Genomic DNA, 72089 nt, shown 5'->3' with positions numbered 1-72089 from the left:
CCAACACGGTGATGTCAGTGATGCTGGATAAAATAATTATCGTCAAGTTTTTAGCACATGCGTGCTCATACTGGTCACATCTGGCTATTAAAATAAGCTATATATAAAAAAGGACAGTTCCATGAAAAGTTTGTCTTTTTCTTGTCGCTGTCTTAAGCGGTGCTGTTGAAGCAACCATTTGAGGCTGGTCATAAAAAGTGTGCTGACCACATGAAACTTCTTAATTTGTCATCACCTAATTTCATTCTCTATTTGATGGTGATTTTTCTTATGGTGTGCTTCAGAATGTTTCGCAATCACAAAAAAGTTTGCTTTTGGAACACAATTACGCGCTTGATAGAGCTACTCAGACTGGCGACAGTGAAGCATGGAAAAGTGTACTTCAGGGTTGGGCCTCGCGAACGCAGGAAAAAATACCGTGCGTTCTCTGCGTCTTCGTGGCATGGAACACCACCGCGATGCTGCTTTGCTGCGGCGCCAACTTGGTCGGACTGCGATACCCGCCCAAGTGGGTGAGTGGATGAACGACACCTCGGTGTTAAGTAACATTTCAAAGTGCAGTGCTCACGGAGTGAAACGCGACCGGCAAATTTAGGTAGAACACTCTTTCTGTGCAATTACTCGAGAGTATCATGCCTTGTTGCTTCGAATCTGGTCACGAAAGGTGACTTGGACTCTGATCTAAGCGTACGAGTCGAGATTGCGCCAATGTCACACTAACTACCGACGGTGGAAACAAAAGCATGCGCATTCGTTAGGCTTAAATTGTCGCGTTTCAAACCGTGAGCACTACATCTATTCAACCTGACACGACTCCACTCTGTACGGTCTAGGGTCCCTCGTCTTCCGGCTAAAACCCGATAAAACCCGACTTTTGCACCCCGAACAAAATTTCTGAAAATCAAGTTAAACCCTATTCCTCCCTGGAGTTTGCCCTTTCGTAAAGGGTAACATTGAATGCTGGTGTTACAACGCTAATGAACGCGGCCCACTTTTTTTGAGCAAGTGGTCAATGTACAGGGTGTTTCACGTAACTTGGGCCAAACTTCAAAAGTATGCAAATGGGCCACGTAGCTGGAGATAACCAAGGTAATGTTGTATGCCGTCGCTTGGGGACACTCGGATTACGTTTTGCATTTCGCCTAATTAGATAATTAGTCCTAATTAACGAATTAACTTCTCAATTATCTCAATTAGATTAAAAGTGTCAATGAGAAAATTGTAGAGCAACATGAAAAACTCCCGATACAGCTTTCTGTTGCTCCAGTTCTATCCCTACAAGTTGTTGAGCACGTACAAAACCGCAGTTCTGGGTAATAATGACAGACTCATGTCCTTGTTCAAACTAAACTGTCCCATACCTGCTTACAATACCCGAAATTATGTCCAATGGCGCCAACCTTTTTGTCGCACTACATATCGCCAGCAGTCTCCATCATATGTTTTACCGAGGTACCTTAATATTCTTAATGCAAATAACATTTCTGTTGAACAAATTTTAAAGTGTATGCTGATTAACCACCTTTATATGTTTGAAAATGTTTAGTAATTATTTCTCTGACCTGTTCTAGCTGATCAGTGTTGTACATGTCATTTCTTTATTTATTTATAGAAATGGTTGTAATATTGGCCTACAGATACCAGTAAGTTTGAGTAGAAGTGTCTAGGTTAGATATGTGATTTATATTTTATTTGGTTTGCTTGTGTTTTTGACCGATGCAAGTATGTCAGTCTCAGTGAATTTTAAACTGTAGTCTTAAACAATCGTTGGCATTGCTGTTTCTCCATTTTGTGCGTACAATGCATCTGTCTGAATGATGCGTGACCTACGGGCGCGACGGGCGTTTCTCAAGCTGAAAAAGCAGCTTTTTACTTGGCGTCTGCTCTTTGTGTTCAAACTGTACCACAAAAAGAAATAAACTTGTATTGTATTGTAATACGTGCTGCACAAAAGTGTTTTTCCCAGCGTGAAAGATGCCCTGGAATACACGCAAAATTGCCGTGCGACTGGCCGCTCGAGGCACTTTGCGTGTATTCGCGGGCATCTTTCACGCTCGGAAAAACACTTCTATGTAGCATGTCTTGAACAACAAAAAGCTGTATCGGGAGTTTTTCATGTTGCTCTACAATCTTCTCATTGACACTTTTAATCTAATTGTGATAATTGAGAAGATGATTACTTAGTTAAGATCTAATTATCTAATTATCTAATTAGGCGAAATGCAAAACGTAATCTTAGCATCCCAGGCGACGGCAAATAACATCACCTTGGTTCTGTCCAGCTGCGTAGCATTTGCATATTTTTAAAAAGTTTGGCCCAAGTGAAACACCCTGTATAAGATAACAGTAATACCAGAATGTGGTGCATGCCTCGTGTTTGCCGAACACTCAAGCGAAAACCGGCTTACATAAACATATTGTTATATAAACATATCCAGCGCCTGCCGCATTGAGGGAACGAAAGCTTCGTGCTTTAATAGCCACGTTTACAATAATACGACAATGAGACATTGCATCCCATTTCGTCCACGTAGAATACACGTAAACGCCGGTAATGTGCTAGGACGCAAATTAAAGCACCACTGACGTTTTTGTGCATCGTGAACAGTATAGCTGTGACGCTGAGATGGTGTTAGATTTCTCCCAACTAAGTACTTTCGAAGAAGGGTGGCTGATTCGATTTAGTAGTTGATATTTAATTAGTTTTGTGGCAAGCTCATATATTGGGAACCAGTAAAACAACACGATAACACACAAAGAAGAAATGACCGACTTGTCTGTGGTGGGTACAGTAATGGTTGCAATGCACGTGGTAATATGCGCCAACAAGGTCGTGTAAGGTGAAGAAAAGCATCGTACGTCATGCGAAACATGGCCGTGAGCAATACTCCTTGTACTTCTTTTTGTTAGAAAAAGTGCAGAGAACAATGTAAACAATGTATGCCAAACCGGTCTCCGTTTGTTGTTTTTGTTATTGTGGTTTCTTGTAAATGTATAAATAATAACGCCTGTCCTAGAGGATTTGTAGAGATGATTTCGTCACATGATTCGCCAGGAGCTCGCCTTGCCAATTACGTGTTGTTGTGAGTGATTTCTCTTGTTCAAATAGAACGTGTGTGTGCAAAAGGAGACAACTGCTTGTGTTAATAGTTTGTAAAACTTACAAGGAAGATCCGGAACTTATGCCACCAGACAGCGAAAAACACCGATTTCATCTGGGTATTCCTCTTTAGAAATAACACTGGAATTTTACTCCCCGAATTTAAAACAAATAATAATAACACCCGAAAACGAAGAACCCTATAACCATACCTATTACGACAGTCACAAGGTGCGCTTTCGATCAGGATCTAACCCTATCGGGATCGGGCTTCTCGTTCGCAATTGGTTCCCTTCCGAAGTCTGCGCAAAGGAACCAATCGCGGTTGTGAAATTCGACGCAGATCTGGCTTAATCGCGATAGAAAGTGCCTGTGTGACGCCGGCATAAGTTAGGAAGCATAGACTTATAGAGGTGCACCTGGGAATACTTTGACGCAGCTTAAGTCGAAGTCATTCCGAGTTTCGTACATTCTTAGCAAATACCACGTGGATCTACTCTCGCACTGTATAGCGTTATCTACCATTCAGTTACGTGAACCAGTCGTCTTTAACAGCGACTGCCGCATCGGGTGTTATAGGTGAGGTAGGAAGATAATGTCAAAGTGAAAGTATTTTTGCAGGACGGCCGAAAACAAAATCGTAAGGACATGATCACCGAATTGCTCTGAATTTCAGATTTTGTCGACTTCAGCATAAGCCAAGGCGGTATCCGTGAAACGCCTAACCTTGCACTCGGCCGCGCAACGCTTGAAACAGCGAAGCTGGGCGATCGTAGCCCAGCATTTTCCGAAAGTGCGCGCGAACTTTTCATCTTATTAAATGCGAAACATTTCTTGGCGAACATTTGCTACTATGAACGTATCTATCTAGCCGCCTACGACTTTGTGCTCTCATGGTCGTTTCGTTAACTTGGTATGCATCAAAATTGGCATACTTGAGAAGAGTAGATGACGAACATAAATTTTATGTCATAGCATGAATACCATGACATGCGTGTCATGTAGGTCATGAAACAGCCGCCTATGTCTTCGTGCTCTCATGGTCGTTTCGTTAACTTGGTAGGTACCAAAATTGATATATTATGACAGGAGTGTATGGCAAACATAAGTGATAGGTCATGAGAATAATGTCATGACATGCGTGTCGTGTAGGTCATGACAATGACTCAGCGAAAAAGTTTAACACTCAAAAACCACTCAAATGGGGTTGGACGTGGGTACTAAGTGAAGGAAACACTACAGGATGCTGGTAGAAGTCGTAGTCATGAGCATGACTCAGCAAAATGACAATGACTCAGCAAAAAAAGTGTAGCACTCAAAAACCACTGCAATGGGTTCGGACGTGGGTACTAAATGAAGGAAGCACTACAGGATGCTGGTAGAAGTAATAGTCATGAGCATGACTCAGCAAAAATGACAATGACCCAGCGAAAAAAGATTAACTATCAAAAACCGCTGTAATGGGTTCGGACGTCAGTACAAGTGAAGGAAACAATAAAGGATGGTGGTAGAAGTCATAGTCATGAACACGACTCAGAAAAAAAAACCATAAATGACTCATCGAAAAAATATTAACACTGAAAATCACTGAAATGCGTTCGGACGTGGGTACTAAGTGAAGGAAACGCTAAAGGATGTTGGTAGTAGTCATAGTCACCAATATGACTAACGCTTTTGCCCTGAGGTCTCTTAGGTGACTCATGAATGTCATGACATGCGTGTCATGTAGGTCATGAAAGAGCCGCCTACGTCTTGGTGCTCTCATGGTCGTTTCGTTAACTTGGTAGGCTCCCCGCACACTGCTTTGCATAACATCGATTCCCACATGGCATGGGATCTGCCGGCTTTATTAGTCATGATGATAACGTTTTTCGCGCGTCTCGGACTTACGGCCGTCACTGCGCGGTGCGTAGCGCATCTTGCAACACCGACACCACGTTCCAATGCCGACACAGAGTTTCGCAGGAGACCCGCTCCGTGAATGCATATATATCTCTCTCGCTCTCATAGCGCGCAAAACCTATTCACCTCGCAGCGCACGAGCGTACGAACGCGCCAGCTGTGGACGAAGACGACGACGCTCGAACGCAATCACATGGTTCGCATAAATGCATGCTCTGCGGGCGTGGCTGTATAGCCTAGTGGTTACGATGCTCGCTTTGAGACCGGGGCTACGCGGGCTTGAATCCCGCCTCACCACGAAAGTTTATTTCTTTTCTTTCTCGGTAGTTTCTTGCTACGTACCACAAATTAAGGGTGACTTAAACAGCTTCGCTTTTAATAGGAGTTCAGTTTCATAGAAAGTTTGTGGTGTCGGAGAATTATTGTGTACTACTTCAACCGCACTCCTAAGCGAGGCCTCAAAATCTGCTTGAAAGAACACAAGAAGTAAGCTTATGACTCGAAACACGGCCTGCATGAAGACGCACATTATTAAGTCGACGTTGTCGCTTATTCACTGATTTCTTCCAGCTCACGAACCAGTCCGCAAGCAGCCTGACTCTCAAAGACAACGTAAGTTTGCGAGAGGATCCTCACGTGACGAAGCATGAGCGAACCGGATTCTGCATGAAAAGCACAGTGGCAGCTGCAGGTCAGACTAATTAAAGCCCATAGAAATACAAGGGCTATCGTAAATGCCTTAGGGATGAATTATGTAATAATCGTGACCACCTGTGTTTTACAGCGTAAGCTGTTATGGGCTCATTCCAATAGCCGTTTCGGTTCGCGATGGTGTCCGCTGCCGATGGAGTCCGCCGCCGTAACCGCTATCACCGGAAATGCGAAAAAGGCACTCGGTTCCTGCCGGGATTGAGCCCGCGCCCACTGCATGGGAGCCAGATACTCTACCACTTAACCACGCAAACGCTTGCTATCGGGCAGCGGAAAAATGCCTTATAAACGCTCCCTAGGCAGACGCGTAGGCGCAGACGACCCGACCCTCCGACAGTATGGTGGCGCCATCTAGGTAAGGCGCCTGCAAACGCAGCGTGCCCAGGTGCAGACGACGAGATGCGATTCAGACGAGGCGCGCGATCAACGCAATTCCGAGCTCCCCGAGCCTCCGCCAGTATGGTGGCGCCATCTAGTTCAGGTGCCTGCAAACATAGCGTACCCGACATGTAAGTTGCAGTTGTAAGGCTTGATCGCGCTCAGCAGGCTGCTGTGCAGAGAGCATTACAAGCTGCAGCTCACCGTCGACGCCGGGCCGACAGTTAAGATCGTTCTCGTCAAAACGAGGCGAAGAGTGCCGCGAAGACCCTGTTGGGCGTGGTGCCCAAATTTGAGCTACTCTTGAGCCACTTCACCTGCTTATGCTGTGACTGTGCTGCGTGTGCCGCGCAGGCCTGTGACTTTTTTTAGTGAATTCAATCAAGCCTCTGTGAACATTAAGAATGGTATAGAGCAGTGCCAATGACATAGAAGACCTAAGACACACAGGTTCTGTGTGCGTGCGTGTGTGTTAATAAACTGTTAACTACATGCTAGCTAAACAAGAGAAGCAACCAGAACAACTGTAAGCGAGATAGTGACTGATCACTTAATTAAATGAGTGCTAGTTCTAGACATAACCAGTCTGTTCGTCACGTAGCGTAAATTTTTAATTAAATCCTAGGGCTTTTACGTACCTGTCAAAACCAAGTTATGATAATAAGGTATGTTGTTGTGGGGAACTCCGAAAATTTTTGACCACCTGGAGTTCCTTAACGCGCGCTTAAATCTAAGTACACGAGCGCTTTTGCATATCGCCCACTGTCGAAATGCTGCCGCGGTGGCCGGGTTCGTACCCGCGACCTCGACCTCAGCAGCGCAGCACGATAGCCGATAGTCGCAGCACGATAGTGAAGAGTAATCGAAGCGCACTTCCCTATGCGCAGCTGACAATTGTCGCCTCCTGGGCTCCTGTGATAATCTTCGCCGCATTCGTGAAGGTAGGTTATTCGCATCTGTCCAATGGTACATTTGTCCGGTTGTTTCGAACCGCTACGGCTCCTGCTACAAAAGCCATTAATAAAGGCTTTAAAGCAGTATTACAAGAATAACGGGGGCACAAGGTCTCAGACTTAGTCATCCCATTGGAGCCTGCTTAAGGTCGCACTAGATCTTAGAAAAGGGACCAGATTTACAGAAACTCTCATTACTTTCTTACATGACTTATTGCTCGAACGCTCTTTAATACGATCATACAATTTGGGCGCGAGCTCCACCACTGGGACGGCTGGCGCTGCTGTTGGCGTGACGTAGTATGAGGAATCACGCGGACACAGCTGCCGCGCAGGCTGTGTCGGCGGCGTCGGGAATACAGGGGCGGAAGTGAAAATAACGGCTTTTGAACACCACGTGTGAGTCTTAGCCATGCGGTGGTTCGCAGCGCAGCTATGATAAATTATGAGACATCGAAGGATTGAGAGAAATATTGGCTCGGTTTGAACGGCTATCACATGTCCCCGAAGTTACTGTATTTCCCGAAGATACCGTATTTCGACCAGCACCCGAAAGCTCCCACTAAACATGATTTGGCTTCTCAAATCCTCCTATGCTTTCACATAATGCACGCAGTGCCGTGTACATATGCATAATAGCGAGCGTTTAGGATGATCAAAAAAAAAAAAAAGAAAAAAAGAAAAAGAAAACTGCGCATAATACGGGACAATTAAGAGCGGGCCGAACTGCGATTTTTCCTGTAAGCTCTTTATTTTGCCGTACTTGTCAAAAATTTTCCTAGGTGAAGTTGGGCCAGTGATGTTAAATTAAAACCATTTTTTATATACAATGTTGTATGTATATAAACAAAGAGACACCTTTTTTTTTCTATTTCTATGAATTCCGTGTCGATTATCCGAAGATACGGACAATACTTCCATTGTGAATAGCAAAGTGAAAAAAAAAAATGAATGTCTCCTTACCTTTCTAATTATTCAACTTATGTTACGCGTTGAAATCGTGAAATTGAGCTGCAGTAAGTCATGCCCTGCTTAACAGAAACGTCAATAGTGCCACCTGTAACCCATTTATCTACAATATGTGGTACGGAACAGTGTCCGGAATACTACTGCAACGCTAACGCGTGCTTTAGCCCATTTTGGGAACGATAATCGCGAAAGTGATGCTAGTCTCAGGATTTCTGCTCAGCAGAAATGACTGCAACAGCTAGTGCTCGGTTAAAATTTTGCGGTTTCCAACACGGAAATAATTTTTGGAAGTTTATTAGTGAATCATTTTAATTAGGTACATAGATAATCCAATTTGTCGTGAGCGTAATGCGTATACCTCTTCATTTAATTGCGCATGTGCAGGCCGAATTGCGTCATGTTTCACACGTGATCGTCGCAGATATTCGTTCGAAGCAAAGGAAGAAAGAAAGAAAGGAAGGAAAAAAAGAAGGAAACATACACATAGCCAGTACCGACAACAGCGAAACGGAACGATCAGGCCACTGCCACACATAAACACTCACGCGCAGTTGCGTGAGATTTCAGTGTGCCCAGCATCACTAATTTTTTAGTAAACAACTTCCCTCACTTTGAACAAACACTAACATAAATGTTCAGGAGGGCACCTATGCGGCGTTTCAATTGAGCGCCGGCCGCCAAGGTATGCGGAGTGCACCGTCTTATCCCTCATACCACGTCAACGGCACACCCTCGTTAGATGGCGCCACCGTATGCACTTGCCGCCAATGCTCTCTCCACAGTTATTATTTGTCTCCAAAAAAAGAAACATTACGTGTATATGATCGAGATGCGTACTGAAAACTTTTTAAGCAGCTTTTCTTACATCAATTAGAATCCCCAAAACATTTCCTCCTGCCAGCAGCATAGTTGCGAGAATAACCGAAGGAACTGAAAGGCTTAAAAAAAAAAAAAAAACAACGCATTTAAATTCAACAGAACCATAAGCAAGAAATAATATTAAGGTCAGTTTTTTTTTTGTAAAGTCTAGCTATGAGAGATGAACTTTACTTTTACTCACCGTCGTAATAAAGAAAACGCCAGAAAGGAAAAACGTAACAATTGGCCTCCGGTGATAACCGAACCGACAGCCTCTGCACGGGGCCTGGGGCGTTTAACCTACACTTTATTACGCCTTCAGAGTATTAGCCAGCACCGCTCGCGGCCATGCTGGCGGATTTGGAATATCCATTAAAGTGCAGGTGCCATTCAAACATGGGGCAGCCAACAGGCGAAAAGTCCTTGGATACTGCTTAAATTATTAAAACTCTACATCCACTGCAAATTATCATTTCCATAAACAGCGCATTCGTACCGACGTAACGTGGTACGCAAAAATTCGTGCCGTGATTTCGATGTAACGCTTGTAATTACACAACAGCGCCTCTTCACGTTACAGTTGTACTACAATTCCTTGCTGTACGCCTTCTACAAGACGTACCAGGTAACTCAAGGCAGGGCGTTCGACAAAAATGCTGCACTCCACGTGTGGGCCAAGGGACGACAGGGCGGTCGCTTGTGGCCGTTCAGCCGGTGGCTAACAGGCGGCCGTACGCCCGGTGAAAGAACTCCTGCAGAGGGGACACCCGGCAGACGAACTCCAGAAACTCGAACCCCAGGTGGTCGAACACCAGGTACCAGAACTCCAGGTGGAAGAACTCCAGGTGCAAGAACTCCAGTTGGTCGAGCTCCTGAAGGGCCTACATCTGGTGGACAGATCCCTCCGCCGGTTGAGGAAGCTACCGGCGAGCAGACTTCTGGCAGTCGTACACCAGGCGGGCGAACCCCTGGTGGGCGAACCCCTGGTGGGCGAACTCCTGGCGGACGGACTCCCGGCAGCCGTACACCCGGAGGACCAACTTCTGGTCGACTAACGGCCCCTTGTACGCCGGAAGGACCAACTCCAGCAGAGGGAACACCAAGATTCCAGTCACAACCACTTCCACGTGACGCCGAAGCCTCCGGAGGCACCGCCAGCACGGCGTCGGCGTCTCAACTGCCCCGCGCGTACGTGACGCGTCAATCTGAAGTTGACGAGGGTGGGATTACTACTACGGCGGCCACCACCACAACGACCACAACGCTGTCCCGGACGAAAAACAGAGTACGGAAACGCGTAACCGCGACCCCCGCAAGACTTCCCCGTCCGTCAACCACGGAGCGAAAGCCGGGTCAGATTGACGGTGCCGACGCAGGCGTGGTGGCGAACGAGAGTAGTGCTGCTACTTCTGGGACGTCAAACGTCATGACCGCCCAACAGATCGACGGTGCCGCACCCCTTGCTACTGACGTCAGCGCTAAGACATTGAGGCAAGCGCCACCCGACGACCTTGTGGACACCGAGGTCAGCGTCGCAACGACGGCGTCCCAGAGGTCCAGCGCCGATCCGACGAAGCGTGGAAGCCGAGGCGGCGCGTCTGGGCAGCCTGACGACGTCATCAATCATGCGTCTTCCGTAAGAGCTGCTCGAGTGCTTCGACAGAATGACGCCACCGAAGATGTCCGCGCTGCCGCCAGCGAGGCGGAGAAGCGCCGGTCCACAGATCGCCATGTGTTCAATGGGCGAACTCTCCAGCAGCTCGAAACCAACGCCACCGCAACCCAAGCAGAAGGGACGGCGACCATTACGTCCAATCTCCGATCGGTGCAGAAGACCGACGGGCAAGAAAGGCTGAAGGATACCGGCCACCCGAAGACACCGAAGTCGACGGGCCGTACGTCCAGACGTCAGAAACCGTAGTATCGGTGGCTCGACGGCTCCGTTGATGACGCTATATAGCGTTGGGGACATTGTGAATGATGCCATAGCTTACAAGGTTGGACGATAGATCACATGTAGGGGCGACGTCATCTATGGGGCACGCGCCAGCTCCTGCCCAGGTGCATGCGCGGTGGAGGAGGTGGAGGAGGAAAAACGTTCATTAATAAAAATTAAAAATTCGTCTTGCTTCCAATTCGCACCAGTAGGGAGGGGAGGGGGGAGACGGCTTCTTAGTACAGAAACCTTACGGACTTTGTTGCCCGCTTGACCCGCCACACTAGCTGTTGTTGGTCACGCGGGTCTGAACTGGACAACACGACCTCCCACTGTTCGGGGGCAGCAATTGTGACTGGTGGGATGGTGGGCGTATTTAGGCATGCCCGGATGGAGTGGTAAAATGATACGTACTTGCCGTAGCGTGGGCATTTGTAGGAGTGTATGGGGCGAATAGCATGATATAGGCTTGTGCGGGAAAGTATTCGTCTGTAGCTGCCGCCACACAAAGGGCTGCTTCTCTGGTGAGGATTTCGAGAGGTGGAGGGCACAGGCGGTGGGATAGGCGATCGGGTTGGAGGTGGATGTGACAAGTGGGGGTAGGCACTCGACCTCGGGGTTATGGTCTATACCTAAATGCAAACAGCAGTTCATGCGAGTGCACATTGTCAAATGTAGACGCAGTGATTTCATGAAGACGAAGGCGATGTTTGATGTTTGTCTAGGGAGGGATGGTGAGGGCAGGTGTAAGCAGAGAGAATCATGACTCGAAAGACGTTGGTAAGGTGGACTGTTATTCACTCGTTTCATTCCTGCTAGTTTGATCAATGGAAACTGGTCTGGCGCGTGCTACGCGACGGGAAGCAGGAGCCAATCTTCTCAGAGCTACTTGGAGTTGGTGCGAGACAAGTACTCGTGCGATTGTGACTTGTGAAAAAAAATTGCGTAGCTTGCATTGGAGGCGCAATGTTAAAGAGACAGCGGAGCTGATGGGCACCTAGCTAATACTGGCTTTTCGGCCATAGGCTAAGTACTACCTCTTTAAAGGTAAATATCCCTCTTTACATGCTAAACGCTCACATGATGTTTGCCTGCTGCTCCTCCCAAGCCCAATAGTTCTTTTGGATATTGTTAGTGAATGTGCGCATGTTGTCATGTTGTTGTTGTTGGCTGGCGACGTTGAAACGAATCCAGGGCCTGCCAATGATAGTGACGTTCTGGCTGCGATTGCCACATTGTCAGCAAAAGTCGATGCAGGTCATGCTGAGATGATGCAAATGCTAACCGAAGTAAGACGGAATCAAGAACAACTGGAACAAAAGGTGTCTGACATAACAACCAGACTTTCCGCGGTCGAATCCGTTGTTGAATCGTTTGATTCATCTCGGCATGACGAGAACCTACCTGGTATTGTGCGCAGTGTTATGAATGAAACTGTAATACTAAATTCACGACTCGATGAACTTGAGGATAGATCGCGACGTGACAATTTGATCTTTTACGGGCTTGTCGATAGTCCTGCGGAAACCTGGGCGCAGTCCGAGTGCCATGTTCGTGAGTCGCTCACCCGTATTTTAAATCTTACGTTACCTGATGACAGCATTTCGCGCGCACACCGTCTGGGTACGCACGTCTTGGGCAAAACACGGCCAATAATAGTAAAATTTGGTTCTTCAAAACTGAAGGACAACATCCTTTCTCAGCGTTCAAAATTTCGCGGTACAGGCATATCTGTGGCTGAGGACTTTTGCCGAGCTACACGTCAATGTCGAAAGAAACTTATTGAATTCGGCAAGAATAGCGGCCAACAGTACACACTTAGTCTTAACAAACTGCATATAAATAGGAAAACCTACGTGTATTGTCCCACTACTGACCAGGTTTGCGAACTTCATTCAGGCGTGGCTCCTGTCACTAACAATAACAACCGTTCTTCCACAGGTACTAGCAGTGCACATGCAGCAACGTCATAGCTTATTACTAACCCGAATCGTAAACAGGTCTCTGTCTTCTATTCTAACGTGCGCAGCGTAGGTAACAAACGCGAATCTTTGTCCTCTCTAATAGACACGTGTTCAGCCGACATAGTCATTCTTACAGAAACGTGGCTCTCAAATCAGATAGCTAATCACGAAATTTTTGAATGTGAAAGTAACTATAAGTTCTTTCGTCGAGACCGCGAGCAGCGGACAGGCGGCGGAGTGCTTATAGCCGTCCGTGATACCATATCTTGCCGCGAGATAACTATTTCTACTGATTTGGAATTTGTATGCGCTCGAATAACCATCGATCACAAAGACTTCATCTTTAGTGCCTGCTACCGGTCACCTAGTTCAACTAACACATTTTGCAATGAACTTTCCGACATTTTAAGCAACTTGACACAACAGTTTTCTTCATGCCCTTTATTCTTAGTGGGCGATTTTAACTTTCCAGGGATTGACTGGAAAACCCAACCTACAGTTATAAAGGGTGGATCTGAGTGCCTTGCGTTCCTTAACCTATGTCTTGATTTTAACCTCACGCAACTTGTCACTAATCCGACACGAAGTTCCAGTCATTCCGCTACCGTTTTGGACCTCATTTTAACCACAACCCCTAACCTCGTTCCAAGTGTTCAACATTTTTCTGGCGTTAGTGATCACTGCATTCTACTTTTCGACTTACGTGCTTGCACCCCATCGGTCAAATCATCCAAAGTTATTCGTGATTATAAGAATGCTGATGTCACCGCTATTAATTCTGAATTGTCATCCTTCATTAGCGAATATTTGCCGAATTTGTACACTCGCACGGTGGAAGCAAACTGGGCTTTGTTTAAAAATAAAATAAAATACCTAATGGACCGTTATATCCCACTGAAGCGTATTACGACTAAATTTCGGGCACCTTGGTTTAACGCACAACTTAAACGGCTTCTAAATAAAAAGAAAAGGTTATTTCGACGCACAAAAAGATCCACAAACGCCTCGAGCTGGTTTGCTTACACTAACGCAGATAACGAATACAAACAGGCTATAGCACGGGCCAAGGATGACTTTTATTGTAGCACACTGCCGACACTTCTACGTGACAATCCTCGAAAATTTTGGTGCGCAGTCAATAACAAAAATGAAACCTTGATTGAGCTTTGTGATACTGCTGGCGTTCCTGTAGATAACAAGGACTGTTGTGATGTATTAAATAATGCATTTATTTCCTTTTTTTCGCATAATAATCCTGTTGTATATCCTGATTATCCCGACTCCGGTTTTTCCCCCATGTATCCTATTGTGTTTGATTCAATTGGTATTTCTCGTTTAATCGAAACCCTAAAGGTCTCTAGCAGTGCTGGCCCTGACGGTATTAATTCGAAGTTTTTGAAAAGTACATCAGTGTATTCATCATTGATTCTTTGCGAGATTTTCTCACAGTCATTGCAATGTTGCACCATACCAAGTGATTGGAAGGTGGGGAGGGTGGTTCCTTTGCACAAATCAGGTGTTTCTCACTCTCCACTGAACTACAGACCGATATCATTGACCAGTATACCTTGCAAGCTCATGGAACACGTCATCTATTCACATGTGGTATGTTTTCTTGAATCTAACTCATTTTTTTCTACTTGTCAACATGGTTTTAGAAAATATCTTTCCTGTGAAACACAACTTCTGTTATTTACAAACGACTTATTTCGCGCTGTTGATAATGGTTTCGTTGTCGACTGTATTTTTCTAGATTTCGCTAAGGCATTTGATTCAGTCTCACATCAGCTACTCTTTTTTAAACTTGACAGTTTGAACCTCGATGCCAATGTCCTAAGTTGGATTAAATGTTTTCTTTCTAACCGCTTTCAATATGTTTCGGCTAACGGTCATGATTCTTCTTTCGCTTCAGTAACATCGGGGGTACCTCAGGGGTCGGTTCTAGGACCACTACTCTTTCTCATATACATCAATGATCTTCCTACCCAAGTTTCTTCTACTATAAAACTGTTTGCTGATGATTGTGTAATATATCGCATAATTTCTAACTCCTGCGACCATGCTGCATTACAGACTGACCTTGATAGTATTTCCCGCTGGTGTTCTGATTGGCTAATGAAACTTAATATTAACAAGTGTAAAAGCATGCGCGTGTCTCGAGTGCCTTACTCAACTAATCCCGCTGATTACACTCTTAATAACACACCCCTAATTGCCGTGACTTCTTACAAATATCTCGGCGTCATTATAGCCCAGAATCTATCATGGACTTTGCATGTGAACTATATTATCAACAACGCTAACCGCATGCTAGGTTTTTTGCGTCGCAACTTCTCACGCGCCAACACTACAGTTAAACTCACACTTTACAAGACCTTGGTCAGACCCAAACTTGAGTATGCCTGCTCAATTTGGGATCCTGGCCAGGTAACACTAACAAACTCTTTAGAGCTTATCCAGAATCGCAGCGCCCGGTTTATAATTTCTAACTATAGTCGTTATTCTAGCGTCTCCGCAATGAAACTAACTCTTGACCTACCAGACCTCGCTCTGCGCCGACAGTGTTCTCGACTGTGCCTCTTCCATAAAATATTTTACTTCGATCTCACACTTAAGGAAGAATTACTACATCGGCCATCGTACGTGTCATCTCGCATTGATCATTCCCAGAAAGTTGGTGTACCCCTTTGTCGCACAAAAATCTACTCTGACGCACTTATACCAAGAACCTCGGAAGACTGGAACCACCTCCCTGCCTCCATCACCGCCATCTCTGACTCCAAGAATTTCAAGACCGCCATTAATACTTACATTTGTTCTTGCCCCTCCTCTCTGTAAAGCCTTCGGGCGATTGAGAGTACGAAAATAAATAAAAAAATAAATAAAACTCATCCCCAACATTTCCCGGAATGTATTATTTGTAGATTATTGATTAGCTATTGATTGGCTATCGCAAGGTATTGGCCACGTATTTGGGCTAGGCTAAGCGCTACAAAGTCATCCCCAGCATTTTCCGGAATTTTCCGGATTAGCTATTGATTGGCTATCGATTGGTTATCGATGACTGACTAAGCTTAAGTAGTCCCAACCATGCTTAGCTAGACTTAGCCAGGCTCAGCTCGCTAGTTCACAGGGGTATGTGCCATTGCGCTTGGACCCTTTCTGCACTACCGCCACGATCGGCCCACATTTTTGGATTCAGCAGACACATTACGCCCGGCTTAAACAGCTCCGCTGTTAAAAACCAGTAGCCCCTCCCCTGTCCGGAAATCGGGGTAAGCGAAGCTTATCGTGTGTTCCTTCGGTGTTGCTCCGAACTAATTGCACTGACGAGTATCACGTTGTGTTCGAACCACAAGCTGTCACGCGCACTGCAGCTGGCTCCGAAGTTCCGGTTGAGAAGCTCTCGTTGAAACTTGGCCGTCGCACCGGGGAAGTTGGCACTAGCGTTGCCGAGGCGTGCACCGCCGTTCCTGGAGGGCAAGACGACGCTGATGTTTTTGCGCTCCCTCAACACGGTGGGGGGGGGGGGGGGGGGGGGAGGTCCACGGCTTTTTGCTGGCGTTTCGTCTTGGCTTCGGAAGCCCTCACGCTAGAATCGGCACGTCGACGACGAGCCCTTTCCCGAGCACGTTCATTCTGGATGGATTTCGATGAAATTTCTTCAAACTTAAATCTGCCTGTTACATAAGACAATGAATGGCTCATAGCCCCTTAAGCAATGGCTCATAGCCCTGTAGGCGTGGCCTCCCCATTACGACGACAGAAGAGAAGTGAAATTGTACCCTGGAATGATTAGCAAGCTTCGCTTGCTAAGAATGAAATCACAAGCTCCGCTGTTTGCTCCAGCCTTGCACCACTAGTACAAGCTGCGCTCATTTTTTGCTCCGTGTAGCAAAAAATCCGGTGTCTGCGTCGGCGGCGTTGTCAATTAGAGAAAACTAGTGGACATGAAAGCAAACTAGTGATGTTTGTTTTATTTTCAAATAAAAGTTCCAGCTCAAAGCATCAAATACACGGAAACTTAAACATAGAGCCCTTTTCCAGTTGCCGTTCGAGGTCTGTCTTAGTAGGAGCGGCGCGTCCCGCTCGGTTCCTTGCAACACCATCCAGATGATGCTCGTCTCCGCACATCCGCGGCAGCGGCGGCGCCCGCCGTGCGGGGGAAAGAAAAAAAGAACCAGAAAGCTCGCCTTCGTGCATGGCGTTGGCCGCCAGCGTTTCCCAGTGAACATTACGGTTACATAAGCTGCAGTTGCCGGGAAGCGTGAGAAGCAGTCAGGGATCTTTGAATGCTGTCGCGTTCCCCTCTTATACCCTTTTCACAGGGTAGTCTGCCGCAGTTAAATTTGACGACGGTTAAGCCTAACCGTAGAGACACCCAGTCACACGATAAACCTAACCGTAGTTATTCCGCTAACCATGGTTGTCGCAAACGGAGCTTGGCCACCTCAGTCAAAGACGTAACCGACAAGATGGCGGCCCCCAGCTCCGACGCCTGCAGCTCCGCTCGCCGCGAAACATCCCCCCAAAAGCGTGTCAACTGGCCTGTCACGACGACGGAGGCCCTGATACGCATTTGGGAGGACAAACTGACCGCTCTGCGTTCAAACACACGCAACTCGCGCATATATAGCGTCATGGTGCATGGAGACGCTCAACTCTGTCCTGCCGAAGAAAGTTACGCAGCGTGTAGCAGCGCCGTAGTCCGGTTTACGGTAACTGTGGTTATGTGAGGTTACTGCGGTTCGGCATACATAACTGCGGTTAAGTCTGCCCGTGTGACAAGGGTATTAAAGGCGAAGCTTAAGCGTCCTCCAAAATTTTAAACAAACCTATACGACACATGGTTGATAAAAAAGGGGCAAAGGTAAGGATAGAACAGCATGTGATTGCAGGACTGCATCAACAATATAAGAATTATGCAGCAACTCCACTGGAGTTTTCTAAGTATGCGTAAGCATTGTGCCACTTGCTCATGTTCCCTCAGCCCGGTGTCATTATCAATATTATTAAACTTGATCCAACCAGTGTAAACCCTTATCGGTCTTTATCAAATTTATCGGACTCGATTCTACCCTTATCAACCCTTATCTCTCCTTATCAACTTGATCAGACACTATCCGACCCTTATCGACTGTTATCAGCCCTTATAAACTTTTACCGGTCGTTATCAACCTTACCAGAGTTGCTCAAACCATTATAAGTTCTTATCGCTCTTTAGCACCTTATCCATTCCCATCGAACCTTTATCAACCGTGATGATACCCATATAACCCCTCATCACTCATTATCATCATTATCAACTGATCGACTGCTTATCTGTCTGTGTTGCGCGACGTGGAGCGCATGAGCCATTACAGATCGGTGACATTTCGGTCGGTGAAAGAATGAATTTAGTCCTTTCACGAGCGTCTCACGAGTGCCGAACACAAAATTTGCAGGCATGACCCCGACCAACTGCTTTTTATTGCGATAGCAATTTATGGACACTCCAAGCGCATTTTTGCCGTCGCCGTCGTAGTTCCGTCCAACGGCGATAAAATCGTCGCCGCGTGACGTGCGTTGTGTGTGCGAGTGAAAGCGATCTCCAGACGGCTCTGACCTTTGTATGCGCTGTGCTTTCGCCGCTCAATTTCCGTTGAAGCGATAGAACGCACGAACCTTCGCTCGCTGCGGCGGCTGCGCTTGTTCGCGCCAGCGTTCTGACAGTGGTTGTCTGCGGTCATCGAGTGTCGCGCTGACACCTCGCTTGTTAATTCAGTTAGTAAGCGAATGTGTCCAAGTTTATGCAGGCGATAAATCCACTATCCCTACTCCATATAGCTCTCTACTAATTTGCTATCCCAATTGATGCTTCGCCTTTCGGGCGAAACTACATTTTTTTTCTGCTGTGAAGACCTGCTTTTTTGAGCAGTTCTCGATTTGTCACCTTTCAATGTGAAGGTAAACGCAAAATTTCAGCCGTAATCGTTCGTTGTCTTAACATGGATGAACGTGTGCCGCAGAAAGTTCTTTCACGAGCGCCTCACGAGCGCCAAACACAAAATTTGCAGGAATGACCCCGACCAAGTGCTTTTTTGTGCTGTGAAGACCTGCTTCCTTTTGAGCAGTTCTCGATTTGCCACCTTTCAATAGGAAGGTAAACGCAAAATTTTAGCCGTAATCGTTCGTTGTCTTGCAAATATATTCGACAAGTAAAACGTTACATGCTACCCTATACATGCTACCCTATAACTGTCGTGCTTACATGCTACCAAACTGTCGAGTTAGCTCGACAGTTTTAGTGAACAGTGAAAATGCATTTTTGCGCTGTAAAGCCGTTTCATATAGCCACCTTTCAATCTGAACGCAAACGCAGAATTTCAGATGTCAACATTCGTCGTAATTTAATCGGTTTCGGTTGTGGGGGCTTTACGCCACGTTACCATCGGTCATGTTTTATTTTTTGATAAGCCATTGGCGCCATTATGACAAGACGCGATTCCATTGGTTGCCGTACGCAGTACCTCGTGGTGTAAGCCTTACAAAATTACGACCTGCCGTCATTTTTACGATCAAGAGCTGCCAAGATATTTCTCATCTTTACTGTATTACTTTTCACAGTGAATAGCGTTAAACGTAAACTTAGGTCGACAGCTTTAGCCAAAATTATACCAACCTTGGAGCAACACTTAGCGTACTTCAGCGTCTTAGTGTCCGTTAACCGATAAGTTGGCAACACTGGTGCCACTTCCTTTGAAGCTGTCCGATTTGTTCGTTCCGCCCGCTGTGTCCTCTACTCGCCGGATTTGTCAACACTGCCTCTCTACTGGACGCTGCTGTAACCAACGTTCAGGACACGACACCCGATGTCTCGATGGCGCCATTCACATACAAAACGTCCAGCCATACAGTCGAAGAACTGAACGCATCGATATTAAGTCCTTCCAATATAGTACACAATCACACAAAAAGAACGCGTTTAGTAGGACTCATCAAATCAGGCTCAAAACAATGCTGAAGCGGGTAGAGCTCCTTTAATGAATTCGCAGATATTTGCAAAGCAGGGGATATGCATTGTGCAGTCCCAGTTTAGTTTAAAATGCACAACACATACATCTTGAGGTGAAGCGAAGACATTACAGGCGAACCTACGGCACGGGTATAAATGACAAAGGGAGCACGGGTGTGAAATAACAATGATACAAGTTCTTCGAGACAAGACACTTATGCCGTCACACAGGCCAAGGAGCGCGCCGAGCACGTTATGTCAAGAGCTCATTAGCAGTTCTATATCTGTACGGTAGGTATTTCACGATGCAGTACCCGTGCTGATGGGAACCTTGCTTATGTCTCACCAGAATTTCTCGAAGAGTTGTGAAATAAATCTTAATACACGTACACGCTACATGGACAAATAGGTGCATGTATCAAAAAACGAAAGCCCCCCCAAAAATTTGAATAAAAACGAACTAACTGAGAGTGAAAAAATTAATAGAAAGAAAAAGCGAAGTTAAAGCCCCTTGCGGTCAGTGGTACGCAGGTCCACAATCCCGAGTGCCTTCCGGCGCGCTGCAGTAGAGGGTTGGTCGCAGTCAGTCCGATCCGTTAAAGACGGACTTCCTAACTGCGCGTCTCCTTCCCGCCGCGTTTAGAGACGCCAGACTTAGACTTCCTGCGCGACGTCTTCGTCTCGGTGGTGGCACCCTCCGTCAAAGACTTGTCCGCCGCCCCGGACGATTGGAGCGCCCAAGCCGACTGCATCGCCGAGGAACGCCTCCGGTCCGAGGTCAACGAAGATTTCCTTCTGGTTGGGCAGCTGCCGGTCTGCGCTTCGTTGGGAGGCTCAGCGGACACCCTCCGGCTGTTCTTGGAAATCCCCGAGGTGAGGGCCTCTTTCTCGCTCGCAGTATCGGTGGTCGAAACATGCCGAGTGCCGCTGGGAGCCCCGGGCATTATATCGCTTCCCGTGCTGCCGGTGGCGGCGGTGGCGTGGTCGGAGGGGCCAGTGCGGGCACACGTCGGTGGCGGCTTGACGAAGCAACTGAACACGTCGCAGCGGTCCGACAACAAACCCTCTGCGAAAGAGCGCGTCGGCCACGTGCGAGCCGAGGAGGAGCGTGGCCAGGCCGAGCGCCATGCACAGCAGGCGGAACGGGAAGCGCTGGCCCAATTCCGGGTCGTACAGGGGCAGACGCACCACCACCGGCACGTTCATGGAGGGCTCGCCGCACAGGCACCGGAGCACGCCGCTCACGACGAAAGCTGCGCGGAAGCGAGTCCGGCTGCGACGTGCGTTCTTTGCGTAAAGCTTCCGAGCCACTGTACGCGCGCCTGTGAGGATATGCCGTTTCGGTCGAGTACTGCGGATCCTGTTGGAACCCATGCTCACTTCAAAGCCCTGACGATTGTCTCTAATGATTATTAGAGACAGTGCTCCTCGCACTACTTAGGAGCGCCGTATATGCAAGTTACAGGAACCCTTCTACAGGGCCTAATGAGATGTGTTACTCGTAGAGTCGTTTCAAAAGTTTTGACATTTTACCGGCACTGTTGCACCTTGTACAGTAAAATGAGCCTTAGTCTCTCTATTCAGCAAAATGTATATGCTCTCGAAACCTGACTTACGGACTGGGCTACGAAAACTGTCCCGCTGAACGTGTGCCGCAAAGAAACAGAAAAAATAAATAAATAAAAGGGAGCGACGTGGTGGTCCCGTCCGCTATCAACGAATCTATCTCAACATTGACCGCTGAAGACAATGCAATAGCCGCTGGATCTAAAATAATGCAAAAATAACCCTGCGGCGCTCTGAGAGGCGTTTTAATTAAGATAAATGACATCGATCGGAGTTGGAGATAGGCCAATTCAGGGAATCGGTCGGTTAACATTCAAATCGGATGGATATCTTACTTACACAAACCTTTGGCATCAGTATCACAATATAATCGGTATAGAAGTATTGCTGACTCGTATTTGGTTACGAATGCCACGTGGTTAACTAAAAAAAAAAGTCTGCAATTTCACATGACAAAACCACGTTATCATTTCAGGCACGCCGAACTGGAGAGCTCCGGATTAAGTTCGACCACATGGTTCTTTAACATGCACTCAATGCACGGCACACGCGCTTTTTTTTTTTTTGCATTTCGCCCTCATCAAAATGCGGCTGCCGCTGTCGTGATTTGCTCCCTCGCCTCCCGGCTTAGCAGGGCAATGTCACAGCAGCTACGCCACCATGGCGGGTAAACCGTTGTGAGTATGTGGCGATGTATATCATGTCGGGTTACCGTATGGTGGTTATCGGGATAAGGATCCCCTGACAGCCATTGAGATCCGACCGAAGTTTAATCATCGTGGTATATAGCTTACAATCATCGCTTCTTCCACGGAATAACTGCGGTCTTGCTTGCTAGCACGTGCCACGCATACGCAAGGATGTAACTCTATATTCCAACAGAAGGAAACGGTTATGCTTAATTACTTTGTTAAAAAAAAAAAAAAACGAACGTGGGCGGCTACCGTCACGCGTCTCACCATCGAGCATCTCACACTCATACCCCCAGAAACTCCGTGGTAGCGAACCCCTTCCGACCATCGAGCATCTCACACTCGTACGCCCAGAAACTCCGTGGTAGCGAACTGCTTCCGTGACGTCACCACAGTGAAGTCCGCAGGAATTAATCATATGCCGCGGTATAATTTTAACAACGGAGCTGTTTAAGCCGAGCGTTAGTCCGTAACATGAGAACAGAAAATGTGGGCCGATCCTTGCGGTAGTGCAGAAAGGGTCCAAGCGCAATGGCACATACACCTGTGAGCTAGCCCTGTGAACATACTGCTGTGAACTAGCCGATTCACCTCTCGCCGCGGCTACCCCCGTGTTGTTTACTCTGACAATGCGTTATGCTTTAAGCGTGCTTCGCGAGAGCTTCGTGCGTTACGTGAACTCTTACGAGGCAGTGCAGTTCGAGACTATTTTTGTTTACATGGCTTCTCATGGAAGTTTTCGCCAGAACACGCTCCTTGGTGGGGTGGGTTCTGGGAGCGCATGGTTCGATCTGTCAAGGACAGTCTCCGAAAGGCTCTTGGCACATCGTTCATCAATTACGAGCAGATAGCCACTGTCTTAACGGAAGTCGAAGCCACCATAAACAGTCGCCCGCTAACATATCTGTATGCTACACCGGATGGACCAGAAGTGTTAACTCCCGCTCATTTCTTGAACGGTCGGAGGCTCACTGTCCTTCCACATTTAAAATCACTCGAGGTTGAGCCCACAACGCATACTGAGCTGCTTGAAACGTGGATTCAACGGCAAGAAATTCAAGAAAGCTTCTGGAAGCAGTGGTATAAGAAGTATCTGATTTGGAGCCTGGCTAAGTCTAGCTAAGCATGGTTGGGACTACTTAAGCTAAGTCAGTCATCGATAGCCAATCGATAGCCAATCGATAGCCAATCAATACCTAATTCGGAAAATTCCGGGAAATGCGGGGTTGACTTGGTAGTGCTTAGCCTAGCCCAAATACGTGGCCAATACCTTGCTATAGCCAATCGATAGCCAATCAATAGCTAATAATATTTGATCAATAATCAATAAATTGCGATAAATGCTGCGCATGACTTCGTAGTGCTTAGCCTAGCCCAAAAGCCAGGACCAGCTAGGTGGCCATCAGCTCTGCTGTCTCTTTAGCATTGCGCCTCCAGCGCGAGCGACACAAATTTTTTTCCTCGTATTTTGTTACTCGGATGCCTTACAACTTCAAACGTTGGGAAAAGTCGCGGACTCCAGTAGAGATACATTATCTAATAATAGCTTGACATTGTGCCAAGGGATATGATAGTATTGATAAACAAATGTATTCGCGGTACCTGAGACAACCTATCCCTTGGTTTTTCCATCAGAAGGCTGACCAGATGAAAACCTTTAAATGCCAAGTTGACGTTAAAGAAAGCAACAGGAAAGGTACCGTTTAACGCTGTAAGAACGTGAACGTTTCGCAGAACACAGACTTCACAAGTACACCTTGTGGACACGCGAGCACCCACCAGGGCCGATTTCACAAAGCTTTTCGTTCGCAAGGACTCTGTCATTGGCCAACCACCTTTGCAAAGGATATGTCCGGCATCGGAACATATCATTGACTTTATGACGAAGAAGGTAGTCAAGGGAGAGCAAGACATAGCGACGTTTTGACACTGTCTCCGGCTAACTCGGTCATCTGCTATGCTGCTTCATCGGTATCCGCAACGAGCAGCACCATAGAATGTGACCGAACGAGCCGAAGCGAGTGTCGAAACGTCGCAACATCCCACACCCACGTGACCACATTCTGTGTAATGACATCGCGACATGTCACGACCTGGGATACGCTACCGAACCTGGCTGTAGGAATCCCATTATATTAAATTATCTGCGACGCACAGAGGCTAGTCAGTATTTTTTCTAGAACTGAGAGTTGTAGGACCTTCATTTGAAGCAAGAAAAATGAAGTGTCGAAAAAAAAAATCATCTTAAGGAAGCTCCATACTTCAAAAAACTGCTAAACAGAAACAATTTTACTGGCGTTAGTAAGTTCGGATTACTCGCCATCTCGGTGGTTATGGAAGCGGGTCCGTCAGGCCCCGAGTCGTCCACAGAATACGTTCCGCCAATGGCACACGTATTACAGCACATGCTCAAATTTCAGCAGCTGTATCATGGACAACGAGCAGCAGCTGCCGCTATAACTTTTCGCATTATAACGTTGCTGGGTCACGACTCCCTCGGGAACCACGTCGTGGCAAGGACTGCACTGCATTTCATGTTTTTCTTCACAAGGGCAAAAGATAACTTTGAGGGAAGTGGAGTGAGGGCTTTAATTCACGGGCAGAAAGCGGCTCGTAGATCGGTGTCACGTGCAGCAAAGACAGTTAAGTTACCCGCCATGAGTTGTACACGGTGCATAAGTTACTGCAAGTATAGCTTTGCTTGTCGCGTATGCGTCGCACCCATGCTTGTAAATCGTTCGGTGCTGTCATGTGTGGTCTTTTGGGCCAGATCAAGATACTTATGTAGCTTTTTTATCCCCGAAAATATTAAAATTGATTGACTGATTGCTTGATCTGTTCATTCATTCACTCATTCGTTCATTCTTTGATTGTAATGTTCTGCCACTGATAATTGTGCATGGCATAAACACACAGTGATGCGCAGTTAAACAAGCATTTACCAGTAGACTCAGGTACGAATAAAAGCAATATGGTATTCGAGTAAAATATTGTCCTGAGGCCTACATATGGTGAAAATGGGAAGGGAGGCAGAGCTAAGCATGGCTCAATGGATGATTTATATGCGAAACGCTTTAGCGAGTTACGAGTGCGTCCCGAAAGGCCTGTAGCCGGACCCAGTCCTCGAAAGACATCACCATCCTGGGCCGGGGCTTTTACAACGGCATTTTGTTGTAGGCGTCGGTAGTGTCAAGGAGCTCGGTAAAGGTCTTTTTTATCTTCAAAAAATATATGGTATTTCTGCAGCGTATAGCGGTCATAACATCTCACCCAAGACTGAGCCGTATGCGTTAGTCTCCTTGAAGTAAAACACGCAGAGCAATTGCGGGAAGAGTAGAACGTAGACGATGTCCGAACACAGGGTCCACAGATCGAACACGGAATTCACCGAGAGCGCCATGTAGACGGACAGCGAACTCAGGGCGCAGATCATGGTGCGGAGCGCAATCACCACCTCCGTCTCCGTGGCCTGCGCGTGAGTATCCGCAGCATTTCAGGACACTTGGTTCAGTGTTCTCGGTGGAACATCTTTACCACCAGTGACTTGACCCGGCATTTCAACAACAATTTCGACCCTATAATGTACACATATGCACACAAGCTCTTAGGAGGCATACATTATGAGCTACGTGAGTTCATATAAGCGAAACCGATAAAGGCCGGCAAATTTAAGTGCAACCTACAGGTGATACTGCAGCCTTTACAGAAATCACTCGAGCATGGGAAATTGTACATCAAAACATTTCTGCCCTTTGGTAAGGTTTCTCCGCCGGTTGCCAAGGCGCCCAATCTTTCTGTCTATATAGAGCGTAAATTTGTTAATTGCGCACAGTAGGATTCCGCCAGCGAATATTTAAGCATGTTTTTCTAAAGTGTGTTATAGATTTGGTCTACTCAATGTGTCTAAAGCTTTAACTTGATAAATCTACTCTTCTGTATGTCTTTTCGACCATTCTCTGTAAACAGGTTCGCGAACACAACCTCCAGTGATGCCCGGAGTGTCACGTCATCAAATTGGAAGGGATGCTCGGGTCGACAATTTGCATAATTAGAATTGCCACTGTGTACGGCACATATTTAGTTATGAAATACGAATAATTTTGAACAGTGTAATACACCTTTCAGGACTTGAAAACGCCGAATTGTTTTACAAGCTTTGCGTTAGGCTTCAATAAGGGTCAGCTACGATTACATTTCGATGTGGCCAAACTGTGTATACTTCTATATCAGTAATATTTAGTGTTGATGCAAACTTGGCAAAGCTGCAGACACAGTTAAGTGTCCAATTTCTTGATAGCAGCTTTTAAATGGCAGCTAAGCAGACGAAGCGTCCAATTGGCCGTGAGCGGATAAGATGTAAATCTCAACATGCGCCGCCTCAGAGATAATCAGCACGCCGTGCGTGTCACCTTATCGCGGAGGTCATGCAAGGGGACACGCGGGGTATGCAGACTTAAACGTATAATGCAATAGCGCCCCGTCCACAAGAGAAACCTCCAAGGCGAGCGCATCCGCTTGACGGAGAGGAGTTGCAATGAAGTTGCAGCCGAGACACCAACGATACTACGGAGTATTCATGAGATGCAGTGATTGCAACAATATACATGTTGTATCGTGGTATCATTTGGTACTGTGGTTGGCAGCCACATTGCGACTTCGTGTGTCCGCGTTGGCAATAGGGTGTGTCGCTATATTGCTTTAATGTTAATTAGTCGCATTATTTTGACATTCAACCCGAGATGGGTTGTCCGGATTTCTTTTCTTTTTATTGCGAGAGCAATTATAGGAACATTCAAGGCGCAGATCTGGCGTCGCCGTCGTCGTTGGCGTGAGGTTCCGTATAAAGTCCACGGGTGATAAAATCGTCGCTGCACGTCGTATGCTCTATGTGCGAGTGAAAGCGTGCGAGTGTGAGCCGTAGTGATACAAAACTATCGGTATATAGTTTTTTAAACTATCGGTAGTGTCAAAAGACTATCGATACTATTACTATCGATAAACTATCGATACTATTATCGATGATACTATTGATAGTGTTACCATCGATAGTGCAGTCGGTGTTACTATCGATAGCACTATCGGTAGTCCTCGTATGTCCTTGTATGTAAGTATGTACATTAGTGAGCATACTTGTTCGGAGCGCTGGAGTGGTGTGCTGCGGAACAAATCAAAGTGCACAGCTGTTGTGTCAAGAGCAACGTGCTCGTTCCTTGCTTTTATGTCTATGCAGCTTCGATTCAGTTCAAGCATTGACCTTGAAACCAGCCCCAAGAATACGTGGTGAAGTAATAATTCCACTCGAATTCAGCTCAGAAGCAGGCGCGCCAAACCGTTCGTCTCGAGTCGCTGTTGCCAGCACAACAAGGACATTTGCGGCATTAACACTTTATCCAGCGACTGAGTGCGTAGGGTACATCTGCAGAATGCTGTCATAGTTACCGTCACCACCATATACCATGCACTCGGGCAACCAAGTTTATGCTGCAATGAGTTCGCGCGGTTGATTTCATACTATCGATAGTACTATAGAAGTTACTATCGATAGCACTATCGATAGTTTTTATTGCGATAGCAATTATATGAACACTCCAAGAGGATCTCTGCCGTCGGCGTCGGCGTCGCCGTGAGGTTCCGTATAAAGTCCAAGGACGATAAGATCGTCGCCGCGTGCCGTATACTGTATGTGCGCGTGGAAGCACGGGAGGGACGCGCGCTTTCACGGTGAGCGAACGCACGGCGGAGAGCAAACGCGACGTCTTCCGTTGCGCGAAAGGCCGGGGGGGGGGGGGGAGGGAGAGAGGGTGGGGGGCGACGTTCTGCTGCGGTACCAACTGCGTCTTTTGCGACCGGGTGTAAGGGCAACTGGCGACTCAATCTCGCACGCGAAAGGAGGAAAGCGGGAAGGCGGCGCGGGAGGGAGGGGGTGCGGCTTCTACTCTGCCAGCAACTGCGTACTTCTACATTGTGCAGTGGCGGGCGGGAAGGAAACGCGCGTTCTTCCAGTCGCGCGTAACGCTCCGGAGGGAGGGTAGGGAGGGGCGCATTTTGCTCCGCACCGCCCGAGCGACCGCGCGCGCCCGCCGGGCCGCGAGGGTCCGAGGGTGGGGAACGGGAGGCCTCGTACTATTACAGTGGCTAGAGAGTATACTACGCCGGGAATGCGGGAGGCCGCGTTCTACGCCGCGCGTTCCCGCCCGGGCGGCTGCATCTTGAAATCCATCTGCGGCGGGGGCAGAGTTCTTGCTCCCTGCGCTGTGTTTTCGCGGCTTAGTTCGCGTTGATGCGAGCGGTGGGACGAAGGTCAATTCGCTCGCTGCCGCGCTTACTCGCTGTGCGCGCGTGACACCGTGCTTGTCAATTTGCTGAAACCATTCACAGCGCGAAACGCAAGAACTACACAGAAAAGATACACGGGCAAGCGCTATCAACAGACAACCTTATTGAAAGCACACATATAAATAAGCGATGAAGCACGTGACAAGAACCGAAAAAAAATGACAATGTGAAAGCACAATTGCCCCGAAATGACCATAACAATTCCATGCACTGCAAGAATTGCGGCTGTGCTCCAGTGGTTTCACAAATCAACGTACTATCGAGACAAAGGAGAAATCTGTCCGGGAGATGGTGGAAGCCCACTTCATTGATAAGGCGGGAGACACGTGTGTTGCACGTCCGTCTGTTTTGCTCCATAAGTCGGAGGTAGATTACCTGGCCAAGTTTCTTTAGTGATTGATATGAGTTGGTGGATTGTTATGGTCATTTCGTGCCAATTGTGTCATCACATTGGCAATTTTTTCTGTTCTTGTCACGTGCTTCATCGCTTATTTATATGTGTGATTTCAACTAAAGTTGTCTCTTGATAGTCCGCGCTTGTCCGTGTATCTTTTCTGTGTAGCTCTTGTGGTTGCGAGCTGTGAATGGTTTCAGTATGGGATACCAATATGCCCAACGTACCGTCATTTTAATAATTTAGTTAGCATGCCTATATTTACAAGTTTCTACGGCCGATAAAACTACTATGCTTACTTCCTATAGCTGTCCACTAGTTTGCTGTCGCAATCGATGCTTCGCCTTTCGGGCGAAACTGCGACTTTTTTTTTTAGTTTGAGTATAAAATAAACGTCTGGCATTGCGAGCTTTTCGTGACAGATCCCCTCGTATTTCAAACGTAGCATTTAGCGCGGCGGCTGCTCTATTACCTGAAACTGCATTATTTTTACGTGGTCCAAAATTTCACTGCAGATGGTATTTATACATTCTAGGCTGGCTGATTGGGGAGGATACGCGGGCTGCAAGTTACTCCCGATGTTGTTGGTTCGTGAAACGGTTGCCGCTTCCCCTCAGCCCCGATGAACGTCCCCTGCCCAATTGGTCTAAGGTGCCGGCTGACCATGGGCCGGAAAAGCGCCTGGTAGACGTTCCTGGTGACCATTGTTGAGGCGCTGAGCATGGAGGAGTCGGCGGATGACATGACGGCTGCTGCGATACTGACGAGGCCGAAAATGGTGGTCATGCCCGAGGTCAGATACAGGATTGCGAACGGCAGCACCCGCGGGCTGTCCTCGTCGCTGAGCAGGAACGATCCCGGATAGCCGGCCACCGTAAAGTCTGCAATGCACATGGCATGACCGGATAGTAGAGGACATGCTCTCAGGAGGCGCGCCTATCGCTCGCTATCCGGCGCCGAGGGTTGCCATGGCGACGCAACATGCAGCCTGTCACCGTGGCAACGCGGCCGCGGCGACCGGCGCTTTCTTCAAAACATCTGAATGCTTCGCGGCGCGGCCTCAGATCGCATACGCACTCGCAAGTGTTAGGTCACGAACTGTAGCTTCAAAGAATCAAATAGATGTCACTGCAAAACTGGTTTATATAGTGATTTGTTTATTGATAGATTTATTTATTGATTGATTGATTTTTCCATCGATCGATCCGCCGACAGTAAATGCACCGGTTTAAGTTTACGTCCCTTGAGTTACCAGGGTCCGCGTCGAAGAACACTGGTAAGTATGATAACTTACTCATAATAATATAAATAATATATTGCTGGGTACAATTTAAAATGCATTCGCATTTGCCTTCACATTCAAAACCCGGAAAGATATACACACACAGGCATTAGACAAGCAACACCTGGGGAGAGAAAGAAACAGGTGCCGTACTGGTATGTTTGGCGGCACCTCCGATGAGGACGGGTGGCAAGGCGAGGAATATGCAGCCAATGGCCGACATGAACGAGAGAATCTTGGCCTCGGCCACGGTCTCGCAGGCTAGCACGCGCTGAAAGTAGACCTGCGCAGGAACAACAGGCCGTGCGCCGTTTCACCCATGAGAATATGCGCTTATATATATATATATCAGCAGAGCTTTAGCAAGTTTACTTCCACGCAGGAATCCGTCAGAACGCACCTAATTGCTGGAATGATAAAATGCACAGGTCTACAAAATACAAAGGGCAATTTATTGTTAGATGGATGAAAATTTTGTCTTTCGGGACGCACTCCTGTCGTAGTACCAAGAACTTGCCCTGGCGACATAAATTTAAGTTATCACAGTAAGAAGGTTGCGCGATGTGCTAATAACGTTACAGCGACGGTTTGTGACAATAGTTTATGTCGCAAGTGATGCATCTGTGTCGAAATCAAAATGCCAGTTCTGTCATAGCGATGAGACCTCGATCAGGCTTACCAAAGAGGTTTTCGTTGTATTCTGGGACATTCCCTGCATTTGTTTGTTCAGCTGGTCAAGAGACCATCGATAAAACATTCCTGACAAGTTTCAGGTTGAACAAAGTTCCTCAATATAGCGTACCATCCCTACATTTATTTAAAATCCTGGCAATAGGACAGCGGAAGCTGTGTGTATAGGTCAGACTAGATTTAGCCTAAGTGTTTTTTTTTCTGCGGCGAACAGAAAGATGTGCAATATAGTCAATCGTTAATGGATGTTGGGTTCCCTTCATGTGTCTATTTGACACATTTATTACGCCTGCAGGAGCTAGCTGGCGTTCTGTCGCATCCAAGGCCGTACCCAAATGTTATTTACGGGAGCGGTTTCTTTGAATTTATTTTCACATGTCAATCATGCAGCTCACTGACATAGGATAGTATGAACTTATACTGCACATGTTGGCATGTTCATAAAAAAGAAAATGTCGCAGTTTCACCCGAAAGGCGAGCATCAATTGCGATAGCAACTTAGTAGAGAGCTATACGGACTAAGGATAGTAGTTTTATCAGTTGTATAAACTTGGACACGCAGCAGCACCAGCAATGCGCAGAACTGTTGTCGACGCCGTTGCCGTTTTGCCCGCGTTCACACCGAACGCGCGCGGCGTTGGTGACTATTGCCAGGGATGGCCAGGGCCTCTGAGGGCGGCTCGGGGGTTTTCGACGAGATCAGAACGGGAAACTCGTCGAGCAGCGTCGGAATTCTTTACCACATTCTCGCCTCGCAACGTTTTATTGCGATAGCAATTATATGGACACTCCAAAGCAGATTTCTGCCGTCGGCGTCGCCGTCGCCGTTGCCGTCGCCGTCGCCGTCGCCGTGAGGTTCCGTATGACGTCAATGGAGATGAAATCGTCGCCGCGCGCCGCCGAACGCTGTATGTGCAAGTGAAAGGGCGCGAGGGACGCGCGCTTTCACGGGGAGTGAACGCACGGCGGAGAACAAACGCGCGTTCTGTGCCGTGCTCCCTTAAGGGCTGCAGAAGTAGGCGTCTCTTTCCTCATTTACAATCACCATATATGTAGAGCAAACGCGCCTTCTTCTGACGCACGAAAGGCCGTGGGAGGGGGGGGGGAGGGGACGTTTAGCTGCGTCACCAAGTACCTATTTATATCAGAGGCTCCGGCAACAGTCACCAACGCCGCACGCATTTTGTGCGAACGTGGGCAAAACGCCGACGGCGTCGACAACAGTTCTGAGTGTTGCCGGTGCTGCTGCATGTCCAAGTTTATACAGCTGATAAAGCTACTTTATATAAATACGCATTTGGTGCCGCAGCTAACGTCGCCTCCCCTCCCTTCCTCCCTCTCGTTTCCCCACGGCATTTCGCGCGACGGAAGAAGTCGCGTTGTTTGCTCTCTCTCTCTCTCTCTCTCTCTCTCTATATATATATATATATATATATATATATATATATATGGGTGATTGTAAAGGAGGAAAGAGGACGCTTAATTATGCAGCCCTTCGGGGAGCACGGCGCAGAACGCGCGTTTGTTCTCCGCCGTGCGTTCGCTCCCCGTGAAAGCGCGCGTCCGTCGCGCCCTTTCACTCGCACATACAGCGTCCGGCGCGCGGCGACGATTTCATCGCCGTTGATGTCATACGGAACCTCACGGCGACGGCGACGCCGACGGCAGAAATTCTCTTTGAGTGTCCATATAATTGCTATCGCAATAATACAACGACATCCTTTATCACATGCGAATCGTGCCAAAATTTCAAAATATGCAAGTGTCACATTGCTCGACAGACTATTTTTGTATTTCGCCTAATTTACATTACTACATAATTGGTTATTCATTATTAAACTGATCAAATACTAAATTTAGGGCAAATTTAAGCGTCAATGCGAGAATTGTAGACAAGCTTGAAAACATCCTCATCCAGCTTTCTGTTGCTGAATACGTGCTAGATAAACATTTTTACTGTGATAGCAATTATATGCACACTCCAGGCGAATTTCCACCGTCGTCGTTGCCGTGACGTTTCGTATTAAGTTCTAGTGCAATAACAGTGCAGCCGCTTGCCGTATGCTGCAGGTGCGAGCGAAAGGTCGCGAGGGTGAGCCGAGGAGTAGGGTGGCCTGATGCGGCGGTGTATTCTCGCGTTCGTGAGGGAGGAAAGCGGGGAGGGTGCGAGTAGTCTTTACACGCGCGCAAGGGTAGGGGGAGGGGGGGACGGGACATGTGTTCACGCTAAGAAGGGAGCAGTTTAGTGCGCACCTGTTCTATCCAGCTGCGGCGGCTGAGGGTGGCCGCGCGCGTCCTATATAGGAGGCTATATTCGCTGGGTTCGAAGGCTAGCCGGCCGGATGTAGCTGATGGCTTCGTCTGCGCTGTGTTCTCGCGCACCTAGTTCGCATTGAAGCGAGAGGCAGCACAAAGGGGAATTCGCTCGCTGCTGCTGTCTCTCTTCTTCACGCCAGCGTTCTGACAGCGAGTGTCCGCGGTCATCGAGTGAGATGTGTTGCGATTTCCTGGCGTGCCTGACAACGTGTGCTTGTAAATGTAGCTAGCGAGCGAATGTTTACGGGAGTTTATGCAGCTGGTAAAACGACTAACTTTACTTCGTATAGCTGTCTGAAAGTTTGCTATCGCAGTCAATGCCACGACTGTCGGTCGAAACTGACTTTTTTCAAGTCTGAGGAAAGCCCGCGAAATACGAAAAAGTGCTCCGGGACTACAATTTTCTCATTGACAATTTTGCTTTGAACTGAATATTACAGCGAAGCTGTTAAGGGCTAGGTTCCAGGAGATCGCGTCCGTAGACCGACCGGCGTGTACAACAATTTTGGCTCCATGTGCGTTGGTTTGGCTCCATATGCGTGGCGGTTTTCCGCCAGTTGTGCCTTAGCACAGGTGTCAAAACGGACGATGAGTGGCCCATAGGTTCCCCGTGAGGCCTTCGCCACCGCCGATGCGTCTTTCACAAGTGTCGCGATACTCGGCGGCGACACGTCCCACCAATCATTGTGCCCCTTTGTCTCGTGATGTAGAGATCGTGCTGTTAGCAGTGGCCCTTTGGACTCGTTATGGGACGGACGCTCGTTTAACATCTTCCAGGATCCTGAAATCAGGATCCTGACGATGTCGTGCAGTGTACCGCTGGCAATGAACGTTGTGGCTTATACACTGTAGTCTATGACGATGGCGCGGACTTGGCGCAGAAAACGCAGTACTTGGGCATCACGCCGGGCGAAAACAAGACTCCGGTGTCCTTGCTCTTTGATGAACATGCCGAAAATGCTCAATATAGTAAATAATGATAATATATAAATTGACTATAGCAATATTCAGTATAGCAGACCCACCATAGTCACAGCTTCGCTGGCTTCAATCTTCAAAAAAGTGGAAGGGCTCTGAATTTTATTGCGATAGCAATTATATGGACACTCAAAGCGGATTTCTGCTGTCGGCGTCGTCGTCGCCATCGCCGTCGCCGTGAGGTTCCATATGACGTCAACGGCGATGAAATCGTCGCCGCGCGCAGTATGTTGTATGTGCGAGTGAAAGCGCGCGAGGGACGCGCGCTTTCATAGGGAGCGAACGCACGGCAGAGAGCCGACGCGCGTTCTGCGCCGTGCTCCCTGATGATGATAAGTGGTTCTTGAGGGAAAGGAAAAGGTTGGCGCTATCTTCTGCAGCCCTTGAGGGAGCACGGCTCAGCGCCAAATCCCTGAAGGGCTGCATAATTAAGCGTCTCATTCCCCCTTTACAATCTCCATATATATATATAGCAAACGCGACTTCTTCCGTCGCGCGAAAGGCCGTGGGAGGACGGGAGGGAGGGAGGGGAGGCGACGTTTAGCTGCGGCACCAAATGCGCAATTAAATAAAAACGTTGCGAGGCGAGAAGATGGTAAAGGCTTCCGACGCTGCTCGACGAGTGTCCCGTTCCGATCTCGTCGAAAACCTCCGAGCCGCCCCCAGAGGCACCGGCAACAGTCACCGACGCCGCGTGTGTTCGTTGCGAACGCGGGCAAAACGCCGACGGCGTCGACAACAGTTCTGCGCGCTGCTGCTTCGGCTGCATGTCCAAGTTTTTACAGAGCAGAGATAAAACTACTATCCTTACTCCGTATAGCTCTCTACTAATTTGCTATCGCAATTGATGCTTCGCCTTTCGTGTGAAACTGCGACATTTTTATTCGAGTGTATTAATTATTATTAACTAATGCAATCAGGCCAAACACAACATAGTTCGACCTGCTGCAATCGACGGCGAACATAATTATCTTGGTTCTGTCCAGCTAGGTGGCAACTGCATATTTTTGAATTTCGGCACAAGTTACGTGGGACACCCAGTATATGTAAGTTATGCCGAGCAGTAGTGTCAGGAGCTCTGAGCCCTCCCTCTGGTTACCGGCATGGCACAATTCATTACCTGCTTTCGCCTTGAAACGCGTGATGCTGTAAACATGACTTCCTGCCCGCGCATGCGTGCTTGGAGCATAATATCACCACCCAACCTGCCACGGGATTCCTCCGAGAGCCGTCATCAGGAAGAGGTCGACGAGCTGGCTGATATCCCCGCTGGCGACGGTGCCGATCCAGTCGGTGTACTGGGGACCCAGTGTGCCCACCGCCTTGTGAGTTACGCACGAAGGCACGCACATCCACTGCGCGAGCAGCAAAGGAGATACACTCGACTTATACATATTTGTTCCACAATGTCATCTTCTCCCGCAGAACTTCCTTTAGGCCTCATTCACACGGCCACCCCCTACCCCGGCCCGGCACCGTTACGGCACCGGCGTCCGTCAGGAGAGAGCGTTTTCTTGCCGGTTCCTCCTCAAAAAGTTCCTCCTCCGGTTCCTCCTCCCCGCAACTTTCTGTTTAAAAGTTCCACGGCCATTTTCGTTCAGCGATGAATACCATCCTGTTCGTTATCAAAGGGCCATGACACAAAATTTCCCAGCTTGAATTAGGCGTTGCACGTTAAACCTTATGCGTGCTGCAGCAAACTAGCAAACGTGAGCGCATCCGGTGCAGTAGAAAATTTGTACTTGAATTTGTTTATGTCGCACTTAAGCCGTAATTCAGTCTGGCGACAATGAGTGGTGACGAAATTCCGATGAAAGCTGTCTCCTGCACGAGGCCCCTGGCGGTATGCGGGGAACTTGGCTTTTGCAAGTGAAATACACAGCGAATATGAGTACAGCAATGCCAACACTGCAACGCTGATAACGAGTCCAAATCCAATGTCGCCCATGAATGCACGAATCTCCAGACCAAGGCTGTGCTACTATACAGGCAGACGAAAATAATGCGCTGGCACTAGCGTCGGGCTTTCGCAAACGCGTTGAGCTAACCATCTGGAAACCCGTAAAAGCTACGAAACGGTGACTCGAACACGAGTGATGCACTCGAAAACAGCCGAGTGGACGGGAAAACAAGCCAGAAGATCGATATAAAGAATATTCGTTTGTTTTTGCTTCAAATTTTTTTGTATATGCCTTTGTTCCTTTTCTTCATCCTACAAGATCTTTTCATAATTTTTAGAGGTCAGATTCGGGCTTCATATTCCTGTAGATCACCCGATACAAAGTCCACAGCGGTCATCGTCATCACGGAGATTTGGTACTCCCGGAAACGGCTCCCTCGGGCATGGAGGAAGGACAAACTAAGGAGAGGCCCTGACGTCACTCTTTGTGAAGCTCAGTGACGCCGGAAGTTGGCGTTTCTCCGCCATCTTGTCGGGGCAGTTCCTCTCCTCTTGTTTACATTTCTCGCCTTCGGCGAGCAACCTCACCGGGCTTCGCGGACGTGTGCACGCCGTAGTGATCCGACCAACGGATGCAATCACGGTGTATACCATCGCGATACCGTTGCCTAAGTCATTTCGTCCACGGGTAGTGCTTTAGCGTTGAAAGGAGTCCATAAAGTCTCCCGCTACTTTTGCCAGCTTTCTTAAATTAAATGTGTGCTCACTGCGTGTACTGCAACAAAGCATAGGCGATGACCGGCAGCACACTTTACGTATACACCATGACCTACGGCTAGCCCATCTGTAGTTTTACGAGAACAAGCACGTATACGCTTGTCGTGGCTTTATAGGAATCGCTTTGCTTCACTGAACAAGTTTCGGGCGGTCGTGCCATATATGGGTACCGCACCGCGGAGATGTGACGAGCCACAACGCGCCGACGAAGAGGCCAGCAGAGGAGAACGTCGTTACGTGTTTAAATACACTGACTGCGGCCCGAGTTATATTAATTGCTCTCGCGGTAAGTGAAGATTCACGGAAACAAATTTCTGTGGTATCCTCCGCGTGGTGCCGCACAGTAAGCGCGTAGGCGTGCTACACTAGTGCGTTGACCGGGCCAACTACGTGTGTCGATCAGCCGTTTGATGTGCGCTCAGGCGCACGTTCTTCTGACGGGCCTTATTCACTCTTGCGTGGCATCCGCCAACATTCACTTCCCTGCGCCCCTAGGCTGCACATATAAGATATCCTTTTATTAGTCACAGCATCCGCTTCTTTCCCATCCTTCCCCATGACTATTTTGTGTGCTACAAATGCATCGTCCGCTGTCAAAAGCAGGAGCACTGCACAGCAGTCACTGACCTGCAAGGCGCTTACATTCGGCGCGATTCTGAAGCGCAGCTGTTTCAGTCTGTGATGGCACGTTAGCATGAATCCACCGAAGAAGGCAAAAATACTCCCAAATCGTCCTTAGTAAGAAGAAATACATGAGATTTAAAGGAGAAATGTTAGGGAAACAAAAAGCTTCGTTAAATTTCTGTTCCTTATGTTAAAGTTCGACTGTATCTGCAACAGACAGTAAATTTGGCTTTCATCCTCTGCTTCTCTTGTGTTGGCAACCTGCTACTAAAGTGAGGACCGGTGCTACAAACCATTTTGCCGCTTTTCATTTTTACTTACATGCAGCCACGATGTGACTTGGCATGGAGAGGTGCCGAAGATGCCTCTGGCGGGCGACACTGGCTGAATAGCGGCCGGCAGTGCACTCGAATCGCCATTGCTTGACGAAATACCGCGTGCTACTGTGTTATCCATGTCTGTTTCTTTATATATATATATATATATCGAGTGAGCTCCTGAGCAACACTTTGCAATGTGATTAACGTAGGTTACATCATTTATCCGGTACCTCAAAATGGTGCGATGTAATACTGACGCATTTCTCTCGCATTTAACGCTAAATCGGCACTTAAATTTTTTTTTGTTTTTATAACCATATTGAGCCCTTTGATCTCAGTACACTGATCAAGTGAGAACACTTGGACGGCAGTGTCATGGGCCCTTTAATCAAAGAACGGTGAAAGTTCCGCATATATCTCGAGTAGAAAGGTAATTATTAATGACTAACAATTAATGTTGCCTTGCGTTTCCCACATTCGCATGGACAACAACTTATTTGCCCAGTTCGTTAGCCAGTAATCCAGAATTTGTTTCTCACGACGTGTTTTTTTTTTTTTTTTTTCACCGACCGTATTGTGCAAACCATTCCCTTACTTTTGTCGCGCGCCCTGATTAATTTTTATACCTCCTTTTTTTTTTGCGAAAGTAACGCGCTCCGGCGCCCATTTGTTAGTATGGCGACGGCGAAGTGACACAATAGAAAACCATTAGGAAGGGGGGCATTATTTGGGTGGCCTTATCGGGGGGGGGGGGGGGGGGGGAGGCATTCCTTCCTTGGACGAGGTGTTCCAAACGTCGTGTCGTTCGTCTATCGTCTGAGCGCGAAGTTCACCTGAAGGAATCCGAGCTCTTAATAGCTGGGAACTTCGATGATCAGAGTTTCGCACTGTCGATGGCCGCTAGTGGACGCCGATGGCCGCTAGTGGCTGCTGGTGGTCATTGTACCTTTATGCCAGAGACCGAAGGGCGCCCCTTACGCGTGGAAAAGCACTTCGGAGCAGCGGCCTGCTTGTCCGAAGTGCTTTTCCACAGGCCAACAGGCGCAACTCAACCAAAATTCAGTAAAGGCGGCAATATTTAAAGTCGACAATGTCGCGAAGCTACAAATACCATGTCATGCGTCTCGGTGTCAACCGCAATATGCTCACCAGCAGTATGGCGGTGGTGGCGAGCTGGAGGCCGTCCGTGTACGTGACCGAGAAGAGACCGCCCAGCGACGTGTAGAAGAAGATTACCAACGCGGAGATGATGATGAAGTAATGAGAGCCAACCTTGATGATCACGCTCGCCGTGTCGCCTGCACGCAAAAACGTATTAATATCTGTTAGCGATGCTCGTTTTCAAGTGCATTGCCGTGCGCTTATGCCTTTGCGTATATACAAAGGACGCAAAGAGAGGAAGACATGTGCCAAATATCAGATCCGATAAATTGAATAATTGATTGATTGATTTATATTAGTGTACATTTGCGTATTCAAAGGACAAATGTAGCCATAATGATCAACCCAATTAGGCCAACGGCATTTTAAGCCTCCCATGAAGACCTAGCTCCCATTGCGCTTGCTGGTAGTGAACCAGTAGGTGCACGAAATAGGCTACATGCTGGGTTTAATGTACGCGCAAAGCTTCTAAGCTGGACTTCGCTATCGCTGTCAAAGCTCGGGCACAATGACGAAACTGCCATTCTTTTTACATTCTTTGGCGAGTACTCCCATCCGTCACACAAAAAGTGTAATGCCTTGTATCGGCAGAAAAATGGGTAACTTGCGAAGTTAAGATGTTTAATCGAGATAATGGTGTGAGTGTAGATGATTGGTAGCTTTATAAACGATAAGGAACAATGGAAACCACCTCAAAAAAGAAAAGGAAGGAAGAAAATTGACCAGAGAAAAGTAACCATAGGATACATGGGACTCCATAGACAATGCATGGGGCAGCTCGTAGTAGGGCTGGGCCAACTGAAATTTCGGGTTGGGCCAAGTTGAAATTTGGGGGCGGACCAACTTGAAATTTGGGGCTGGACCAACTTGAAATGTATAGGGGTGGGGCAACGGTAATTTGTGGGTATGCTTACGCATACTATAGTCAACTCCAGTGGAGTTTCTGCATACTTTCTTAGCATTCCGGTAATGTAACCCTCAAACTCCTCCTATCACAACAGCGGCATGCCTCAGCCGCTACATCACCGCGAAGAGTGCGCACAGCCACTTGCCCAGAGCCGCTAGTATGGCAGCCGTCCAGAATATCTCGCCCAGCACAGGCCGGCACACAGAACATCAGTCCCGTCCAGCGGCCGTAGTGCGTCTGGAACGGATCCAGCATCGTCAGCGAATCTGTCAGCCGCATCTTGGTCGCGAAGAAAGCGCCGCCTGCGCAGGAGAGAGAGGGCATCGCTGGAATCGTGAATGCACCGCACGCTCACAAGTAAAATATTCTCGTCTATACACGGCACATAGCCACAAACAGGATATGAATTAAAATTAAATTACGAGGTTTTAAGTAGCCATTACCACGATACGATTATGACGCGAGAGACTCCAGATTAATTTTGACCACCTGGCGTTCTCTAACGTGCAGGCTATACACGGTACACGCAGGAAGCCTCCGTGTCAGGCCCGGTGGCGAAACACGAATAAAAGAACAGGCACTGTAGAAGTGACAGAGGGAAATGAAATTAAAAGTAGTGGTCTCGCCCGAAAGGCGAAGCATCGATTGCGATGGAAAATTATTGGACAGCTATACGAAGTAAGGGTAGTAGTTTTATCGGCCGTATAAATTTGTAAACATTTGCTTAGTAACTAATTTAACAAGCATAGTGTCACGCCCGCACAGTCAAACATGAAACATTTCACTTCATAACCGCGGACACATGATAACGTTGGCGTGATGAAAAGTGCCAGCAGCACCGAGCGAATTGCCTTTCGTGCTGAAACTCCTGCTACCTCTCGCTCGCGAACTAAGCGGCGAGAACACAGCGCGCACGTAGCTCTTAGCGGTCGGAGTGCCTAGCTAGACTCTACCCATCGCAGATCGCTTTCAAGATATTAGCGCTCGCGCGGCCGCGCTCAACCGCACCATACGCAGCCGCCACCGGAGTAGACAACCCCCTTGCCTTTGCGTAATGGAACAATGCGCGCTGCCTCGCTTGCGCGCGCGAGGTCGAGCCACCATCATCGGGTCCCCCTCGCAAGCTCTCATTCGCACCAGCAGAATACGGCACGCGGCCACGATGTTATCGCACTTGGACGTTATACGGACCATACGGTGATGTTAACGACGAAAATAAGTGTCCATATAGTTGCGATCGCTAGACTACTGAAGAAAGACAAAAAAGAAAAAAAAAACAAAAAAATGTCGCACTTTCACCCGAAAGGCGAAGCATGAATTGCGATAGCAAATTAGTAGAGAGCTATACGGAGTAAGGAAAGTAAGCAACGCGCAGAACTGTTGTCGACGCCGTCGGCATTCTTCCCGCGATCGCACCGAACGCGCGCGGCTTTGGTGACTATTGCCGGTGCCTCTGGGTGCGGCTCGGAGGTTTTCGACGAGATTAGAACGGGACACTCGTAGAGCAGTGTCGACAGTCTTTATCACCTTCTGGCCTCGCAACGTTTTTATATAAATATGCATTTGGTGCCGCAGATAAACGTCGCCTCCCCTCCCGCCCTCCTGTCCCCCCAGGGCTTTTAGCGCGACGGAAGAAGTCGCGTTTGCTCTCAGCCGTGCTTTCACTCGCACATACAGCATACGGCGCGCGGCGACGATTTCATCGCCGTTGGACTCTATACGGAACCTCAAGGCGACGGCGACGGCAGAAATCCGCTTGGAGTGTCCGTATAATTGCTATCGCAATAAAAGAAAAATCATGAGCCATTCCACTCTGTGAAGGTGGATGACGAGCGAAGATGTTTAGCACACGACGCAGAGCACACTACCTGCGTCGTCTTGCAAGCGGCTCGCCTGTCGGGAACGTTTTCAGTCGGTGTTGGCCGCCCGCCGTCGCCGATTGCATTCTCGCACCTGTTCTCGCCGTCGATCTTCGTAGGCGCGCTGCTCCTCGGTAGTGCGCACAATACGCGGCCTCCGCAATACGACAAGCAAAGTGAAATTCAAAATGAAGAACGGCAGCTTGTCTTGCCGACAACGCACGACGGTGCCGCCGCCCCGGCAGAACGGAAGGAAACCAGGCACGCACCAGCTTGCAACGACGACATAGAAAGGGCGGTTTGAACGTAGACATGGCCATCATGTGAGCATCGATCGATAGCGGACATGTGAGCATCGATTAAAAGTCACCGCCCCTTCCACTCCGTGAAGATGGTCGAACAACGAAACTGTATTAGTTACACCGAGTGTTACACCATACAAGTCAAACTTCGCAAGCAGTCTATATTGTAAACCTTTTGTTTCACCATTCTTTCACCTCATTTTCGCTTTTGCGCGCTTCACGTGGTGACCATGCTCGAGGAGGGCTTTTTTTTTTTGCGGTTCACTCAGCGTGTTTTTTTTTTTTTCGCATGAGGTTTCTCTCTGTTTTGATGTGCTTTTTTCTTTCCTGCGTAAGTTGTGCCGCCCCCTTTTTGCGTGCCAGTAATGAGAGTAATGGGCGGTGATCTCTAGCGCGCAGCTTGGGGTCGGCCCTACGACGACGAGCCCGTTCACGAGCCAAGTCTCGCTGATGCTCGCGGTAGGCAGCTTCTTCCTCAGGAGTACGCACTACTCGTGTACTTCCCATAGTTGTAGCTGGGCTGGAATCTGCGGAACCACTAATGCAAAGCTCCGTATATACAACCAACGCTAACGCGAACTCCTCTCAAACCCCACTCCTCCGTGGAACTACTTTTTTCCCCTACACCGCCATTGGTTGCTGCACCTCACGCTCTCCCCCTCCAACGCGAGTATTGGACGGCGCGACTTACGTCAACACCACTCCCTGTTCTCCTTTTCATCTGCACCCCCTCACAGCATTCTCACAAGGGGAAAGGGGTCACTCCAACCCCTTTTTCCCTGTTGAGCTCTTCTTTTCCTCTCCTCTCCCGCTAGGTCACGTGGCCCCTTTTTAGCGAAGTCCTACAACGACGGCACAGGGTCCGCATAAACAGCTTCGCTGTAAAACTTCAGGGAAGCAAACTTGGCCATTACACTTAGTCTCAGATGTCACTTGTTGGGCCAATACTGCGAGGGAAAAAGCGGAGAGTGGCTTGGTAGGGGGTTTGCTTGCCAAGGCTGGCTGCGTGATGTTATAATGCTTCCTCCTAGCTTATTTTCTTCCTCCATGCTAGGTTTCCTCTTGGCCCTACATAGTTGCCAGGCCATTTCAAGCATTGTTTGGTTTCTGGTTGGTTTTAGCGACGCCCTCGTCACGATCAGCTCTCGCCACCAGCTCTCCGCTGTACTCTCCTCCATACTCACAGGGCACCCGGCAACCCGCTAGCCTATCACATGGTGATGATGATAGGCGAGTGGCAATTTTTGATGAGCCTCTCCTTTATATATATTTTTTCTAAGATTGGTTTCAAACTCGTCACGGAGCAATCCGTATACTGGTGCTCTTCCGAAAATGTCAGTTTGTGCTGGGTGGTCATGCGATGACACACGAAAGTTTGCTCAAAGTGAGGCGGCGGCTTCGCATTCAGAGGTGTACAAATGTTTGGTATGCTTCAAGCGTATGTTATGATGACGATTATTTATTATGGAATAGCCTATAAACTGGCTGGCAACAAATAGTCACCATGCATGTTTTAACTAATCAAGTCTTGCTAGGTCTATTGAAGTATAGCATTCTGCCTATCTCTAATCTTACTTGCTCTTTAAAATCTCTATATTTATGTTGTAAACTTACCTATATGCCTTTAACGACACCGGTTCCACCTTTTCCCTGCTTTTTTTCCCCACCAGTACTCCAAACGTCTCTTGCTTGTCTCGATGACTGACAAGTTAACATTCCCATCTACATTGATCCCCAGCGCCTCTGGAAGGTGGCCGTTCCCTACGGTTCTGCCTATCTGGCTGTGTGAATGTTTGGCCTCCATTACAAGATTACAACGTAAAAGCTTTTTACAACGCTGTGCGGTGGCCCCTCTATTCACAGAAGCAGGATGACCACCGTAAGCTTACCAAGAATCAGGCTCATCGCGTAGCCAATCGGAGCTTGGCAGTTGACGATGCCATACTTGTAGACTGCCTCGGCGGTGCCATTTAGATAGCCGCCTCCAACCCAGGTTGCTGTAAGAGCATGAAGACTAATTAGAATCGGGTGGACACCTATTCAAAATTTGAAACGCTCTAGCCAAATAATCACTTAAGAAAACATCGTATACTGCATATATACCATCAGTTTTTTTTCTTTCCTTTATTATCTTTTTTGTATATACTTCTAACTGATATATATCTTTAAATCAACTTTGACGCCGCTGTTCCGGATCCTCAGATGGATTTCTGCAAAGGCGATAATTATCTGCATAAGAAGTCACAATGTCCAGGTAACTAAGTGAAGCGATCCACCAATTATTGGTATTGCGATAGCAATTATATTGATAGCCCAGACAAATTTTCGGTGTCGCTGTCAGCGTTGCCGTGAGGTTCTCGTGTATTTTATTATATGTATGTCATATGAAAGGCGGACGCTATACCATTCAACCAACAAATTTACTCGGACCAGGTTTTGCGTTCTTGACATATATATCCTCAGAATTTTCGAGAATGGCAGTCCACAAACAAATGTCATGAAACATTCACAGCGCATAACGCTTATCTTAAGTGTTCTCAAAAGACTAAACCTGAAAAACAATATTAGTGCTCAAAACTGAAAATGATGTCATTTTACTAGCGCGAGTCTTTACGGGCAGCGCAGTGACACCTGTGCGATGCCATTGAAGGCCTTACACGGCGTGTTAAAGCTTTTAAGGATGCCAGAAATTTATGCGCACCTGCGTACGTTGCGTCTCCGTCATTCGGACCCGCATACAGTTAGAACCCCGTACGAGGAATTCAAACGCAACGTTAAACCTAGCTATCGCAGTCAGTGCTTCGCCCTTCGGGAGAAACTGCCAATGTTTGTTCAATCATTTTTATTATTTACTTTCGGGAACAAGTTTCCATTGCGAAAATGAAGCCGACCATGTAGTGAACTTGTCTGTTTAGAAGAAATAGCAAGACTACGTACTATTTTCGAGAAATCCGTACCCAAAACCTGCGAAGAGGGCACTGACGATCCAATTAAAGGCGACCCGAACTGCGAGCGATAGGCTTTTTAGAAACTGTTAACTGGACATCGACGTACTCCGTAGCACATTAAGGATGGATATTTCGGAACAGGTGCTAGTCCTAGCATTGCTGCTAAACAGGCGAGTCAATCGTCGCCACGCGCAGTATGCTGCATGTGCGAGTGACAGCGCGCGAGGGTGAGCCGGCGATCGCGGCTCGATCTCGCGCATGCAAGTGAGGAACGCGGAAAGGAAGCGCGGTCTTCCGTCGTGAGCAACGCTCGGGGGAGGGGAGGGGAGGGGAGGGGGGGAGAGCGTTTTACTCCGGGCCATCTGCGTCAGGGACACAGTCCGCCGTGGCTGTGTTTTCGCGGCTTAGTTTGCGTTGATGCGAGACGCAGCACGAAGGTCAATTTTCTCGCTGCTGCTGCGGTGCTTCCTCACCCCAGCGTTTCGACAGCGAGTTTCCGCGGTCATCGAGTGAGATGTGTTCATGTTTGCTTGTGCGCGCATGACACCTTGCTTGTTCATTTAGTTAGTATGGCTGTCGTTACAAGTTTATACGGCCGATAAAACTACCATCCTTACTTCGTATAGCTGTCCACTATTTTGCTATTACAATCGATGTTTCGCCTTTCAAGCGAAATTGAGATCTTTTCCTTTTTTCCGCACACCGTGCTCCCATTACACTCACGTTGGTATGCAGGCGGGGAATATATCTAGAAGAGTTCGCCATGTTCCAGAAAGGCACTATACATAAAAAAATTAAATTATGGAGTTTTACGTGCCAAAACCACGATCCGATTATGGGGCACGCCGTAGGCACTGTACTATACTCCACAATGTGCTTTTTATATTATTGTTTATAATTTTGTGAGCTAGTTTAAAGCGTTGAACAAGTCTCCTGCTCGTGTCGCCGCTTGCTTTTGGCCTTGCATTTCATCGTTGTGATAGGGCTTGAAGCGAGATGTAGCATGATCCGCTCACAGAAACATGCTGCAATAGCTAGTGTACTCAGATTCAGGTGAACGCAAGACTCTGGTGGGTAAAATTAATCCGGAGCCCCCACTATGGCGTGCTTCATAAATATATCGTGTTTTTGACACGTACACCCCATTTTGCTTTGCCGCAATAGTCACAGTAACGCTTCGTCGTGCCACCAGCTGCAATACGGAGTTTGCCATTTGATTCTGCCAGTTTGCCATTTGATTCTGAAACTCTTAACCCTGTTTACTGACATGAACCAGTGTTGTGCATCTTGCCATGCATCAGCTGACAAGAGAAAGCATTCGGAAATATTATACGGGAGTATAGAATGGAACATTTAATCCTGGTCTTTTCATCAAGTGTTGGCTTTGTCAGCAAACGGACAAACCTAACTCGCGAGGTTCAGTATGCTAGTCCAAACCCACCATGGTCGCTTGGCTTTGGCTTCACGTTGCTAAGCATGAGGTCGCGGGATCAAATGCCAGCCACGGCGGCCGCATTTCGATCGGGGCGAACTGCAAATACGCCTTTCCGTCGTGCATTGGGTGCACGTTAAAGAACCCCAGGTAGTGAAAATGAATCCGGAGTCCTCGCATTTTGGCGTACCTAATAATCAGAGCGTGGATGCGTGGCGCGTAACACCTATGAATATGATTCAAACATTTAATGCAAGTCCAAAGGCAAATGGACAAATATTAAATGTGATTTGTCAAAGAAATGTGCAAACGCAGAAAGCATGTTTCAGCTATGGCCCCGCAAGCCCTAAGAAAGGCTTTCTTGTAAAATAAAGAAAATACGTGTGTTGTGCTGCGTGAGTTTGCGTGTCATTACCAAGCTGCTGTGTGTCGCAGTCTCAAGGCTGGATGGAGCGAGATATTGTGCACCAAGAATGTAATGATAAATTATCTTTATGCAGTTATTTACTAGTTCATTAGTATATGTAGTTGCCGCCCAAGCAGACATTACCATAACTAAAGCCGCATATCCTAAAACGTTTATTACATTGAACAGAAAAATACTAGTCGCTTTTCCGTATGCTTACGGCATTTTAATTTTTTATAATATATTTATTTATGAGTACCTTACATGCCTTCAGGAAGGCATTAATTGGGCAAGGGGGGAATACGGTTACATCAACGTAAAACAAGCATTCAACAAGCACCCACTAGGCGCCATAAGTACCCACATGAGAGCATTTTGAATGTCTCCCTTATATAGCTGATTTCTTCTCGCGGAGGTTTGTAACTGTTCGTGATGTAAATTTCGGGAGCGTTTTTTTTTTTTTTCGTGTTCGCGGCGAAGGAGTCTGATGGTTGCGGACTTCGACATCCTGTGAGTAATTTCTGCTGCGATATCTTTGCGCATAAACGGGGCGTGTGCGTTCGTCTGTTGGTATGTTGCGTAACCAGAGATTCTACATGGCTTGAGTGATCGGGGCAACAATGGCTTGCAGTTGGGCCTGCACTTGGGGCATGATCGCTTCCATCACCTGGCGGATCAGCGCGGGGAGTTGAGCTTCGAAGTACGATTTTACGATTGCTTCAATTTATGCTTGCGTTTTCATTTCGCACTTCGGATCTGCTTTGAGCTCCTCGCGAAGTTTTTGCATCGCTTTTACAAATGAGGTGCTGTTTTGATCATCTGGAGCATCCCGCTTGAGGTTTTTTCGCAGGGGTCTCCGTCGATACCGATGGCGTGTGGTCGGGAGGGGACGTATCAATTTTTATTTGCTCTATGTTGTTTGTCGGAAGGGTATCATGTGTCTGGGTGCGCGCGTGTGCGGACTATGCTGCCTCTGTCGGTGTTGAGTGTGATTGATTCTGACGGGCTTGAGACATCCCACGCACGGACCTCACTAATGCTGCCCTGTAAGCTTTAGCTATCTGCTGTGCTTTATTGCCGTGGATTGGGAAGTGCGGAGGGGCAGGAAGTAGTGAAGACTGTCTCACTGACCTTCTGTTGTTGGTTCTCTTTGGATTGGGAGCGTGCTTTGCTGTTCGCTGACGTGCTTTCGTGATTGTTCGGGGCTCCTATTCCTGGACCCTGCTTCTGCTCCAGGAACGGTTCTTCCTTCTTCTCACGGTGTTCGAAGGGGCCTCAGTGGTGACCTTCTTAGTTTCTTCATTGACGGCGCGCTCTTCGTCCCTGAGCTGCAGTCTCTTCAGGTGTGCGACCTGCCGCCCTGCCTTGGCCGCGGTGCGACGAACTTCACAATACGGGTTGTCGGCTGGGTGATCCCCATTGCAGTTAGGTGAGCATGGCGTGCACTGTTGCTCTTGCACAGGATCCTGGATGATCTGTGCGCAGTTTCTGCAACGGGGCCTGTTGGTGTCTGGGCAGATATAGGCGCGATGGCCTATGCAGGAGCATGTACTGAAAAACTGCGCCAGGTCGGTGCGGGTAGCAGCACTATACTCCGCCGCCGTGGATGACCTTGCGCGGCAAACATGGTCCTTCGAAGGTGAGGATTGCGGTTCTGTTCGACCCATCATGCGGACACTGAGGATCTTGAACTAGGGTACCTCGAGCTCTCGCACGAGTTCTTCCGTCGTGGTACCATGTTCTATGTTATGAAGAACCCCGCGACACGCGTTGAGCGGCGAGGCTTCGTAAATTGGCACGGTGTTGTGGTTGACATTCAGGTAAGTATTTGTTGTCGGGCATTTTTTTTTTGGATACTTCAGATGTTGTGCAGGTTCGAAATACCAGGTCCTTTATGTTGCCTATCTCGCACTGGAGTGCTTTTGATTTGGTAATTGTGAGTCGGGCCGCATTGCTTAGCGCTCGATGAAGTGTGCGCGGAGTGATATTGGATAGAATCAGGCTGGTAGAGGGGCGGAGGATTAAGTTTACTAGGTTGAGGAAGGCTCACGGACTTTCGAGGTACCCGGGAGGTCCATCCGTCGACGTTAAATTGGTAGCGGGGTGCCATCTCGGTAGTGACAGTGGCGTCGCCAGGCCGAGCTTGAACAACACCCTATGCCTACGCAAGCCCCGATTGAAGCTTTGTAATGTCGCTTCTTCAAGCTGTTGTGCGACCCAGGGATCACCGTCGACCCAAACATTGCGCAGGTAGTCACTGCACGCAGCCGCACAATTGAAAATGCGCGGCTGGGGCCCTTGGAGTCTGCACACTTCACAGCGATGAGGCGGGGCTGGTTCAGAGACGCCGCGAGTTGCTCTCAAAAGTCGCGGGGTGGCTGGCCCTCCAAGCGCGCGGTACTTCGGGAGGCCCGGGCAGAAGACTACGGGCGAAGTTCACTGCCTCAATTCGGTGCGTGCTTGGGAGCACGCCGACTTCACGTCCGTTCACTTCGGGCCGCGGTGCTGGTTTCCACCGGCTCGAAGAAGAGCGCCAGGCATGCGGCAGAGACCGAAGCCAGCTCCCGAACGTTCCGGCCGCACCCAAGGCACTGTCTCTCCTATTTTTCCTCGGACGCCACACCCTGCCATGGAACCCTCGAATAAACTGGAGACAGTCTCACCAACCTCGCCCTCTCCAGACTACAGAATCATTGAATAAGGATATAGGGAAAGGAAACGGCAAAAGAAAGAATAAAGGCACAAATGGGCTAAACGGCTGAGGCGGCAAAATGTTTCGAGGCTGTGCTGAAAAGCTGCCTGGGATATACCCTGTGAAAATCTTCCGCAACACGTGAAAAAAGAGGCAATGCGCACATTGGCACCTGGCGCGGTTTTCCTTCTACGGCAACCCTCCACAAGCGCAGAAGCCTATAGCTTTAACCCCCGTATTCAGAAATGCATCTTAATTTGAAGCCCACGCTTGACTTTATTTAAATGACGCCCGTCGTTAACGCACTGTAGTAAACGCAATGCGCGTCTTGGACCCGTTCACGCCAGGCGTCATTTATATCAAGTCAAGCATGGGCTTCAAATAAAGATGCATTTCTGAATACGGGGGTAAGAACCCTCGGCTGACAACGCCACCTCCGGACCACCGAGTACGCTTGCCGGATTACACTTTTCTCGATGGGAAGGGAGCCGAAAGGGACGGCCGGAGCAAAACCTGCCAGCACGCGCAATCTCTGAGGCCCCACAAACACGCGCCTTACTACGCTGCGTATTCACTCACCGGTCATGGACGCGACGCCGAGCAGCAGCGGTAAATGCCGGTTGGCGACGAACAGCCTGAGCAGGAAGTCGTCGTCGTCAACTTTCCGCCTGGATATGCGTGCTCCATGCGGGCCCATCGAGTAGCCCTGCACCGGGAGCACTTTGCGGCCTCCCCAGACGCCGACGATCATGACTGAGAAGTAGTACAAGATTATGAACAGCAAAGCCACCATGTTCACCGCTGCCATAGCGCCTTCCGCTTGGGACAAGGGCCGAATGGGACTGCCGCGTGCCACGGGACACACGCGAATCTCGCGAGCGGTGCTCCTGCTGATAATGATAGTTCGAAACATCGTCACAGCGGATTTGCCACCGTTGTGGCGTAGTTGCTTTGGCGTTGCGCTGCTAAGCCCGAGAGCGTGGGATCGCATCCCGGCCGCGGCTGCCGCATATCGATGGGGGCGAAATGCAAAAAAAAAAAAAAAAATGTCACAGTTTCGCCCTAAGGGCGAAGCAATGAATGCGATAGCAACACAGCAATGTCATACGAAGTAAGGTGAGCGGCCTTGGTAGCAATATGAATTGTAGTAAACATGAGCTGATTAAGTAAGCAGGTGTGCTGCGGCGTAAGTAGACCGACATGAAGAGAGACTCGATGACCACGAGAAGGCGCGTGTGAAACGGTGGTGTTGATGAGAAGCGCTTACCGTGGGCAGCGCGTGCGAAGGGACACACCTGTAGCGCTGCACTGCCGATCCGGGCAGCATTGCATGTGTAGCGTGCGTTGGAAAATGTGGCTCGACTATTACTAACTGAATGAACAAGCGTGGTGGCCTGGATATGCGTGCTCCATGCGGGCCCATCGAGTAGCCCTGCACCGGGAGCACTTTGCGGCCTCCCCAGACGCCGACGATCATGACTGAGAAGTAGTACAAGATTATGAACAGCAAAGCGCGCACAAACAAACATGAATACATCACACTGAATGACTGCAGTCAACGACTGTCAAAACGCTGGTAGCGAGCGTATGTACGTGCGGTCTATCGCTTCAACGGAAACTGAGCGGCGAATGCAGGGAGCATAAAGGTCAGAGCCGTGTGGAGATAAGAGACGGTGCGGTCGAACGAACGACGAGCGCGGTTGTTGGCAGCGTAGAAGTGCGCTCCCCCCCCCCCCCCCCCCGCTCCCTCCGGCGCTGGCTTCCGCTTCCTTGCTTGCGCGTGGGAGAGATAAGAGACTGTGCGGACGAGCGACGAGCGCGGTTGTTGGCAGAGAAGTGCCCCCCCCCTCCCCCCCCCTGCTCCCTCCGGCGCTGGCTTTCCGTTTCCTTGCTTGCGCGTGGGAGATTGAGTGCGTTCGCTCTCCGTGATAGCGCGCGTCCCCGCACGCTTCCGCTGGGGCATACGGCGCGCGGCGAAGATTTTATCTATACGGAACCTCACGGCGACGACGACGGCGACGCCGACGGCAGAAATCCGGTTGAAGTGTCCATATAATTGCTATCGCAATAAAACGCCGGGTGCCGTGCAATGGGTTCATGTTAAAGAACAAGAGGCGATCAAAATAAATTAGGAGTCCCCCACTCTACTGCCTGCCTTATGAGGCAGGCAGTAGAGTGGGGGAGTCATGGTCATTTTTGCTGAGTCATGCTCACATGACTGCACACTGCTTCGTACACTGCTTCGCATAACATCGATGCCCACAGGGCGTGCGTTCTGCCGGTTTTTTAAAGCTAAGCTTTACATGTCTAGGCGAAATCGAATATCACTAGGCGAAATGGCCGGTGTGCAGAAAACTATCACCACCAGCATTAGCTCGAGCGTCGTCGTCTTCTATCATCCTGCTATCAGGGTTGTGGCATGAAAAACCAGTGAACTTCATTTTAAATGCGAAGCATTTCTGGGCGAACATTTGCTACTTTGACAGTATCTATCTATCTAGCCGCCTACGACATTGTGCTCTCATGGTCGTTTCGTTAACTTGGTAAGTACCAAAATTGACATACGATGACAGGAGTATATGACGAACATAAATGGTATGTCTTAACATGCGTGTCATGTAGGTCATGAAACAGCCACCTACGTCTTGGTGCTCTCATGGTCGTTTCGTTAACTTGGTAGGTACCAAAATTGGTATAGTATAACAAGAGTGTATGACGAACATAATGATAGGTCATGACATGCGTGCCATGTAGGTCATGACAATGACCCAGCGAAAAATATGAACACTCAAAAACGACTGAAATTGGTTCTGACGTGGGCATTAAGTGAAGGAAACAGTAAATTATGATGGTAGAAATCATAGTCATGAGCATGACTCAGCAAAAATGACCATGACTCAGCGAAACGACATTAACATTCAAAAACCACTGAAATGGATTCGGACGTGGGTACTAAGTGAAGGAAACACTAAAGGATCCTGATAGAAGTCATAGTCATGACCATGACTCAGCGAAAAAAAGATTAACACTAAACACCACCGAAATAGGTTCGGACATGGGTACTAAGGGAAGGAAACACTAAAGGATGCTGGTAGAAGTCATAGTCATGAGCATGAATAAGCAAAAATGACAATGACTCAGCGAAAAAAGATTACAACTCAATAACCACTGGAATGGGTTCGGACGTGGGCACTAAGTGAAGGAAACATTCAACGATGATGGAGAAATCATAGTCATGATCATTACTCAGCAAAATTACAATGACTCAGCGAAAAAAAAAAAGATTGACGCTCAAAAACCACTGGAATGAGTTCTGAGAAAACACTAAAGGATGGTGGTCGAAGTCATAGTCACGAGTATGACTAAGGCTTTCGCCCTAAGGCCTCTTGGTGTAGCTAAAGGGACTCCTGAGGACTCATGACATGAATGTCATGACATGCGTGTCATGTAGGTCATGAAAGAGCCGCCTATGTCTTGGTGCTCTCATGGTCGTTTCCTTAACATAGTAGTCTCCCCGCACACTGCTTCGCATAACATCGATTCCCACAGGGCGTGGGATCTGCCGGTTTTTTTAAAGCGAAGCTTTATATGCCTAGGCGAAATCGAATATCACTAGGCGAAATGGCCGGTGTGCGGAACACTATCACCACCAGCATTAGCTCGAGCGTCGTCGTCTTCTTCCGCAGCTGGGTCGGTGGGGCCCCTCGTGTTGCGCTCATGTTCGTGCTCGGCACGCACTCGTGCCACTGCTCCCGCGTTCATGGTCGTCGTCGTCTTCTTCCACAGCTGACTGCGTTGCCATTCATCATTCCAGCATAGAATTTCGCTTCTATTCTGCCATCGTAATGGGGAGGCCGCGTTTATGGAGGTATGAGCGCTTCCATTGTAGGGCGTGGCGTCCGAGGAGAAATAGGAGAGAGTGCCTTGGGTGCGGCCGCAACGGTAGCGAGCTGGCTTCATTGCTTAAGGGGGTATGAGCCATTCATTGTCTTGCGTAACGGACAGCTTTAGTTTTGAAGCAATTTAATTTCGGAGAATCGCAAGCGGGCAATGCCGTGCGAATGCTGCTAACCACGCCGTCGAGCAAACTCGAGACAACGGGCGCAAGCGACAACGGCTGCCTGCGGTCATACCGTCAGTGACGTAGGTCTCTCTGTCGCAGCCAAACGTGTGTGTAACCTCATAATTAAGAAATTCTTTAATGAGCCCTCGGGATTGACCCAGTGATAAACACCGGGGCAGCGCGTTTCAGCTTCGCTAGTTAACCATCTTCAGGGAGTGGAAGGGCCGACGAATATTGTTAACAACTACCACGGGGTAATATCCACGAAGCGTGGGGTAAGTAGAACAAGAAGAAACAGGAAAATATTTGAGGTCCAATTCAAGTGGTGGAATCTATGCAAACAAGACTTTGGTAAAGCGGCGGAAGAATCCCTATACAATCAAATACAATGTGTACGATTGTTTTAATAGGCATCGAGTACAATACAATCTACAAGACAAAAAGAAGTCTTTATTCTCATCCTACACACAACGTGTAGTCTCATGAAATGTCATGTTTTTGCAGCCCAGAGGTCACAACTTTAACCCTGTAAAGCCAAAACGTGGTATTATATCAAGGCAAATTAGAATAGCTTGTCCACCTTTATTTTTGCCCATAGACAGTACATTTGAACAAAAATGAAACAATTAAATGCTATATGATTGAAAACATAATGTAGCAATTCGTTCATTAGTCATGGCTCTTCTTAACAACGCTCAACTGACAACTCGCTCCAGCTATATATGTTAAATTTCTTGTGCTGAAATCACAGTTTTGTGGTGTGATATAGCATATTTTATGATTCGTTGGTCATTATCTGGTTACCATCACGTAATGTCTGTGTTTATGCACTACACCACTCAGAAGCTCTATACTTAAACGCACTTTGTCAAATGTCGATGCCGTGACGTCACGAAGGCGCTGTTTGAACTTTGTCAAGGGAAATATGGTCGCCTACGCGACGAGACGCAGGAGCCATTCTTCTCAAATAGGTATGCTTGGTGTTTTCACGAACGAAGTACTCGCGCGATTGTGACTTTCCAATCAAGTCATGCAAGTAACATTCGTCCCAAGTTTCTTGCCGTATTTAGACGCAATCAAAGAATACTTTTATTGTGGGCTAATGATTAGAGCATTGGGCTGTTGAGCTGGGAGAGCCAGGTTTGATCCCGGCAACGGACACGATATAATTGTATATATAGTGTGTGAGCTATCCGCCAATGGAGCATGAAGAGGCGGCCATGCTCAGGAAATCCCACGCACGCTGGGAATCGACGTTATGCGAAGCATTTTGCAGCTACTAGCTATCTAGCATTTAGGGTATCTCGATGTCCTCCTCATCCGCCGCTCCGCACAGGCTAGAGATATTCCTTTACGGGGCTCTGACCACCAAAACCGCCATTGCCATGCCCAGCTCGCGTCTTGAAACGTGAATGCTTGTCGCGTTTCGATTTGGCCTTAACGGGGCACGTTAGAACGCACGCGAGAGCTTGCGCGGGAAGGAACGCGCGAAAAATGCAGGCAACTAGAGACCAGCGTCTGCAACAACAGGGAGAAGTTTCTGAAGAGGATGCCTTGGAAAGCAGCCGAGCGTATCGGCGGTGAATTTATGCCTGAACAAAAGCACTACAACAACGTTTCTTTCATTTATCAAACAGAAGATTGGTGTTAAAAAAATTGCCGCGTATCTGCGTGCTTCGCTGCAAATGTCGTCGAAAGACGATAGTCTTCTGCCGGCCGTACTACATGAGTGCTGGTCTGATCCGCGGCCACCCGTGATGCTGTTCTCGTACCATTTCCGTCCTGGCATGATAAACAGAAACTTGAAAACAGTGTTTTTTTTTTTTTTTTTTTGGCGTGGCTGTGCACTACCTGCGGGATCGGGCCACGCAATACGCCGCGTTTCTACCAGAACTCGTCTTCGTGCTAGCGTTCACCTCCAGCCTTTCCAGGTAAACATTACGGCTTTTCAGCGTGACACCACCACCGCCGCCGACACTAGTGAGCATATAAGGGTTCGTGGCCACAGTCACGATATGATTATGAGGAGCGCTGTAGAGTGCGGTACTCTGGATTAATTTTGATTACTTAGGGTTCTTTAACGAGCACCCAGTGCATGCATGCCACATGGGCGTTTATGCATATCGCCCCCATTAAAATGCGGCCGCTGCGTTCGGGATTCCACCCCGTCCTCAACGCAAAACACAACGCCAAATCCAATACGCCACCACGGCAGGTAACCCGTTGTGGGTATGTGGCAATGTTTCGAATACTCAGCATCGTCATCAGCAGCAGAAGCGTCGCTCGCGAGTATCGCGCGTGGCCCGTGCGACGCGGCGGTTGGATTCGGTCGTATGCCTTCTGTCGCCCGTAGGGCCCAGGGGCCGTTTTCCTAAATTCTATTTTATGCTACAGCAGTAGCCACCCCCCAGTCTGACCAACAGAATGGTTCCGTGTGATCAGGGTTTCCTATACCCCCGCGAACCGTCCACTCCAAGCCCCGGCGAACCGTGGACTCCAAGCTCCCGCAAAGCTCCCAAGTCACTGACCGGTGAGTGAAATAATGACACTGTAGTATAGCGGGCATTAATGGCCTACGAGATGGTGCGCGCTGGTCGTCGCGACAAGCATTCGTGCAAGAAAAATATTAACTCACGGTGTAGGAAAAGAACTCTACTCCGTTTCGTACATCAGGTGCAACGTTGTGGAGGCTAGAGATATTTTTTGCAGTGGCTGCGTTCGCACTTCGAAATAGATCAATTTTTGTGAAAATGTTTTTAATATAAGCGCAGTTCTGAATGAAAAAAAAATAATTTACCATTAGAAACAAACAAACCATGTACTCATACGGCTGCTAACACGTTGTTTTAGATCAATTTGCTTTTGGTTATTTTTTATTTGTAGTCCGACGGTAGGGGAGGGGGGCGGCAACCTCACGTGCATGCTAGCGCGAGCGAACGCCGCTGGTGCGCAGCGAAGTATAGGCGGAACGCGCGGAGGTGTCAACTTTGGTGACCGCACTTCTTGCGTAGCTTCCACAGGGTTGCACCTGATGTATGAAACAGAGTACAAGAAGCTTGCCAGCAAGTATGCGACCGGAATAGACCAGAATTCCCAGCGGCTGAAGGCGGCCGCCATGCTTTAAAGGACCCCTAAACCACCCAGAGGTCGGAATTTAGTTGTGGTGTTACAGTTGTGCACGAGTCTACAACGAACACGTAGACGCGAGAATCTTTCGATGATAAGTGGTTCTTGAGGAAAGGGAAAGGTTGACGCTATCTTCTGCAGCCCTTGAGGGAGCACGGCTCAGCGCCAAAAATGGTGCCGTACGTTTGATGAACGGAAAACGGCCCTCGCTCGTTTCGCTCTTTCCTTTGCTACTCTCCTCGTCGGCTGGTCTCTCCTCCTCGCCGAGTGCTGCTGCGAATGTCACGTGACATACGTCATCGCCAACGCGCTTCTCAAAACACTACCTACTTCCTGTTAAGGCACGTCCACGCTAGCGGCAAATATACCGACGGCGAACCGGCCTCCCGTGCCCTAGAACGTCTGCCGCGCGAGAGGTGTCCAAAGTATAGACGGTAGTTCGGCCGGCGCACCGCCCGCAGCATGATCAACGGGCCAATCGACGACTGCGAAGCTGCGCGCCTCCGCCACCGGCAACGAAAACATCGACTGCAGCTCAGCTGCCGTGCACGGCTACCGACGGGAGACGACCGGCTCGGCTGTGCTCGCATCGCGGCCGACGGCGCCGCTAATATAAGCGTGTTGTCTTCTTCGTGTACAATGATTGCGAAGAGCGATAACAACGGTAAGAAAATATTGCGGCTTGTGAGTATTGGTAATTCATTCCGAAGCGCCGTCCGTTTTAGCTTTGAAGTGAGCCGGAAAAGGCCTAGCGACGATATCGGCGCCGTCGAGCGATCGGCGGCGGTGGCGGTGAAACAACCGCACAAATGGGTCCCAGTTAGAGTGTACTATAATATGGGCGAGTGGGACGAGCGGATGCTTTGCAGTGAGGCGCCCTATGTGGAAAAATACTGTGGCAGCGCTGCGATCGAAGTGGATTGGGCCGCATCAAGATCGCGCCGTTGGAAACTGCTGGCGATACAGCTCGACAGGGTCATTCGTACTACTTTGCGCGCTGATATTTGCGTTCAGACCGCTCAAATGGTGTTAATAATTGCATGTGACATGTATTTATGCCTTAAGAATTCCTTGCTTTCTATTCTTCATTTTATCTTATTTTTTAATGCCGCTCGCTGATGCGCGTGCAGTGTGGCCACAGTGCCGGCTTTCATTCTACTATGTTATTGTATACGGTTCCCTTTGGAGAACAAATATTTTTCTCGTTCTTCATGCAGCATGTATCTCTCGTGTGTATTGTTGCGCATATAGTTTTCCATCAGTAGGTCTTGCGAAACGCAGACGGAGAAACACATGTAACTTTCCTGCTTGCCTCTTCAAACAAGTATACAGCATATCTGCCCCATCCGGCACCTTGTACTCAGATTTACGGGAAGCATTGTTATAGATAAAAAAAAAAGAGTAAACTCCAGCGTAACATTCCATTCAAGTTTCCGGCTTCCTCGCGTAACAGAATGCGGAGTAAAATTGGTACGGGATCATTTATTGCGGTAGGACCTCGAACGCTGAAAACAGTTTTAGTTAGTCATTCTATATGCTCATCGGCGTACGGCGTATAAGCCGTACGTGAAACTTTTATTGCGATAGCAATTATATGGACACTCCAAAGCAGATTCCTGCCGTCGGCCTCGCCGTCGCCGTCGCCGTGAGGTTCCGCATGACGTCAAAGGCGATGAAATTGTCGCGCCGAACGCTTTGTGTGCGAGTGAAAGGGCACGAGGGACGCGCGCTTTCACGGGGAGTGAATACACGGTGGAGAACAAACGCGCGTTCTGCGCCGTGCTCCCTTAAGGGCTGCAGAATTAAGCGTCTCTTTCCTCGATCCTTTACAATCACCATATATGTAGAGCAAACGCGACTTCTTCAGAAAGTTGTCGCAGTTTCACCTGAAAGGCGAAGCATCAATTGCGATAGCAAATTTGTAGAGAGCTATACGGAGTAATGATGGTAGCTTTATCAGCTGTATAAACTTGGACATGCAGCAGCACCGGCAACACGCAGAACTGTTGTCGACGCCGTCGGCGTTTTGCCCGCGTTCGCACAAAATGTGTGCGGCGTTGGTGACTGCTGCCGAAGCCTCTGATATAAATAGGCACTTGGTGCCGCAGCTAAACGTCGCCTCCCTTCCCTCCCCTCCCCCCCCCCCCCCCCCCACGGCCTTTCGTGCGTCAGAAGAAGGCGCGTTTGCTCTACATATAAATGGTGATGGTAAAGGAGGAAAGAGACGCCTACTTCTGCAGCCCTTAAGGGAGCACGGCACAGAACGCGCGTTTGTTCTCCGCCGTGCGTTCACTCCCCGTGAAAGCACGCGTCCCTCGCGCCCTTTCACTCGCACATACAGCGTTCGGCGCTTTCGCTCCCACTTACCCCTCCCCGTTGGCGCTGAGCCGTGCTCCCTCAAGGGCTGCAGAAGATAGCGCCAACCTTTCCCTTTCCCTCAAGAACCACTTACCACCGCGCGGCGACGATTTCATCTCCATTGACGTCATACGGAACCTCACGGCGACGGCGACGGCGACGCCGACGGCAGAAATCTGCTTTGGATTGTCCATATAATTGCTATCGCAATAAAACTCGAAAAGCCGTGGGGGGGGGGGGGGGGAGGCGACGTGTAGCTGCGGCATCAAGTGCCTATTTATATCACAGGCTCCGGCAACAGTCACCAACGCCGCACGCATTTTGTGCGAACGCGGGCAAAACGCCGACGGCGTCGACAACAGTTCTGCGTGTTGCCGGTGCTGCTGCATGTCCAAGTTTATACAGCTGATAAAGCTAATATCATTACTCCGTATAGCTCTCTACAAAATTTGCTATCGCAATTGATGCTTCGCCTTTCAGGTGAGACTGCGACAACTTTTTTTCCCTGTCAATACTTAAAAAAACAAAAAAAGAGAAGGAGAATAAGAAAGCTGGCGCGGTAACCTAATTAGTGGCTATATAATGGATCCGGCGTTGGGCTGCTAAACTCCGTGGAACTCGCGGGTTCAATCCAGGTCGCGGATTTCGACGTGAGTGAAATCTAAAAACACTCGTGTAGTTCTATTTAGGCGCACGTTAAAGTCTAGGTGGTGAAAACTAAACCTCATAATCATATCGTGGTTTTGCCGCGTAGACCCAAGAATTTATTTAAATGCATGTGACTGCGTTCTTTGGCTTTTTTCTAGGGGTGTAAACAATATAGATGTAAATTATTCTCTAGTCTGATTTCCGAGAAAAACATGTTACGCTTATCCTATATTTCATACATAAATGTAATGCCGTTCCAAAATGTATGACCGCTCAACTCAGCAGCTTGTATATTATAAACGGCTGCTTTCAGTTATCCGGTGCACTATCATAACGACCATAATGAAACAAAGGAACGGCTGTCTCACATGCACATAGAGATATGTGCAGATTTGTTGTGTTCGTTGAAGAAGATAAGTGTGGTACTACATGGAACACCCAGTTTTAATGGGTTGCAAACATGGTGAGACTGTCAAAAAAATGTTTTCATTGCCTGAATCAAGTTAGCAGATATACAGGGCGCGTTTATATTGAATGGCAGCTAGGAACTTGTTAAACAGGACTTATTAACACCCATGCGTTAATTCTCTCAGGAACTCCGCCTCTGCGCAACAGCCACGACACCCCGGCAGCACAATCATTCGGAGTAACAGTCCTCACTTGCATGCAGTCACTGAGTCACTCACCTTTGAGACTGCAATAGTGCTGTTATGCTTTACATTCGAACGGAAACAACTATTCGGCGTCGTACGGCATATCAATAGCACTTGCTTATATATATATATATATATATATATATATATATATATATATATAGATTGTGATGAAGAAGACGTGCAACATGTTCTGCAGATGATGCACACCACCAGCAGTAGCAGCATCGTGATCGCTCCGCAAAAGACGACGCCGAAGTTACCGCTAAGAGCGCTGCCCGACGTAACTGTTTAGCCGCCCGTTCTGTGCCAGTCTATCCGAAGGACCTAAATCTACGCCTGCATCAATATATATATATATATATATATATATATATATATATTGATGCAGGCGTAGATTTAGGTCCTTCGGATAGACTGGCACAGAACGGGCGGCTAAACAGTTACGTCGGGCAGCGCTCTTAGCGGTAACTTCGGCGTCGTCTTTTGCGGAGCGATCACGATGCTGCTACTGCTGGTGGTGTGCATCATCTGCAGAACATGTTGCATGTGTGTGTGTGTGTGTGTGTGTGTGTGTGTGTGTGTGTGTGTGTGTGTGTGTGTGTGTGTGTGTGTGTGTGTGTGTGTGTGTGTGTGTGTGATTTTGCCTGCTATGCATATTATTTCTGCGCATGAGAGTTTCATGTGCAGTATTCACTAATAAGTGTGTTTGTTACTGCAAACACGTGCGCTTATTCCGGTCGGGAGTTCTCACTTTTTTAATTAGTGCATTTAGAATATTTATTTTTTCCCTTACACATATATCGTGAATATATAAGTTTATGTACCCTTTGATTTAATTCCCTAAAATTATATTCGCCATTCTTCGCGCCACGCTGCCTGGTTTATTTCACTCTAAAATTGTTTTCTTCGATCATTGTCCCCGATCAATATCCACTAACAAGAAGCACGTGCAAAAAGACACGACATTAATAATAAAATATTCTTACATAGCTTCATGTTGCACAGATACCACTTACTTTTAGATGAGAGTGGTAAAAACAGCAGTTCGCCTGGCTAAAGCTACATTTTATAGGTATCGACCGTCAAGAGGTATGGGCGCACCAAAGCAACGAAAACATAAAAAAAAATGGACTGCACAGACGTTCTGCTAGAAAAACGGGGAGTCCGCCAGCGTCCGCGTAGCGAACGCGCGCTCGCTAGCAGACGAAGCGCTTGACAACGACAGCAAAATTGAAGACGTCGCGTTGTATATAATCCATGCCTCAAATATATGTTTGGCAAAATGGTGTAAACATAATTTTGAAGTTGAAATAAAGCACTATTTTAAAAGCGTACTATGTGCAATCGGCCTCGGCGCCCGCAGCGAAAGTACGTTAATCATCCCGCGGAGTGCGTCCCCGCCCCAATCCAGTTCGCTAGCAGCGCCCTCGCACAATTTTTCCACACGCGGCGCCTCAGCGCGAGAGCGCCGTTCGGCCTACTCGACAATGCATTGTCTAGTACACTCTAGTCCCAGTCTCACCCTCTCTACGGCAAGGAAATCTCGTTTTCGCGAGGAAAACCCCCGTCTAACGGCGGCCCGCGAATGGCAAACGGCATGCGGCGAGTTACCGTGCCGGTAACGGGGACGTGGTCTCGGCGCTTCTCGGCCACACGCTGTTGCTGCGCTGCCGGCCCGTGTTCACGTGAAGCGTGCCGCTATAGGCCCTGTGTGGCGCGCTCGTCTTGAAAGGCCAACATTGTTTTATTGCGATAACAATTATATGGACACTCAAAAGCAGATTTCTGCCGTCGGCGTCGCCATCGTCGTCGCCGTCGCCGTCGCCGTCGCCGTTAGGTTCCGTATGACGTCAATGGAGATGAAATCGTCGCCGCGCGCCGAACCCTGTATGTGCGAGTGAAAGCTAGGGCTTCTTTTTCCCGGACAACTGATACGGGAAAAAGAAAACTTCTGGCGTACCACACGAGCTCATATACCTCCTTGTGGGTCAGACCTACCTGGTGGGATAACCCGCAAAGATGAGGTTACGTGGACGTAAATGAGAGAAAGCGCGAATGTCAATTTGTGCGCTGCTGCTACGGCGCTTTCTCACCCCACCGTTTTGACAGCGAGTTTCCACGGCAATTGAGCGAGATGCGTTCATGTTTACCTGTGCGCGCGGGACACATTGCTTATTTATTTAATTAGTAAGGATATTTTTACGAATTCATACGACCGACTAAACTGCTATCTTTACTTCATAGAGCTGTCTACTAGTTTGCTATTGCCTTTGGCCTTTCTGGCGTAACTGCTACTTTTTAAAACCTCGTTGGGTCTATTAGCCTCATGCGCGACCGATAGCGGCGCTGCGAAAGGCACTCTGATGACGTCAGACGGGAAACCCACCTTTGTCGTCTGCTGCGCTTCGGATAAAATAGCTTCATTTTCATGCGTTTGCTCGCGCTCTGACTGCATGCTCGCTGAGCACGGCGCTGTCTTATTGAAGCTGTATTTTTAACAACGGAGCTGTTTAAGCTCTTGGTTAGGCTGCGTAGTGCGAACAAAAAACTGCGCCTGGCAATGACGTCACCGTGTATTGCCTAGCAACCGCCTCGCGGAGTGGCGTGGGCTTCGCCTCTTCTCCGAGCCGTGCACATGTTGCCTTGACATGGGACGTTAAGGAGAGGGAAGGAAAGCATGCGCGCGCGCGCGCGCGCTGTGCTCGGGAGAGAAAGAGAAAAGAGGCGTCGGCAGAGCTGCTGCCGACGCCGTCCACGTTTCTGCACGTTCGCACCTCTAACGCGCGCGGTGTCCGTGACTGCAGCAGGCGCCTCTGGCGTCGGCTCGTTTCGACCAGCCACTCCCCGGTAAATGTGGAGGCGCAGCTTGGCCGTAACGTCAGCGGGGAGATCGGAGCCGCCGCCACGGCGGCAGGACTCTCGTTGACTCTGTGGCGACTACATGTACCCTTGACAAGGGACGACCAAAGAAGATCCAGACACCCGAAGAAGAAGCCGCTCATCTTGAAGCACGTCGCGCGGCCAAGCGAGAATCGGCGCGTTGGCGGCGGGCCGATTCGTAATACCGTGCCTACCAGCACTTAGCATTTCCTAGCAAAACTTGGCCAAGCCTAGTTTTTAAAACCTGGAAGAAGCGAGGTTGATCACCACCTCCGCTGTTTACTCCCACCTTGCACCAATAGTGCAAGCTGTCCACATTTTTTTGCTAGTGTTAGGTTTATAAATGCCAGCATTAAGAGGACAACAAACGTTATGTATATTATGCATATTTTATGTAACCACCCCATGTGTTAGCCCAGTGGCTATGGCGTTGCGCTGCCAAGCTCGAGGTCGCTGATTGGACCCTAGCCGCCTTTGATTGGGGGAATTGCAAGAACGCTCGTGTATAGTTAGATTCAGATGCACGTTAAAGATTTAACCAGGTGATCAAAACTATTCCGCAGTCCTCTACTACTGCGCAGCTCGCAATCATTTTATGACTATGGCATGTATAACTCCGAATTGGATTTTTTTTATGTAAGGAAATTTACTTTCATATAACCACAACCAGAGAATGTCATAAAACTCGTGATACAGTCATAAAACATCGCGCCGAGCGAGGAAGTGCGATTCTATGCCCATTTAGAAATGAAGCAGTATCACATGGCTCATTCGTAAAATTTCGCGTCGACTAAGCGTCATTGTAGTTGAATACAAATTGTACATTTCGCATATAATTCTAGTGACTTGGTGCTGTGTGCCCCAAGCATTTTCTCTCAAGAAAAATTTAATAATTTTACTGACACGCTTTTTATCTCGAACATTAGCTACACCGCGGTCTATTATCTTACGCGGTCGTCAAGCATGCCTTACGCTATTTTCTTGCAAATACGTCTCACTACTACTTTCCAACGCAAAAAGTATTTTTTTTTAAAGTTAGCATAAGACCATTGCTGTTAAACGCACTTTCACACTACCGGGAGTGACTCCGAAAACATCACTTTATCAGCGTTACAAAATACTATGTTACAAAAAGAAAGAAAATGCTGGTAAGTCTGTGAACATTTTATTCTGCCCTTGTGTGTGTGTGTGTGTGTATGTATGTGTGTGTGTGTGTGCGTGTGTGTGTATGTGTGTGTATGTGTGTGTATGTGTGTGTGTGTGTGTGTGTGTGCGTGTGTGTGTGTGTATGTGTGTGTGTGTGTATGTGTGTGTGTGTGTGTGTGTGTGTGTGGTGTGTGTGTGTGTGTGTGTGTGTGTGTGTGTGTGTGTGTGTGTGTGTGTGTTTAGTGTGCATTTATTTTTAGTGCTCCAGGTACTTGTTTAGTCACACCAGCAAACTTAAGCTTCTCAATTTTGTTGTTTTAGTTCTAAATATGTATGATACGTTTACAGAACAAAATATTTTAAAAACGGACGCTTGTTTTTGTTACGTTATAGCACTAATTTTCAGCGATGGACGAACCTCACCCGTGCAATGCCCTCGCTACCCATGGCAGGATCAAAGAAAGAAAGGGTTACGCCGATCCGAGTAACATGCAGGGGCGAGCGGTGTCACGGTGAAAGTAATCAAGCTTAAATAAAATTTTCTTGCGCAGATCAGCACTGCAGCACAAGGCTACATTATTTTCCCTGCTAATTTTATCCGTCCTTGTATCAGACGTTCCAGACACCATTTTGCTGCAATGACGCTAACGCAGTGCATGCATAACGCGCCGCAGCGACCGCGTGATTACCTGATAATGGCGACAAACGTATTACTTGATATGCTGAACAAGCTGGGCAGCGACAAATTCGGAATGTCTGTGGCCAACGGCCGCAGGCGGTCGAATACGCAGCACGCGCTGCACAGTGAAACACATTGTTACAGCGCAGACACAGTAGGTGGCCAACTGCTGCAATTCATTGTCAAGAAAGCCGCAGTTTCGCCCGAAAGACAGCATTGATTGCGATTGCAAGTTAGTGGAGCAGCTATACCAAGTAAGGATAGTATTTTTATTGGCCGTATATATCAGCTTGTAAACATAAGGATATACTAAACTAAATAAACATGCATCGTGTCACGCGCGCATAAGCATCACCATCATCAGCCTATATTTATGTCCACTGCAGGACGAAGGCCTCTCCCTGTGATCGCCAATTACCCTTCTTGCGCTAGCTTATTATAACTTGCGCCTGCAAATTTCCTAACTTCATCAACCCACCTAGTTTTCTGCCGTCGTTGACTGCGCTTCCCTTCTCTTGGTATCTATTTTGTAACTGTAATGGTCCACCGGTTATTCATCCTACGCATTACATGGCCTGCCCAGCCCCATTTCTTTCTCTTAATGTCACTTCGAATATCGGCTATCCCAGTTTGCTCTCTGATCCAACACCGCTCTTCCTGTCTCGTCACGCTAGGCCTACCATTTTTCGTTACATCGCTCCTTGTGCGGTCTTTAACTTGTTTTCGAGCTTCTTTGTTAACCTCCAAGTATATGTTAGCACCGGTAGAATGCAATGATTGTGCCCTTTTCTTTTCAACGACATTGGTAAGCTTCCAGTCAGGATATGGCAATGCCTGCCGTATGCACTCCAACCCAATTTTATTCTTCGGTAAATTTCTTTCTCATGATCAGGGTCCCCTGTGAGTAATTGACCTAGATAAACGTACTCCTTTACAGACTCTAGAGGCTGAGTGGTGATCCTGAATTCTTGTTCCCTTGCCCAGGCTATTGAACATTATCTTTGTCTTCTGCATATTAATCTTCAACCTCACTGTTACACTTTCTCGGTTAAGGTCCTCAATCATTCGCTGTAATTCGTCCCCATCGTTGCTGAATAGGACAATGTCATCTGCAAACCGAAGGCTGCTTAGTTTGAGAGCTTGAATAGTTCTTCTAAGCACGCAGTGAATAGCATTGGAGAGATTCTGTCTCCTTGCCTGACCCTTTTCTTGATAGGTGACTTTCTATTTTTCTCCTGGAGAACCAAGGTTGCTGTGTAATCCTTGTAGATATTTGCCAAGATATTCACGTATGCTTCCGGTACTCCTTGATTACGCAATTCCTCTATGACTGCTGGTATCTCTAGTGAATCAAACGCTTTTTTAAAATCTATGAAAGCCATATAGAGAGGTTGAGTGTACTCCGCAGATTTCTCTATTACCTGATTGAGGACATGGATATGATCCATCGTAGAATATCGCTTCCTGAAGCCAGCCTGTTCTCTTGGTTGGCTGAAGTCAAGGGTTGCACTCATTCTATTGGAAATTAACTTGGTGAATATTTTATACAATACTGAAAGCAAGCTAATGGGTCTATAATTCTTCAATTCTTTAACGTCTCCCTTCTTATGGATGAGTATAATCTTGACGTTCTTTCAGCTTTCTGGTACACTTGAAGTCGTGAGGCATTGCATATAAAGGCCCGCAAGCTTTTCAAGCATGATATCTGTTCTATATATTAAAGGGCCCCTAAACCGCCTTAGATATTTTTTGAACATTTCTAGTAAGCACTCGCATCGAGTTCAGAATGCGATCGCGATCAACGATTTCAGACGCTGCAGCGCTACGCGCCGCGGGCGCGCCACAAAATTAAAAAAAAAAACAATGCCATCCTCCTCTCCTGGCCTTTCCGGTATCCCAGCGGTCATCTATCTATCTATCTATCTATCTATCTATCTATCTATCTATCTATCTATCTATCTATCTATCTATCTATCTATCTATCTATCTATCTATCTATCTATCTATCTATCTATCTATCTATCTATCTATCTATCTATCTATCTATCTATCTATCTATCTATCTATCTATCTATCTTTGTGTGTTTGTATCTAACTCTTTTCCCGCCTACCTGGGTCACTGTGAAGTCGGTAGTGGAATGAGTAGCGCATCGGGCTCCTGTGCTAAGGGGACAGGGTTATAAACCAACCATCGGACTAACTTATGTGGCAATGTGTACATACGTGCCGCTCTTCAATGACCCTTTTTCACGTCGACATGGCTCACTGTAGGTGCGGGACTGAGTAGGCTCCACAGTTCGAAGAAAATCTTTGATTCCAACTTGGCTCCCTGGCTATGGGCCACTCGGTCAGTGCTAGTCTCCAATGAAACTGTGTGATGCAATGTTGGATTACTGGGTATGTGCCAGTACGTACGTGCTGCTCTTCGATGACCGTCTTTGAAGCCAACTTGGGTATAGTTATGTGCCGCTGGCAGTGCACTGCTCTACGATGACGGAAAGGGTGCTTTAAATTTCTCCGATGCTGAGCAGAATTGAACCCACATGACAAGGGTTCCTGAAGGGCAGCAACCTGACGCATTACCATGCTTCGCCACAAATGCACTGGGTAGGTCTCGCTTTTAAATGAACGCCTTTCAAGCCAATGCTACAGCGATCTGCACCATGAATGCACTGGGCATGTGCCGCTATTCAATGACCTGTCACCAAATTCAATCACTGAGTGTGCGCCACTGAGTGTGAGGCAAGCGAGGGAACAATTCTCAGGGTTCGCAGGCACCAGCGCCCCACGCTTCTTGTGTAAAAATCCACGCGCGAACTTCTCGGCAGTGCCACTAGAATGCTCAGCGTGTATGAGTGAATCTCTAAGTGGACAAGATGGCAAATAAAAAGAATTAACTGAGACATGAGTACGTAGAACTAAAATCACTTATGACATGTTCAGCGTGCTTCTCCTTATCGTCCTAAGTCTTGTTCGTGCTAGTGAAATAATGTCTTTATTTTGAAAATTTTCTCCGTTCAGGGCCCATGGAACAGGCGCCAGCTTCCCACATGGAAGATAGCCCGGAACAGGTGAGCACTGGGGGGCCGCAAGGATCCTTTCCTGGGCCATTATTATTTTCTTTACGTATTAATGACTTAGCAATAAAATTGAAATCTGGTACAGTCTTTTTGTTTTCCGACGACGCTTGCATTATGCTTACAGCCGACGACGTTTATGATTTAGAAGTTAAGGCAAACGAAGAGTTAAATGGACTATTAATGGTTTTAATCACCAAACTTAAAATTAACGTTAACTCTTTCAGGAACGGTGCTTTTTCCCTTTAGTCTTCTCGGAGAGTGTGCCAGATGGCGCTAGTTATCTAGGGAGTGTTTTTTATTGTCAAGAAACAGCACTATAGCAAGATGCCGTTGCCCACGCTGAATCCTGAAAGTTTCTACGGGCTCAAAATTATGTGAACTTACACGTAACCTTTTATTTTGCATGTAACACGTAGCGTAGTAGTGTATCCTACTGGCTGTATTGGCGAAAATACATTTTGGATCAACTTGACGCTTCATTGTGATTTTTATTATTGCGATAGCAATTATATGGACACTTCAAGCGGATTTCTGCCGTCGGTATCGCCGTGCCGTCACCGTGAGGTTCCATATAAAGTCCAAAGGCTATCAAATCGTCGCCGTGCACCGTATGTGCGAGTGAGAGTGCGCAGGGGACGCGCCATTTCACGGAGAGCCAACGCACGGCGGAGAGCAAACGCGTCCGTTGCGCGAAAGGCCGTGGGGGTACGGGAGGTAGGGAGGGGTGGGGGCGACGCTGTGCTGTGGCTCCAAATGCGTATCTTGCAACCGGGTGGAAGGGGAACTGGCGACGCAATCTCCCATGTGAAAGGAGGAACACGGGAAGGCAGTGCATGCATTAGGGAGTGGGTGGGGGCGCTTCTGCTCTGCCAACAAATGCGTTCTTGTACTTTGCGGGCTATCGGTGTTGTCGCTCGCACCGTGCCTTGAAAGCGATCTCCACACGGCTGTGACGTGTGTATGCGCTCTGCTTTTGCTGCTCAGTTTCTGTTGAAAGGATAGACCGCAGGAACTTTCGCTCGCTGCGGCGGCCGCCCTTCTTCACGCCAGCCTGTTGACAGTGATTGTCTGCGGTCATCGAGTGTGATCTATTCATGTTTGCTTGTGCGCGCTGACACCCGGCTTGTTAATTCAGTTAGTAAGTGAATGTGTCAAGTTTATGCAGCCGATAAAACTACTATCCCTACTGTGTATAGCTCTCTAATAATTTGCTATCGCAATTGATGCTTCGCCTTTTGGGCGAAACTGCGACATTTGTATTGTGGTCACCTACACTGACCACCATGCATGAAAGGGGTAATTAGTGGGATCGCAGATTGTACATAACATTCAACATAACATTAAATCGGATGTTCAAAACGCTTCTTTTCGTGTTCAAACGTTTTTGTGATCCCCTTCAGATTCGATGTATCTCTGTTCGACTACATATATATGTAGTCGAACAGATATATATTGTACAGGAACAGAGAGCTGACCGTGCGCCAGTACACCTGGTTTACTTTCTGCTTCGTCGTCTGCTCTTTCTGCCCGCACCCACCGTCCGAGCGTGCGAGCCTCAGTGCGTCTTTCTCCTTATTACACTCGGCCATGCTGCCAAAGATAGCTCAGGTGGTTGTGAGGGCGCGCTGGTGATAGAAATCTATAATCGACATCTCTTGGGAATGGGAGCTAGTTATTGCTTCTCCGGTGGTCGGCACTGAGTGTAGCGCTCGGGTCGCATGCCTCGCCGACGATTATCTCGTCGCACTTGGCAAACTATGGCATACTGAACAGCGGCTGGCCGCACTGACGCTTAGTGAAAACAGCGAAATCCTCTGCCCAACCGTAGCGTGCCTCTTCGCAACGTTGCCGGTGACGGATAGAGGCTCGCCGATGCACTCGAATCTGCCAAGCTCGACAAAATACCGACTGCTGCAGACTCGTCTATGTTCGAAAGCGGAGCCAAAAGCGATGCCTGGTCAGAAGCTGCGATATTTTTCGCGCTCGAACCAGGATACAGCTGTTTTTGCGCTTGCGTCTATGGGCTCTTGTCCGTCTGATAGGGAGCTTTCGGTGGCACGATAAGGTCTGCGATATTTATGGTCTCAGTGAGGCCAGCAGCCTTGGCTTCCTTTAGCAAGACCTCATTCAGTGCGGAAGGAATGGCCGCACGTTCGGCCAACGGTTGCTGCGAAATCTCGACGTACGAACCCGGTGGGTCCAGAAGTATATCGATCACGGTTGCGGACCAGTAGCTGCCCATCATCGCAGCTCGACGGGCCCACGATGTTCAGAGGCATAGAGGGCCGTCGCTCGTGAACTCGAACTTCGCTTCCGCCAACCGTTGTTATGGGTTGAATGGATCTTCTGGAAAGTATGAGCTTGGAGGCCGCCTGGTTGTGGCTCACAGCAAGAGCAGTGGTTTGCCGGGCTATTCCCGCCGGTTGGAGTGAAGCCGACGGCGTCACCCGATGAGCCGGCGCTTCCATATGCCCAAGTGATGGAGAGCCTGTAGGCCGCGTCGCTGACTGCTCTGGATGGAAAGTGGGCTCGTCCAGGCGGTGCATCTCGCCATCCACGACCGCGGATCATTTCTGGTGGGAGTCGCTGCAGGCACAGGGGAGTGGGCGGAAAGCAGCTACTAAGGCTTCTTCACTCCATTCAGCCGAAGACCGGTACTTGTGTCCTTTGTAGTTGTCCAACGCTTTGGCACCACCTCGAAGTCGCCCCGCAGCAACCAGCCATATCGTGTTGTCTGGCCAGGCATAGCATACCCCGAGCGCGTTGGCTGCTTGTATCCACGGAATAGGGTCATTCGGTAGTTCCGAGGCAGACAGTTATGGTAAGGCTGCTAGCGGGAAACGGGAGGTGGTCGAAACAATGTAGTCTAGCTGCTGCGACAGCAGCGAGATGGCTCGCATGACGTCCGTCAAGCTGCCGGTTGTAGAGCACTGCATGGGCCGATTATTGCGGCCCGGGCCCGGCCCGGGCCCGTTTTTACATTGGGCGGCCCGCCCGAGCCCGATCAAAATTTTTATGGCGAGACCCGGGCCCGGCCCGGGCCCGGAAATAATCTACGTTACCCGCCCGGCCCGGCCCGCCACCCCTTTACCTTAAGCCCGAGCCCGGCCCGAGCCCGGCTCGAAACCGGCCCGAGCCCGGCCCGAGAGCGAAAAATACATGTTTTTCAGAGTTGAGAAGCCCGAGAATACCTCGCAGAAAGCCCGAGCCCGGCCCGGGCCTGCGTCAAAAAACCCGAGCCCGGCCCGGGCCCGGGTCAAAAAGCACACGCCGTGCCCGAGCCCGTGAAAAAACTCCTCTACCCGGCCCGGCCCGGCCCACGGGCCGGGCCGGGCCCGTGCTCTAGTTACTACCACGAATAACGGAAAAAAAGGTGGGACAGGACAGAGCACTATGCCCTGTCCCACATTTTTTCTGTTATTCTGGTTCGCGTTAGTAATTGTGTCACTGCCCCCACAAGACTATGAAATTCAAACCTGGTAGTCCCTTAATTAGAGCACTGCACGGGCTCGGGCTTACCCGAAAGCCCGGGCCCGGCCCGGCCACGTGGACCGGGCCGGGCCGGGTAGAGCAGTTTTTTCACGGGCTCGGGCCGGGCTCGGGCACGGCGTGTGCTTTTTGACTCGGGCCCGGGCCGGGCTCGGGTTTTTTGACGCGGGCCCGGGCCGGGCTCGGGCTTTCTGCGAGTTATTCTCGGGCTTCTCAACTCTGAAAAACATGTATTTTTCGGTCTCGGGCCAGGTTCGGGCCGGTTTCGAGCCGGGCTCGGGCCGGGCTCGGGCTTAAGGTAAAGGGGTGGCGGGCCGGGCCGGGCGGGTAACGTAGATTATTTCCGGGCCTGGGCCGGGCCCGGGTCTCGCCATAAAAGTTTTGATCGGGCTCGGGCGGGCCGCCCAACGTAAAAACGGGCCCGGGCAAATGGTCGCCGTGAGGTTTCGTATGATGTCAACGTCGATGAAATCGTCGCTGCGCGCCGTACGCTGTATGTGCGAGTGAAAGGGCGCGAGGGACGCGCGCTTTCACAGGGGAGCGAACGCACGGCGCAGAGCAAACGCGCGTTCCGCGCCGTGCTCCCTGATGGTCTGCAGAATTAGGCTTCTCTTTCG

The 72089-nt window shown here is 48.5% G+C and overlaps 2 protein-coding genes across 2 annotated transcripts; one reads left to right on the top strand and one right to left on the bottom strand.

The window, feature by feature from the left end:
• The first annotated feature begins 11860 nt into the window (after positions 1–11860).
• On the top strand, positions 11861–13673 carry LOC119445068 (uncharacterized). The gene has a single exon (XM_037709395.2). The coding sequence runs from the start codon at positions 11962–11964 to the stop codon at positions 12778–12780; it is 819 nt and encodes a 272-aa protein (XP_037565323.2). The 5' UTR covers positions 11861–11961; the 3' UTR covers positions 12781–13673.
• A 6703-nt stretch (positions 13674–20376) lies between these two features.
• Positions 20377–50155, bottom strand: LOC119445067 (high-affinity choline transporter 1). The gene is made up of 10 exons (XM_049664859.1): positions 49927–50155; positions 43759–43866; positions 39828–40010; positions 38790–38938; positions 35225–35374; positions 30189–30318; positions 29417–29634; positions 25294–25492; positions 20829–21018; positions 20377–20797 (listed from the first exon to the last, which is right to left on the bottom strand). Exons 1-10 carry the CDS (start codon positions 50153–50155, stop codon positions 20377–20379), a joined length of 1977 nt encoding a protein of 658 aa, XP_049520816.1.
• Positions 50156–72089: the final 21934 nt, after the last annotated feature.

The sequence above is a fragment of the Dermacentor silvarum genome, chromosome 3 (genome assembly GCF_013339745.2).
Source record: "Dermacentor silvarum isolate Dsil-2018 chromosome 3, BIME_Dsil_1.4, whole genome shotgun sequence".
NCBI lineage: Eukaryota > Metazoa > Arthropoda > Arachnida > Ixodida > Ixodidae > Dermacentor > Dermacentor silvarum.
This window is presented reverse-complemented; position numbering and strand designations above follow the sequence as displayed.

Excerpts from the sequence above, each read along its gene's own strand:
- LOC119445068 (XM_037709395.2), top strand. The coding sequence starts at position 11,962 with ATGTTGTTGTTGTTGGCTGGCGACGTTGAAACGAATCCAGGGCCTGCC.
- LOC119445067 (XM_049664859.1), bottom strand. The coding sequence starts at position 50,155 with ATGGCAGCGGTGAACATGGTGGCTTTGCTGTTCATAATCTTGTACTAC. Across the intron at positions 38,939-39,827 it reads GGCTGTGCGCACTCTTCGCG|GCGACACGGCGAGCGTGATC; the intron begins GTGATGTAGCGG and ends TTTTGCGTGCAG. Across the intron at positions 25,493-29,416 it reads AGGCGCTTTTCCGGCCCATG|GCCACGGAGACGGAGGTGGT; the intron begins GTCAGCCGGCAC and ends ACTCACGCGCAG.